The sequence below is a fragment of the Mus caroli genome, unplaced genomic scaffold (assembly GCF_978045245.1).
Source record: "Mus caroli unplaced genomic scaffold, Mus_caroli_1 scaffold_5, whole genome shotgun sequence".
Classification (NCBI taxonomy): domain Eukaryota; kingdom Metazoa; phylum Chordata; class Mammalia; order Rodentia; family Muridae; genus Mus; species Mus caroli.
In genome coordinates, this window is record NW_028227260.1 from 545,124 (window position 1) to 617,212 (window position 72,089).

General features: G+C 37.1%; 1 protein-coding gene and 1 pseudogene across 17 annotated transcripts; one reads left to right on the forward strand and one right to left on the reverse strand.

Annotated features, from left to right (window-relative positions):
- Positions 1–26,900: 26,900 nt before the first annotated feature.
- Positions 26,901–50,374, reverse strand: LOC147004449 (vomeronasal type-2 receptor 116-like). Of its 17 annotated transcripts, none has more exons than XM_085837865.1 (7): positions 50,267–50,374; positions 47,965–48,080; positions 46,712–46,764; positions 45,388–45,632; positions 44,428–44,661; positions 34,674–34,822; positions 26,901–28,332 (listed from the first exon to the last, which is right to left on the reverse strand). In XM_085837865.1, the coding sequence occupies exons 6-7, from the start codon at positions 34,753–34,755 to the stop codon at positions 27,425–27,427; spliced, it is 990 nt and encodes a 329-aa protein (XP_085693991.1). In that variant the 5' UTR covers positions 34,756–34,822; positions 44,428–44,661; positions 45,388–45,632; positions 46,712–46,764; positions 47,965–48,080; positions 50,267–50,374; the 3' UTR covers positions 26,901–27,424. The 17 variants fall into 17 exon arrangements, with proteins under 17 accessions (XP_085693991.1, XP_085693989.1, XP_085693990.1 ...); XM_085837863.1 differs by having other exon boundaries at positions 46,712–46,778; XM_085837864.1 differs by lacking the exon at positions 46,712–46,764.
- Positions 45,611–46,289, forward strand: LOC110287981 (uncharacterized; annotated as a pseudogene).
- Positions 50,375–72,089: the final 21,715 nt, after the last annotated feature.

The window sequence follows — 72,089 nt, forward strand, 5'->3', positions numbered from 1 at the left end:
GAGACCCTGCAAATGGTACCCGAGAACAGGGAGATGAGAGACTCTCATGACTCAAAGGGAGTGACAAAGAAATGCTGTGCAGTACGTAGAGGGACCTTGTAGAGCCCACTTCCAGGAGAAAGATAGGGCATCAAATTTTAGATGGGGTTTCCATTCTACAGTCCAAACTCTAACCCATAATTGTTCCTGTCAAAAAGAACTGCAGTGAAAAAAAAATGGAGAGGAGATTGAGGAAAAGGAGGTCCCACCACAGGCTCAAAGTGGTGTCCAACTCAAGGGGAGACCCAAAGCCTGACACTATTACAGAGGCCATGGTGTTCTCCCATCACTGCCCTCCTAAAGACCCAACATGCAGCTGAAAGAGGTAGATGCAGATATTTACACCCAACCAATGGAAAGAAGCTACTGACCCCCTTGGTTGCATTATGAAAAAACTGGAGGAAGCTGAGCATGAGGGCAACCCTGTATGAGTACCAGCAAGTAGTCTCAATTAACCTGGACCCTGAGATCTTTTAGACATTGGACCACAAACCATGCAGTACATCAGCTGATATGTGACTACCAACACATATACAGCAGAGGAGTGTGGGGTCTGTGTTCAGTTAGAGAACATGTACCAAAACCCTCCAGAGACTTGAGGCCCAGAGAACGAGGAGGACTAGAGGGGTCCAGTGTGGGGAGAAACCCTCAGAGATATGGGGAGGACATATGGGATATGAACAGTGATAGGGTAGACCAGCAGGGTGATAAAGACTGTAGTATAAGAAAGACTATATAAAAAATTTAAAAATGTGTATAAATTGCCTGATATGATAACTAGATATAGAACTCCAGTCCTCAACCAAAAGAAAACATAGCCTTTTTCATTGATTTATTTGCTTCTTCCTTCATTTTCATTTACATATTCACTTTATATCTCTTGTGTTGTGGTAGTTCCTTCTATCCACATAGTCTCCCTTCAAACAGCCCCACCCCTCATTTACCCACTTGTTCTCCTCTGAGAAGAGGGATTCCTGTTTTGGGTATGAACTTACCCTGGCCCATTAAGTAACTGCAGTACTAGAATCATTCTCTTCACCATCTTCAAGTTAGTCTGGACAACACAGTCCCATCAGGGTGAGCAGGATCCAGAGACAGGCATCAGAGACAGGGATAATGCCCAAACCAGTTGTTGTGTGACACACAAAGACAATGCTGTACATGGTTTAAACGTGTTTGGAGGCCTATATCAAGCCCATGTTAGCATTTTGGTGGTTTGTTGTTGAATCACACTGAATCCTCAAAGGACCAGGTTAGTTGATTTTATTGGTCTTCTTGAGTCTCTATCTTATTTGGGTCCAGGGATCCTTCCCCCAGAAGAGATGTTCTGCATCCGGCCCAATGTTAAACTGTGTGTCTCTGCACTTGTTTCCATTGTTGGAAGGAGCCTCTCAAGCCCAGATATGCTAGGCTTCTGTCTGCAAGTACAACATGGTGTCATTAATAGTGCCAGGGATTGGTTTTTGTTCATGAGATGGATCATCAGTTGTGCCAGTCATTGTTTGGCCATTCTATCAGTTTCTGTTTCATTTCTTCACTGAATGTCTTGTAGACAGGACACCTTTTGGGTTCTGTGCATGTTTTGGTGCCTTCATTCATACACTGGGAGTCCTGCCAGGTTATATGAGGTGACCACATTGGCTTCCATATCTCCCAATACTAAGAGTCTTATAGATTCAAAGGAGACAACTTCCAGCATGGCCCCAGGCACATCTTAAAGATGCCACCATACCACACGCCAATTATTTCCTTTCTCTTCACACTGCTCTCCCTCCATATGATGTCCCAACCACAGCCAGTCTCATACCATGCACTGCCAACATATACCTTCAAAACAATTTTATTTTGCCTTCTGAGTGAGATTCAAACACCTTCCCTTGGGCCCTCCTTTTTATTTGTCTTCTTTGGTTTGTGGACTATTTTATATTTATCCTGTATGTTGTGAAAAAGATGCACTAATAAGTGAAGACATACAATGCTTCACTTTTTCATTCCGGGTTAATCACACAGTATACAATTCATCAGTTTTCTCAATTTGTTTGCAAAATTAATCATGTCTTGTATTTAGTAGCTTAATAGTATTTCATTGTATAAAAGAGAAGCATCTAATTCACCCATTCTTCAGGCGAAGGACATGAGTGTTGTGTCAACTCTCCAGTTATTAAGAACAAAGCTGCTAGGAATATAGTTGAACAAGTGTCCTTGTGGGGTGGCAGAGCAAATTTTGGTTAAATACTCAGGTGTGGCAAAACTGGGTCTTCAGATAGAGCTAATGACAATTGTCTGAGGAACCACAATATGCCATTCTGAAATAAATGTAGAAGTTTGTATTCCCATGTGTACTGGCTAGTTTTGGGTCAACTTGACACAGCTGGAGTTATCACAGAGAAAGGAGCTTCAGTTGAGGAAATGTCTCCATGAGATCCAACTGTAAGGCATTTTCTCAATTAGTGATCAAGGGGGAAAGACCCCCTGTGGGTGGGACCATCCCTGGGCTGGTAGTCTTGGTTCTATATGAGAGCAGGCTGAGCAAGCCAGGGGAGGCAAGCCAGTAAAGAACATCCCTCCATGGCCTCTGCATCAGCTCCTGCTTTCTGACCTGCTTGAGTTCCAGTCCTGACTTCCTTTGGTGATAAACAGCAGTATGGAAGTGTAAGCCGAATAAACCCATTCCTCCCCAGCTTGCTTATTGGTCATGATGTTTGTCCAGGAATAGAAACCCAGACTAAGACAAATTGGGGTATTCCTGTGACAACCTGACCATGTTTTGGGGAGGACTGTGGAAGGACTTTGGAACTTTGGGCTTGAAGATCCATTCATTGTTAAGAGCTCTGTCTGATATTTTATAGGAGCTTGGAAGATAATGTTGAGAACAGTTCAGAAGATGGAGGCCTGGCTTGTGAAATTTCAGAGGGAAAATTAAAGACTCTCTTCAGGGCCATTGCTGTTTTGATTGTGAAGATTCTGTAGTTCTGGTTAGCTGGGGCTGTAGAATCAGCTTAGATTAATAAGATATCAGAACTACATAAGCAAAAACTTTGCATTACTGGGACTATTGATGCTGGTTAGCTGGAGCTAAGAAATTACCGGTGATTAAGAAGAGACCAGCATCATTGAGGTGACAACTTCTGGGAAGTGTTTTCTGAAAGCACAAAGAAGCTGTGTTCCAGAGATAGCCAAGGTTGTACTCCTGCTGCAGTGGGACTTGGTAATATGTAAGGGTCACCCAGGTGGTACTGATTTTGAAGGCATGAAGGGGTAATGCAGAGCATCTGAGGCTCGGCACTTTGAGAGAGCATGGAAGGTCATTGGTGAAGGTGCAGCCTCAGTTGCAATTGAAGGCCCAGGACTGAAGGGGTCTCGCAGTGTTTTGGAGATGCCAGTACCATGAGATGACCACCAAGAGCAGCAGCAGCAGTGAAGTACAGGCATCTGGAGCCTAGAGAACGACACGTGTGCTACAATGGACAGGGCTGGAGAAGTGATCCAAGCCCTTGGAGGAGCCCAAAAGATCATGAGTTGGATCCCATACATTGGACGGTTGGAGATTGAGTTTTGCTTTTGATTGTGACTGTGCCCTGATATTTTCCCTCTTGAAGGAAGAAACTGTTTTAGTGGAGCCCACAGTAAAGAGACTTTTAATTGTAAAAAGACTTTGAATTTTAAAAAAGATGGATATTTTAAAGAGATTGAAATTTTAAGAATATGTAAAGACTGTGGGACTTTTAAGTTATTTAGATCTTGGGGATGAGTAAGAATGTAAGCGTTGAGGATTACCAGTGATGTGTTTGTGTGTCAAGTTGACAAGGGGTCAATTGTACTGGCTGGTTTTGTGTCAACTTGACACAGCTAGAGTTATCACAGAGAAATGAGCTTCAGTTGAGGAAATGCCTCCATGAGATCCAGCTGTAAGGCATTTTCTCAATTAGTGATCAAGGGGGGGGGGGAAGCCCATTGTGGGTGGGACCATCTCTGGGCTGGTAGTCTTGGTTCTATAAGAGAGCAGGCTGAGCAAGCCAGGGGAGGCAAGCCAGTAAAGAACAGCCCTCCATGGCCTCTGCACCAGCTCCTGCTTTCTGACCTGCTTGAGTTCCAGTTCCTGACTTAATTTGGTGATGAACAGCAGTTATGGAAGTGTAAGCTGAATAAACCCTTTCCTCCCCAACTTGCTTTTTGGTCATGATGTTTATGCAGGAATAGAATCCTTGACAAAGACAATCGCCAAAGGAAGTCAGGACAGGAAATCAAGCAGGTCAGGAAGCAGGAGCTGATGCAGAGGCCACAGACAGAGGAAAGTTACTTACTGTATTACTCAGATTGCTTTCTTGTAGAACCCAAGACTACCAGCCCAGGGATGGCACCACCCACAATGGGCCCTCCCCACCTGATCACTAATTGAGAAAATGCCTTGCAACTGGATCTCATGGAGGCCCTTCCCCAACTGAAGCCCCTTTCTCTGTGATAACTCCAGCCTGTGTCAAGTTGACACACAAAACCAGCCAGTACAGTATTTGTTATGAGCAGCCTCTCTCGGGACACATTGAATTTCCTTTTAGAGACCCTGAGAGTTCATCAAAGCCAGCTCAGACTTCTGGACTCCAGCACTAGGAGAAGATGAATGGGTGTGGCTTTAAGGCAAGAGATTTGTGATTTCTTGCACAGGAGTTTGTCTCCCTTTCTCATCCACATAGTTACCACGGAGCTTATGGACACTGGCCTTCAGAGCAAGTACCTCAACATCAAAGTGGTACCTAGCATCTTCTGGGAGGTTGAGCAATAATAGCACATGCTGGATACTCAGAAGATGGGATTGTATGGCTTAGAGGAAGCAACTCACTGTTCTCTCACCGTCGCCCCCAATTTGAACAGGAACTGACTCTGAGTTAAGATGATGAGACCTGCAGAAGAGTTCCTCAGGAATGTGTGTGTATGTGTGTGTGTGGAAGGCTTTTATGCACATGATGTCAAGCACAGGTGGGACTCGACATGGTTAAACAAATGCTTCAGTTCTCCACTGCCCACTAAGAGTCCAATTCTCTCTTTCTGTACCCTACTGCCTTCAACTTCAACTTCAACTCCAGGGAGGAACTGACAGCCCTATCATTCACTGAGAGAAGAAAGCCAACTTAACTGTACGTCTAAGTTCCAGAGAATGGCAGTAAATGGTGGTTGAAAGCTCAACTTGATCATTGAGTAGCCTGCTAACTTTGGACAAGTCAGGCAACTTCCTCGTGCCGGTGGCAACATCTCTGTGCCCCCAGCCACGCATGGAAATTAGTGACTGAACACACACTTACCCAGAGAGTGTTCATAGAAAGCTGAGATGGAGTCAAAAATGACCATCTCCTCCAGTAGTTTCCTGGCTGGTCTCCTGCCCAAAGACTCAAACCCATCCACACTTGTCCTTCCAACACCAACTTTCATACTTCTAAAACCTGCATCTTTTCTCTTTTTCCCTTGTCCAAACCCTCCACGTCTTTGGCACCTCCCATCGAAGTGTATCAAAAAGAAATTTAGCATGGATTCCAGTGCCCTCCAGAATTTCCTTCTTGGAAAGGGGGACAAAATATTCACAGGAGCAAATATGGAGGCAAAGTGTGGAGCAGAGAGTGATGGAAAGGCCATCCAGAGAATGACCCACCTGGGGAGCCATCCCATATATAGTCACCCAGACCCTACTGCAGATGCCAAGTAGGGCTTGCTATTATTACTTTACTTACTTGTTATTAAAGTAAGGGAGATGTTTGAAATATAAAATTTCAACTGCAGTAAAGTTTGTAATATGCGATATGCTAAATTTCTGTCTAAATGTCTTGAAATAAGCCTCATATATTAGGGATCTTTAGAGCCGAATAAAATCTAAGAATTCATACACATTGGGCACTATGATATGATACATTTTGTATTCATGAAAATAAATAAACATTGTTTTATCTCTGAATGCCATCCTTGAACTAAATTACAGTCCTATTGTTTAAGACTGCCATACAATAACCTTGGAGTTGTAATTCCACAGATATATAAAAGAGCATGACTTCCACTACATATGAAATACCTAACAGATTCTCTTTATAATTTTTATTTAAATGCAATTTAAACATTAAACTTCTTAATATTATTGAATACTTTGAGAATCAACTAATATATCTAAGTTTTGTTCAACTTTTTTATTTCTATCCTTTTATACCCTAAAATATCATTAATGCATATTTAATAATATCCATAGGTGAGGATACTATGTCTAATGTTCACTACTAAATTATTACAAAACATACAAAATACTCTTTAGGAATTAAGCATAATGAAGGAGCATAAAATTTTATATACTGAATCATTAAGAAATATTTTCAAAAGCCCTTATTAGATACAACCTGACAGTATGAGAGTATTCAAAACACATTATATAGTTGTGTATATTGACTAAAAATCAGCTTACCTAATGAAGATTATGAGTATTTCTAGTAGAGAAAATATTTTATCAATAAGAATATTTTACATATTTCCAAATAACAAAAAGTCTTTTAACTTAAACATTAAGAAAATACTAATTTTATTCACAGGAAGAAAATTATGAATAATATTTTAGAACATGCTTTGTATTTGTTTTCTATGTTTATAGATGATGCTTTTAATACGTTCAACTGTTATATCACCAATCAGGCTACTCATTTTAAGATCCATTTTATTTAATTATATTTATCCATTTCAAGATATACACAACGATACAATATACCATATGGCCAGAATATTATCTTGTCTTGTACACATCAAATTAATATCACTTTTTAGTGTGTTCTTACTATTTCTATCTTGTAAAAATTTTATGAGTTTTCTTTTAATACCTCAGTCTTCCTAATAATTTGCGATCCTTTATGTGATGTCTGAGCACAGAGATCTTCTCTGCCCCAGCACAACTGGCAGTTCATCAGTTATTATTCTCTATTACCTCTCATCAGGAGTAACGACACCAAAGATGGTCTTTTGCTAAAATTTGTAATTTTCAATAAAGAGTTCAGCGCTAAGTTTTTCTTTCTAATCCCAAAAGTATATTACACAGTTCATATATTTGTATTTTTAAAACTTATTTTAGCTTAAACAATTGTCCTCAATGAGAATTTCCACAATTTTTGCAAATAGGTATGGGAAAATTCAGAATACATCAGAAATAAAATTCCTACTCACCTAACAGAGAAGGATAATAATGTGAAGCAAACATCACAATCAGAGTGCACAGTGTACTGTGGCTACCAATTGAAAAATATATTCCTTTATTCCCAAAGACATGAAAATTGAATAGGGGATGGGATGAGAGGCAAAAACATAAAAGCACAAGAAACCTTGGTTTATGAAAGAAAAAAGTTGCAACCATATTGATTCGCTAAAAGGTAAATGATTTTAACACTTTTTTCCCACATTTTCTGCAGCCACAAATGATAACATCTCACACTTTGGATCTCAGACCTAATAGCCACATGGAGAACAGGTTCTTTTCCACAAGAAGTACAATGATTCTCATAGACTTATCTTTTCAGACCTCAGATGTAGAGATTAAGGCCAGAATTTTACCTATGAATCCATGGAACATGACATAGGATGAATGGAAAGGAATTGTGAATAAATATTAACTACTAAATAATGTTAAATTTATTGAGTAGTTAATAGAAATATTGACCTTGTATCTGATAGTGATAATAATCCTAACCTGTGCCTGAGCATTTGTGTAATTGGATAAAAAGATTATTCTGGTAACAGAATATGAGACTAGCATTCTTTTTCCACATTCAGTATCAAATTCAGAATTGCAGGATGAGACTCATTTAAATACCATTTCATAAAGCAAAGTATATGTATATTCACAAGTATATAAGTAATATTATACATATAACCAGGTATAGTAGACCAACACATACACACATATTTCCATGAAACAATGCATGCTCGTCTATTGGAAACCAGAATTAGGTATCAACTTTATGGAGGCATTTAGATTCATGATCATAATGAGGCGTTGGCAGATAATTGAATATAGGCAGTGATGCAGTCTCTTCATATTGAGTTCTTGACAAAAGTGGGGATTGTGAATTCAAGGCAGATGAAAAGATATCTTCCAACATATATTATCAACAAACACTCAAAAGAGAGAATCCAGACTTTCACATTGTCCAGCATTATGAAATGTAGTATAATTGCATTAAAACTATACTAAACTGTGACACATTTCAAAGTATTAAAATAATGATTGATATAATAATTCATTTTCAGGGGTTCTTAAAGTTACATGGTGAGGAAGAGAAAGAACCCACTGTTTGTGTATACAGCTAAATATGTCAAACTAATGACATTGACAAAGGAAATAAAGTTAATGACTTACCTAAAATTTGAAACTAAATTGAAAAAATTACTATTAATATAAGGTAGAGTGTAGACCTGTATACTGGGTAAATTAAGAGTCCTATTGTCATATTCTATAATTGTTATATGCCTGGTGCTAATACCATGTCAAATTAACTGGGAATGTGCATGGAGGCTGACTCTTCACTCCACTGTGACTGCTATTGTTGTGCCATCCTGGGCTGTGGCAGTCTTTTGGAAGTCATTTGATGCACATGAGCAATGGACTGGGATCCATACCATACTAATTAAAACAAGGCTACAGGTCAAATATTTAGGTCTCTAATAATCTTGAATTTGGATTTGCCAGATTTAGAGGTGAGGCTCCTTGTGCTTTTCTGCAGAGACATCCTCCATGTTGCTTGGAACAAAAATAGTATTTCTTAAAATCTCTTTTCTTTTTGCCTAAAGCTCATGTTATGTGCTTAATTTGGAGGAAAGAAGGCAGAGCACACATCATCGTGTCCTTCCTGACTATCAAGGGACTCTTTGGTTTATATTTTCCTTTAAGTTATTCTGTTGGGTGGCAATCTTAAGCTATCCACTACAGAACTTTATGGGTTTATAAAACAAAGTTTTCATCTATGTTTCACAGATGATATTCCATAGCTTCATTCCAGTTTCTTGTCCCTTTATTTCTTGTTGAAATCAGATATCTATTTCCATGTCATGCTCTGTGGAACATGTGATGGCCTCTTACCTATTTTCATGTCAGAGAATAATCTTATGAGGGTTGCTGTAGTATTTTCATTAAATTTTGTTGTCATTTATTTGTAAACCATTCTTATCCTGTTTTTCCCCATTAATTAGATATTGATTTGTATTTTTTGAATCACTTGGTACAAGGTTTGATATGGCACAGAAGTATGATTTATACAAAGAATTGAAGCACTTTTGAGTATCTGCACTCATCAATCTATATGGATGGAACGTCTTCCTCTTTCATGAATTATATATGTAATAGCAAAGATGTTATTCATTAACCACAGATATTTGCAATGCAATGTGATGCCCACTATACATCTATACACCAACAAATATAATTTCAGTTTCTTCATTACAAATAACATCTCAGTCTATTATAAGTAATTATTTTTTAGAAAATTCAATGTATTCTAATGAGAATAAATTTGACATGTCATAGCTTGTTTACACTCAGGATTTTTAACCCAATGCATCATAATTGGCATGACATATTATTTCACTAATACTTAACGTCCTGCTGATGGTGATTCTTCCAAGGTGTCCTCTAAAAACCCTAATCCATAGAACTTAGCTTACAGTAAATGGTCCAATTTCCCTTCCAATCTTCATTGTCCATATATATATATATATATATATATATATATATATATATATATATATATATATTGACTACCAAAACAGAATTTCACTATTATATAAAAATTTTTCACCTGAAGGACCTCTGTAGTCTGAATTTATGAAAGCAGGATGCATTTCCCAACCCTTCTAACCTACCTGTCTGACAGAAGCTCTTCCATAATTAGGAACATAGGTGAGCCCTTTGGCTGAATACCCACATCATTTGGGACCTCCACTGAGATAAGCACATGAGGTAACTATCGAGCTCTTCCTGAGTACTATTGTCTTTCCAGTTTGCATCTCCAACTGAAACTATTGAAGATCAATATGCCTTCCCCTGACCCCAAAGCCAACCTGGCTCCTATTAGATCTGCCTAAACCATAGACAGTGGGATATACGATGGTTGCACAAAGCAAGGACACTGAAGGCATGCCCTAACCAGATACAGCACTTCCTGACTCCCAGGAGGCCTTCTGGAATCCAAGTCACACTGCACTATTTGTATCCAAAGAGTACTGATCGAGTCCCAGATACCCAGACAAGTTAACAACAGAAATGACCAGATGGTGAAAGAAAAATAAAAAGGACATAATCGACAGAGGCCAATGTAATTTGGCATTATCAAAACCCAGTTTTCCTACCCTGGATATTTAAACACTCATGAAGAGCAAGAATATGAGCTAAAATTGCATCTCATGAAGATGACAAATACCCTTAATGAGGATAAAATAACACCTTTATAAAATGCAGAAAACCACAGGCTTACAGGTAGAAGCCCTTAGAGAGGAAACAAATAATTCACTTGAAGACAGGCAAGAAAATACAATTCAAAGGCTTTTGGAATGGAACAAAACAGGGCACCCCCAAAAATGGAAAATGAAAGAATAAAGAGTTCAAAACCTCTTCTAAACATTCATCAGACCCCAGACACATAGAGGAAGCACTTCCCTTACACCACCCATCTTCCCTGATCTCTGAGACCCCTGCACAAAGCCAAGCTTCACTCAGCAGCATGAGAGCCCAGGACTACATCCATTCCTCCATGAACTCTCCACCCAGGTTAATTTGAGCTAAGGCTCCTGAAACATAAAAAACTGGAGGTCTGAAAACAGAATTCTGTTGCTGTTGATATTAGTTTTCTTTTTTATTAGTTATTTTCTTTATTTACATTTCAAATGCTGTCCTGACAGTCCCCTGTACCCTCCCCCTACCCTGCTCCCCAACCCACCCACTCTTGCTTCAGGCCCTGGCATTCTCCTTGTACTGGGGCATATAATCTTCACAAGACCAAGGGCATCTCCTCCAATTTATGACCTACTAGGCCGTCCAATGCTACATATGCAACTAGAGACAAAAGCTCTGGGGGGAGTGTAAGGCACATTTCAGTTTAGGAAGGGTTGAGACTTACTAGTGATGTCTTTGTGTGTCAAGTTGACAAGGGGTCAATTGTACTGGCTATTTTGGGTCAACTTGACACAGCTTGGAGTTATCACAGAGAAAGGAGCTTCAGTTGAGGAAATGCTTCCATGAGATCCAACTGTAAGGCATTTTCTCAATTAGTGATTAAGGGGGGAGGCCCCTTGTGTGGTGCCATCCCTGGGCTGGTAGTCTTGGGTTCTATAAGAGAGCAGGCTGAGCAAGCCAGGGGAAGCAAGCCAGTAAAGAACATCCCTCCATGGCCTCTGCATCAGCTCCTGCTTCCTGACCTGCTTGATTTCCAGTCCTGACTTCCTTGATGATGAACAGCAGTATGGAAGTGTAAGCCCAATAAACCCTTTCCTCCCCAGCTTGCTTCTTGGTCATGATGTTTGTGCAGGAATAGAAACCCAGACTAAGACACCATGAGAAACTGATATGTGTTCTCTTCACTGCAAATCCATGGCACCATTTGCTATGATTTGTGGTTTTTAATCTCAGCTATTATTACAGGTGACAAACAGTTTAATTGAATTCAGACACATTTTTTATTTGAAATTCCTTGATGACTAAGAAATTTGAACGTTTCTTCAAGTGATTCTAGGCCATTTGATCTTCCTGTTTTGACAATGCTCTGCTTAGCACTAAGCCCTACTTACCCTACTATTAAATTGGGTTATTTCTTTTGTGGTCATCTAATTTTGTCTGTCCTTTATATATGTTTGATTATAACACTGTCAGGTGAAGGATCGGTGATGATATTTTTCTCATTTATTGGTTTCAATTTTGTGGTTTTGAAGCTTAACTTTGCCTTACAGAAGGTTTTTCAATTCAATGAGGGCCATGTTTAGTAACTGTTAATCTCAATGCCTGAATTATTGGTGTTCTATTTACAAAGGTGTTTCCTGTGCCAAACTGTTTGAGGAGTTATCCAATTCCTTTTGTGACAGGTTTTATGTTGCAGTCTTTGGTTAGTTCCTTTATTAAGGGCCCTGTGTTCCATCCAATAGATGACTCTGAGCATCAACTTCTTTATTTGAGGCACTGGCACACCCTCAGTTGTATCAGGTTCCTGTCAGCAAAACCTTGCTACCATCTGAAACAATCTCTAGGTTTGGTGGTTGTTGATGGGATGGTTCCCCATGTTGGACAATCTCTGGATGGTCCTTCCTTCTGTCTCAGCTCTGACCTTTGTCTCTGTAACTCCTTCCATGGATATTTTGTTCCCCCTTCTTGGAAGGAATGAAGTATCCAGACTTTGGTCTTCCTTCTTGTTAAGACTCATGTGTTTTACAAATTGTATCTTGGGTAATTTAAGTTTCTGGGTTAATATACTCTTATCAGTGAGTACATATCATGTGTGCTCTTTTATGATAGGGTTACCTCACTCAGGATGATGGATCTTATCTTTTTGCCTAAGAATTTCATAAATTCATTCTTTTTAATAGCTGAGTAGTACTCCATTGTATAAATATACCACATTTTCTGTATCCATTCCTCTGTTGAGTGACATCTGGGTAATTTCCAGATTCTGGCTATTATAAATAAGGCTGCTATGAACATCGTGGAACACGTGTCCTTATTAAAAGTTATAACATCTTCTGTGTATAAACCCAGAAGAGGTATTGCTGGACATCTGGTAGTACTATGTCCAAGATTCAGAGGAAACGCCAGACTGATTTCCAAAGTCATTAAACAAGCTTGCAATCCCACCAGAAATAGAGGACTGTTACTCTGTCTCCATATCGGCCCAAGCATCTAATGTCACCTGATTTTTTGTTCTTAGCCATTCTGAATGGTGTGAGGTGGAATCTCAGGGCTGTTTTGATTTGCATTTCCCTGATGATTAAGGATGTTGAAGATTTTTTTCAGGTATTTCTAAGCCAATCGGTATTCCTCAATTGGGAATTCTATGTTTAAGTCTATAACACATCTTTTAATGGGGTTGTTGGATTCTATGTAGTCTACCTTCTTGATTTCATTGTATATAGTGGATACTAGTCCCCTATAAGATTTACGATGGATAAAGATTATTTCCCAATCTGTTGGTGGCCTTTTTGTCTTTTTTTGTTTGTTTGTTTGTTTTGGTTTGGTTTGGTTGAGTTTGGTTTTGATTTTTCGAGACTGGGTTTCTCTGTGTAGCCCTGGCTGTCCTGGAACTCACTCTGTAGTGCAGGCTGGCCTCAAACTCAGAACCCCGCCCGATCTGCCTCCCAAGTTCTGGGATTAAAGGCATGTGCCACCACTGCCCGGCCCTTATTGTCTTATTGACGGTGTCTTTTGCTTTACAGAAGCTTTGCAATTTTATGAGGTCCCATTTGTGGATTCTCAATCTTACAGCAGAAGCCATTGCTTTCCTGTTAAGGAATTTTTACCCTGTGACCATATCTTCCAGGCTTTTCCCCACTTTCTCCTCTATAAGTTTCAGTGTCTGTGGTTTTAGGTGGAGTTTCTTGAGCCACTTAGACTTGAGCTTTGTACAAGTGGAAAAGAATGGATCAATGCATATTCTTCTACAACATAAATTCCAGTTGAGCCAGCACCATTTTTTGAAAATGCTGTCTTTTTTCCACTGGATGGTTTTGGCTCTTTTGTCAATGATCAAGTGATCAGAGGTGTGTGTGTTCATTTCTGGGTCTTCAATTTTTTCCATTGATCTACCTGTCTTTCACTGTACCAATACCATGCAATTTTTATCACAATTGCTCTGTAGTACAGCTTGAGGTCAGCTTATTAAAGTTAGAACATCTTCTGGGCATGGTGATTCCACCAGAGATTTTTTTTATTGTTGAGAAGAATTTTTGCTATCCTAGGATTTTTGTTATTACAGATGAATTTGCAAATTGGCCTTTCTAACTCAGTGAAGACTTCAGTTGGAATGTGGTAGGGATTGCATTGAATCTAGATTACTTTTGGCAAGAGAGCCATTTTTACTATATTAATCTGGCCAGTCGATGAGCATGGGAGACCTTTGAATCTTCTGAGATCTTCATAGATTTCTTTCATCAGAGACTTGAGGTTCTTATCATACAGAACTTTCACTTAGAGTCACAGCAAGATATTTTATATTATTTGTGACTATTGTGAAGGGTGTTGTTTCCCCATTTCTTTCTCAGTATGTTTATCCTTTGTGTAGAGAAAGACTTTTGATTTGAGTTCACTTTATATCCAGCTACTTCTCTGAAGCCGTTTATTAGATTTTAGGGTCATTTATATGTACTACCATATCATCTGCAAATATCGATTTAAATATATATATAGATATTGATTTTTTTTTTACTTCTTCCTTTTCAATTGTTATCCCCTTGATCTCCTTTTGTTGTCTAATTGCTCTAGCTGGTTTCCAGAGAGGGCTCTGACCCCAGGATCAGGTGAGATTGCCATCTTCTATCCTGGGTCCCTCAGAGAGCAATCTGTGCATAAGTGCAGGCCAGCTGCAGAAACAACATAGCTTCTTGGAGAATGTCCCTTGGTGCCTTCATCTTCAGCCAAAAGGAAGAGCTGAGACCCACACCTCCCTCTACTTTCCTCACCAGAGGAGTGTTGGCCTCCAGGGCGAGTCCTGAGTCCAGGACCAGGTGAGAACACCATCTTGCATCCCAGGTCCCTCAGAGACTAGTCTGGTCAGGAGAGTGTGTGGGCTGAAGAAGCAAGGTGACAGTCTTTATAATAAAATGCTTAATTTTGAGATTGTAATTAGGATTTTAATCACCAAGGGCAAAAAGTTGTGTTTTCCATGTTAATATGAAATTTATGAGTATATGGCCCCATAGGTCTTAGTGGGTATATCTTTCCCAAGAAAGGAAGAACTCTAGAGATCAGTGTCCATTTTCAGGCTTGGTGGTCATTATCTCTCTCCAGAAAACACTTCACTGACTAATAGGTCCTGCAATCTGCATAAAATAAAGGAGTGTTTTTAGATTCTAGACATATAGACCACATATGGAGGCACTCAGTTGTGGTATACTGTGGTTAATTCAGTCAAAAAATAGGAAGTGGCTAAGGGTCAGACAAGAGGTGTTTTGGACATAATAGATTTTGAACATTTATTGACAAATTGGGATTAACATCTGGTGGTCAGTGTCTGCTGAGATGAGTATATTACAACCTGGCTGACCGAGCATGGAACACAAAGAATATAGTGCATCTACTCTTCTTGTCTCTGGGTCAGAGTGTCAGATCTGAGGTATCTTGTTTTCCTGATCTCTGTCTGTAGGCATCATCTCCAGGCAAGGTCTTCCTGAGAAGGTCCCTCCCATCCTGAATTACCACTTGCTGGAAGTGGTTTTGGAACTTCTTTATAACAAGTTTGTTTGTTTGTTTGCTTGCTTGTTTTTTTAATTTATTTTATTTTTTTGTGGCTAGAGTTTAGGAAGAAAGTAGACATCTCAAGTCTTCTGCTACCAATTCGATGGTCCTGCTGTCCTATTGATCCTGTCACTCTTCTTCCAAGTTAACCCATTTGGGAATAAATCACACCGTTTTCCCATTGTACTTACACTGAAAAAACTCATTTTCTGAGATCTCTGGCTTTTGAAAAGGAGGTGATCAGTATTTATATCCGAGAAGAGACTCCAGGATAAGCAACTCAGCTTCTGTTCAGTAGAGGGAGAACATTAACAGAAAGGCAAAGCCTGTTTCCTGTGACATAAACAATTCCTTGTCTGAACATTCTATTGTATCCTGGAGAGCTCTTGATATCCTTTGTGATGTCACCAATGTTGTAACAGCAACAACTGCTCTTAGGGCTTTCAAACAGTCCCTAGAGAGTTCACCCACATTTATGTTTGCAAGATGGTGGAGTCTACTTGAGAGTGAGAATGGAGAGCTTACAGAAATAAGAGAGAGACCAAAGAAAGCTGGCTTTCCATCTCACTGTAAATCAGCAAGGAAGTCGTTGTCCTGGGACAGGCACAGTGAATCATGGAGCAGTGTTGTGAAAATTCCTGGAGTAGGCATACTTGAGCCTGGCTTCCCAGTAATGGGTAACAGATAATGGTGCCACTGTGAATTTAATGAACTTTCCTGTTTATCTTAATTCCTGAATGGTGAGGATTCTAGTACATTCGATTGTCCATCCAGGAAGACAGGAGCAGGCAAGTCAAAAACTAGTATAGTGTACATTTTTATATTTTCTTTTATTGGATTGTGGGTTGCCAAAAGGAGACCATAAAGAGTCCGGGACGAAGTGATATTTCCCAGTTAATATCAGTTCAATATTTTACTATATTCCCAGATTGTTCTTCTAGTTACAGTGGCTATCCGATTATAGTAACTCAGAGGAAATTATTTTTATGAGAAATTACATTCTCTGAACTCCTCTGAAAACCAACACCTGAGAGTGACACCCTAAGCATCCTGAATCAGCAGTTTGTGTGTCTGACGTGTCTCTAATATAGGCAAACAAATGTCAGAATCAGAGACAGGTACTTTTTCCAGTTCAAGATTGTTTAGGTCTTTCAGTTGGATGAATTGTTCAGTCTTTTGATGATGATTTACCATCAGTAACTACTTATTCCACAGTCATGAACCTAGATTTTTTTCTTTTAATTAGGTGGGTGCATTACAGATCAAAGTCCTGTGTCTACTGCTTGTGAGGTCTATTAGTACCTTAAGTACCATATGCATGTGCATATGTCTATTCTTCATGAATATGCAATACCAGATAGGAAAATCCCTTTTATGTCAATGAGATTGAATCATTCAAACATACTTAGATAATATGATTTTAGGAACAAACCTGAATTTTATGGTAAATATCACAGTTTAATCATCATGGTGTGTTTTATGCAAGTCATACTGTCTCCTACGTACTTTTCAATGATTGGATGAAGAGAAAAGGACCTGAACTCTCATACTTTCATGTGTTTCAATTGTGAGAAAATCTGTTCAATCCATTCTCTAAATGACTTCTTTCTAAATCTATTCATGTAATATATATCTGCTTAAAATATTGGTTAACAAATCCATAATTTTAAAAGTAACTTTTATAAAACCAAGAGTTATCTTTTGATTTTTGGAGTATGACTTTAGAGAGATACTCTGACCCAGGGAGGTTATCATAGGATTTGAGATCAAAGTAAATTTGTTAATAATCATTCATCCAGAAGAGCTGTTCATGAAATGTACTGCTAAGATTGGTCCAGCTCATGTGTAGAGTATGAAATATTAAGTCATATTATGATCCAATGAATACGAATCTTGTTATGAAAATACTGGTATGGGAATCAGCCAACTATGACTACGAAGCATTTTATAATGAAACTTGGATGAAGAGACATTAGAACACCTCTTTATTTCCAATGAGAAATCCATTAATTTTTTCCTTTTGTTATTAGATTTTTTAAAATTTGCATTTCAAATGTTATCATCTTTCCTGGTTTCCCCTCTGAAAACATACTTTTAGCATAGAGCCTTCTCAGGATCAAGGGCCTCTTCTCCCATTGATGTCCAACAAGGCCCTCCTACACTTCATATGCAGCTTGAGCCATGGGGCCCTCCATGTGAACTCTTTGGCTGGTGGTTTAGACCCTGGAAACTCTGAGCTACTGGTTGGTTCATATTTCGCTCCTCCAATGATGCTGTTAGCTGCTTCACCTCTTTGGGTCCTTCCTCTAGCTCCTCCATTGCAGACCTTGGGCTCCATCCATTGGTTGGCTGTGAGCATCCACCTCTGTATTTGTCAGACACTGGCAGAGTCTCTCAGGAGACAGCTATATCAGGCTCCTGTCAGTAATCACTTGTTGGCATCCACAATAGTGTCTGGGTTTGGTGATTTTATATGAGATGGATCCTCAGAACGGGCAGTCTCTAGATGGTCATTCCTTCAGTCTCTGCTCTACACTTTGTATCTCCCCCATGGGTATTTTGTTTCCCCTTCTAAAAGGACTGCAGTAGCCACACTTTGGACTTCTGTCTTCTTGAGTTTCATGTGGTTCATGAATTGTAATTTGATTATTCCAAGCTTCTGGGTTAATATCCACTTATCAGTTAGTGCATACCATGTGTGTTCTTTTGTGACTGTGTTACCTCACTCAGGATGAGAATTTCTAGTTTCTTCCATTCAATGAGTTCATTGGTTGTAATAGTTGGGTAGTACTCCATTGTAAAAATGTACCTCATTTTCTGTATCCATTCCTCTGTTGAGGGACATCTGTGTTCTTTCCAGGTCCTGGCTATTATAAATACGGCTGTGATACACATTCTGGAGTATGTCCTTATAACATGTTAGAGCATTTGTTGGTTATATGACTGAGAGTGAGAATTTGTCTTAATACAACTGAATATAACATTTTTCCTGAAGATACAAAAACACAGTAGATGGCTAAGTTTTATGCTATTACAAAATTTTGCAAGTGATTTGTATAAACAGCAGAAATCCCAGTTGGACTTTACAGCTGAATATGATGAAAGCAGAAAAATAGTCATAATTTATTTGGGATGTCATGTATATTTTATTTTATACCTTTCTAAATTTTCTTTTTTTAAAAAATATTTTTATTACATATTTTCCTCAGTTACATTTCCAATGCTATCCCAAAAGTCCCCCATAGCGCCCCCCACTTCCCTACCCACCCATTCCCATTCTTTTGGCCCTGGCATTCCCCTATATTGGGGCATATAAAGTTTGCAAGTCCAATGGGCCTCTCTTTCCATTGATGGCCGACTAGGTCATCTTTCGATACATATGCAGCTAGAGACAAGAGCTTCGGGGTTCTGGTTAGTACATCATGTTGTTCCAACAATAGGGTTGCAGATCCCTTTTGCTCCTTGGATACTTTCTCTAGCTTCTCCATTGGGAGCCCTGTGATGCATCCAATAGCTGACTGTGAGCATCCACTCCTGTGTTTGCTAGGCCCCGGCATCGTCTCACAAGAGACAGCTATATTTGGGTCCTTTCAGCAAAATCTTGCTAGTGTATGCAATGGTGTCAGCATTTGGAAGCTGATTATGGGATGGATCCCTGGGTATGACAGTCTCCACATGTTCCATCCTTTCATCACAGCTCCAAACTTTGTCTCTGTAACTCCTTCCATGGGTGTTTTGTTCCCAATTCTAAGAAGGGGCATATTGTCCACACTTTGGTCTTCATTCTTCTTGAGTTTCATGTGTTTAGCAAATTGTATCTTATATCTTTGGTATCCTAAGTTTTGGGCTAATATCCACTTATCAGTGAATACATATTGTGTGAGTTACTTTGTGATTGTGTTACCTCACTCAAGATGATGCCCTCCAGGTCCATCCATTTGGCTAGGAATTTCATAAATTCATTCTTTTTAATAGCTGAGTAGTACTCCATTGTGTAAATGTACCATAATTTCTGTATCCATTCCTCTGTTGAGGGACATCTGGGTTCTTTCCAGCTTCTGGCTATTATAAATAGGGCTGCTATGAACATAGTGAAGCGTGTGTCCTTTTTACCGGTTTAGACATCTTCTGGATATATGCCCAGGAGAGGTATTGCTGGATCCTCCGGTAGTACTATGTCCAATTTTCTGAGGAAACGCCAGACTGATTTCCAGAGTGGTTGTACAAGCTTGCAATCCCACCAACAATAGAGGAGTGTTCCTCTTTCTCCACATCCTCGCCAGCATCTGCTGTCACCTGAATTTTTGATCTTAGCCATTCTGACTGGTGTGAGGTGGAATCTCAGGGTTGTTTTGATTTGCATTTCCCTGATGATTAAGGATGTTGAACATTTTTTCAGGTGCTTCTCTGCCATTCGGTATTCCTCAGGTGAGAATTCTTTGTTCAGTTCTGAGCCACATTTTTTAATGGGGTTATTTGACTTTCTGGAGTCCACCTTCCTGAGTTCTTTATATATATTGGATATTAGTCCCCTATCTGATTTAGGATAGGTAAAGAGCCTTTCCCAATCTGTTGGTGTTTTTTTTGTTTTTGTTTTTGTTTTTTTTTTTTTTTTTTGTCTTATTGATGGTGTCTTTTGCCTTGCAGAAGCTTTGCAGTTTCATGAGGTCCCATTTGTCAATTCTCGATCTTACAGCACAAGCCATTGCTGTTCTATTCAAGAATTTTTCCCCTGTGCCCATATCTTCAAGGCTTTTCCCCACTTTCTCCTCTATAAGTTTCAGTGTCTCTGTTTTTATGTGAAGTTCCTTGATCCACTTAGACTTGACCTTAGTACAAGGAGATAGGAATGGATCAATTCGCATTCTTCTACATGTTAACAACCAGTTGTGCCAGCACCTTTTGTTGAAAATGCTGTCTTTCTTCCACTGGATGGTTTTAGCTCCCTTGTCGAAGATCAAGTGACCGTAGGTGTGTGGGTTCATTTCTGGGTCTTCAATTCTATTCCATTGGTCTACTTGTCTGTCACTATACCAGTACCATGCAGTTTTTATCACAATTGCTCTGTAGTAAAGCTTTAGGTCCGGCATGGTGATTCCACCAGAGGATGTTTTATCCTTGAGAACAGTTTTTGCTATCCTAGGTTTTTTGTTATTCCAGATTTATTTGCAGATTGCACTTTCCAATTCGTTGAAGAATTGAGTTGGAATTTTGATGGGGATTGCATTGAATCTGTAGATTGCTTTTGGCAAGATAGCCATTTTTACAATGTTGATCCTGCCAATCCATGAGCATGGGAGATCATTCCATCTTCTGAGATCTTCTATAATTTCTCTCTTCAGAGACTTGAAGTTTTTATTATACAGATCTTTCACTTCCTTAGTTAAAGTCACGCCAAGATATTTTATATTATTTGTGACTATTGAGAAGGGTGTTGTTTCCCTAATTTCTTTCTCACCCTGTTTATCCTTTGTGTAGAGAAAGGCCATTGACTTGTTTGAGTTAATTTTATATCCAGCTACTTCACCGAAGCTGTTTATCAGGCTTAGGAGTTCTCTGGTGGAATTTTTAGGGTCACTTATATATACTATCATATCATCTACAAAAAGTGATATTTTGACTTCATCTTTTCCAATTTGTATCCCTTTGATCTCCTTTTGTTTTCGAATTTCTCTGGCTAGGACTTCAAGTACAATGATGAATAGGTATGGAGAAAGTGGACAGCCTTGTCTAGTCCCTGATTTTAGAGGGATTGCTTCAAGCTTCTCACCATTTACTTTGATGTTGGCTACTGGTTTGCTGTAGATTGCTTTATCATGTTTAGGTATGGGCCTTGAATTCCTGATCTTTCCAAGACTTTTATCATGAATGGGTGTTGGATCTTTTCAAATGCTTTTTCCGCATCTAATGAGATGACCATGTGGTTTTTGTCTTTGAGTTTGTTTATATACTGGATTACGTTGATGGATTTCCATATATTGAACCATCCCTGCATCCCTGGCATGAAACCTACTTGGTTTCATCCCAATACAAATTGCTTTCTCAATAATATCAGATTTATTGGTATTACTCTAAACAAGGAAGTGAAAGGTATGTATGAAGAATTGATAAGTCTCTGAAGAAAGATATTGAGGAAGGTATCAGAAGTTGGAAAATCCCCAATGTTCCTGGTACATTAATATGGGAAAAACTGGCCATTGTACCGAAGGTAATTTACAGATTCAATGCAAATCCCAAAAAAATTCTAGCATTATCCTTTCTATTCCTGAAAGAGTAATTCTCAATTTCATATGAAAAAAAAATCCCAGGATATTAAAACTGTTATGTATCAAAGAAATAAAGTAGTAAATAAAAAAGGAAATTCTGAAGGTATAATGAACACTGATTTCAAGCTGTCATACAGGCCAGTAGTACTAAGTACTACATGATTTTACATGATAATGGACAGTTGGTATTTTGGAGTCAAACTGAAAACTGAAAAGCAAACCATCTAACCTAATGACATTTGACTTTTGAAGAAGAAGCCAAAACTAAACTGTGCAAAAGAGAAAGCATCCTCAATAAATAATGCAGGACAAACTGGATGTCTACATGTAGAGGAAAGCAAATAGATCAGTCTGCACAAAACTCAGGAAAATGTGAATCAAAGACTGCAACATAAAACCTGTCACAAAAGGAACTGGATAACTGCTCAAACACTTTGGCACAGGAAACACCTTTGTAAATAGAACACCAGTAATTCAGGCATTGAGATTAACAGTTACTAAACATGGCCCTCAATGAATTGAAAAACCTTCTGTAAGGAAAAGTTAAGCTTCAAAACCACAAAATTGAAACCAATAAATGAGAAAAATATCACCGATCCTTCAACTGACAGTTTTATAATCAAAAATATATAAAGGACAGACAAAATTAGATGACCACAAAAGAAATGATCCAATTTAGTAGTAGGGCAAATAGGGCTCAGTGCTAAGCAGGGCATTGTCAAAACAGGAAGATCAAATGACCTAGAAACACTTGAAGAAAAGTTCAAAATTCTTACTCATCAAGGAATTTCAAATCAAAAATGTCTCTGAATTTAATTAATCTGTTTGTCACCTGTAAGAATAACTGAGGTAAAAACCACAAATCATAGCAAATGGTGCCATGGATTTGGAGTGAGGGGAACACATATCAGTTTCTCATGGGAGTACAAAGTTCTTCATTTAATTTTGAAAAGCATATTGTGGTTTCTCAGACAATTGTGATTAGCTCTATCTTAAGACCCAGTTTTGCCACACCTGAGTATTTACCCAAAATTTGCTCTGCCACCCCAGAAAGACACTTGTTCAACTATATTCCTAGCAGCTTTGTTCTTAATAACTGGAGACTTGGCACAATACACATGTCCTTCGCCTTAAAAATGGGTGAATTAGATGCTTCTCTTTTATACAATGAAATACTATTAAGCTACTAAATACAAGACATTATTAATTTTGCAAGCAGTTAGAGAAAACTGATGAAGAGTATACTGTGAATACTATACTGATGTAACCCAGACTGAAAAAGTGAAGCATTTTATGTCTTCACTTATTAGTGCATCTTTTTCACAACATAAAGTGTAAATATAAAGTAGTCCACAAACCAAAGAAGCCAAATAAAAAGGAGGTCCCAAGTGAAGGTGTTTGGATCTCACTCAGAAGGGAAAATAAAATATGTTTTGAGGGTATATGTTGGGAGTGCATGGTATGAGACTGGATGTGGTAGGGACATCATCTGGAGGGACAGCAGTGTAAAGAGAAAGGAAATAATTAGAGTGGTATGCTGGCATCTTTAAGATGTGCCTGGGGCCATGCTTAAAGTTGTCTGCTGTGAATCTCTAAGACTCCTAGTATTGGGAGATATGGAAGCCAATGTGGTCACCTCATATAACCTGACAGGACTCCCAGTGGATGAATGAAGGCACCAAAACATGCACAGAACCCAAAAGGTGTCCTGTCTACAAGACATTCAGTGAAAAAATGAAACAGAAACTGATAGAATGGCCAAACAACGACTGGCACAACTGATGATCCATCTCATGAACAAAATCCAATCCCTGGCACTATTAATGACACCATGTTATACTTGCAGACAGAAGCCTAGCATATCTGGGCTTGAAAGGCTCCATCCAACAATGGAAACAAGTGCAGAGACACACAGTTTAACATTGGGCCGGATGCAGAACGTCTCTTCTGGGGGAAGGATCCCTGGACCCAAAGAAGATAGAGACTCAAGAAGACCAATAGAAACAACCAACCTGGTCCTCTGAGGACTCACTGTGATTCAACAACAAACCACCAAAATGCTAACATGGGCTTGATATAGGCCTCCAAACACGTTTAAACCATGTACAGCATTGTCTTTGTGTGTCATACAACTGGTTTGGGCATTGTCCCTGTCTCTGATGCCTGTCTCTGGATCCTGCTCACCCTGACTGGACTGTGTTGTCCAGACTCACTTGAAGATGGTGAAGAGAATGATTCTAGTACTGCAGTTACTTAATGGGCCAGGGTAAGTTCATACTCAAAACAGGAATCCCTCTTCTCAGAGGAGAAGAAGTGGGTAAATGAGGAGTGGGGCTGTTTGAAGGGAGACTAGGTGGAGAAAAGGAACTGCCACTACACAAGAGATATAAAGTGAATATGTAAATGAATAAATGAAGGAAGAAGCAAAGAAATCAATGAAAAAGGCTATGTTTTCTTTTGGTTGAGGACTCGAATTCTATATCTAGTTAACATATCAGGCAATTTATACACATTTTTAAATTTTTTATATAATCTTTCTTATACTACAGTCTTTATCACCCTGCGGTCTACCCTATCACTGTTCATATCCCATACATACTCCCCATATCTCTGAGGGTTTCTCCCCACACTGGACCCCACTAGTCCTCCTCGTTCTCTGGGCCTCAAGTCTCTGGAGGGTTTGGTTCATGTTCTCTAACTGAACACAGACCCCACACTCCTCTGCTGTATATGTGTTGGTAGTCTCATATCAGCTGATGTATACTGCATGGTTTGTGGTCCAATGTCTAAAAGATCTCAGGGTCCAGGTTAATTGAGACTACTTGCTGGTACTCATACAGGGTTGCCCTCATGCTCAGCTTCCTCCAGTTTTTTCATAATGCAACCAAGGGGGTCAGTATCTTCTTTCCATTGGTTGGGTGTAAATATCTGCATCTACCTCTTTCAGCTGCATGTTGGGTCTTTAGGAGGGCAGTGATGGGAGAACACCATGGCTTCTGTAATAGGGTCAGGCTTTGGGTCTCCCCTTGAGTTGGACACCAATTTGAACCTGTGGTGGGACCTCCTTTTCCTCAGTCTCCTCTCCATTTTTTTTTCATTGCAGTTCTTTTTGACAGGAACAATTATGGATTAGAGTTTTGTCTGTAGAAATGTAACCCCATTGAACACTTGATGCCCTATCTTTCTCCTGGAAGTGGGCTCTACTAGGTTCCTCTACGTACTTCACAGGATTTCTTTGTCACTCCCTTTGAGTCATGAGAGTCTCTCATCTCCCTGCTCTCAGGAACAATTTGCAGGGTCTCCCACCCTCCTACCTCAAAGGTTGCCTGTTTCCATTTTTTCTGCTGTCCCTCAGGGCTTCAATCCTTTCCCTCCAACCAATACCTTATCATGTTCTCCTCTATATCTCCCTGTCCCATTTCCCAACCAGTTCCTTCCATCCCTGCCTCCCTCCCATGTGATTTCTTTCTTCCTCTTGCCAAGTTGAATGGAGGCATTCTAACTTGGGAACTCCATCTTGTTAAACTTTTTGAGTTTTATGGACTGTATCATGGGTGCTGTGTACTTTTTTTTCTAACATCAACTTATTACTGAGTACATGCCATGCATGTCCTTTTGGGTCTGAGTTACCTCACTCTGGATAATATTTTCTAGTTCCATCCATTTTATTGCAAAACTCAGGATGTCCTCTCTCTCTCTCTCTCTCTCTCTCTCTCTCTCTCTCTCTCTCTCTCTCTCTCTCTCTCTCTCTGTCTCTCTCTCTCTTTCTCTCTGTCTCCCCTCTGCCTGCCCCTTCCCCTCTCCCTTTCCTTCTCCCCCTCCTTCTCTCTCCTTTCTTCCTTTGTTTATTTATTTATCATTGGGTATATTATTTATTTCTTTGTATTTCTTTTTAAATTTAATTTTATTTTTCATTTATATTTTACACTACATATTCCATTCATCACAGCCCCATCCACCCTCTGACTGCTCCATATTCCATGCCTTCACCCCATCTCCATGTGGATACCTCCACACCCACTTCACCTGACCTCTATATGCCCTGGGCCATCCAGTCCCTTGAGGATTAGGTGAAATATCTCTGAATGAACACAGACCTGGAAGTCTTCAACTGTATGTGTGTTGGGGGCCTCATATCAGTGGGTGTGAACTGCCTGAGGTGGCTCAGTGTTAGAGAGATCTTGGGGTCCAGATTGCCTGAGACTGTTGGTCCTCATACAGGATGGCCCTTCTCAGCAGCTTCATTCAGCTTCTCTCAGTCAACAACAGGTGTCACCTGTTTCTGTCCATTGGTTGGGTGCAAATATCTGCACCTGACTTTTTCAGCTATTGCTGGGTCTTTTGGAGGGCAGTCATGATAGGCCCCTTTTTTGAGTGTTCTATAACCTCAGTAATAGTGTCAGGCCTTGGGCCCTCCCACTGAGATGGACCCCACTTTGGCCTGCCACTGGATCTTCCTTTCCTCAGGGTCATCTCCATTTCTATCCCTATTCTTCTTTAAGACAGGAACAATATGCGTCAGAATTGTGACTGTGGGGTGGCAACCCCATCACTTACTTGAGCTTCCTGCTGGAGGTGGGTTCAAAAGTCCCTCTCCCTACTGAATGCCCTGGGTTTCCCCAAACCTCCTCTCTCCTGAGGTTGCTTGTTTACATTCTTTCTGCTGGCCCTCAGGGCTTCAGTCCTTTTCCCTCAGCCAATCCCAGACGAAGTTCCCCTCTCCCCCCAATTCCCCCTACCCTGTCCACTTTCCTTCCCAGGTCCCTACATTGCTCCTCATTGTGTCTTTTCACATAAATATAAAGAACCTTATATTGTAGGCACAATCTGATATGCATTGTCCCTTTAATAAAATACTTCTTTCTTTGTAATGTTATCTGACATTCTTAACAAATGCCTAGTACATTTTAAAGTTATTCCAAAGTACAGCGCTTCTGTGCTGTCATAGGCAATACTGTCACTGTACTTGACATTGCTAATATTCACCCTTGTTTCTCTTTTCAAATAAGTGCCTTTCATTGCATCAGTAATCGATGATATTTTAAATCTCAACAGAAACAATTTACCATTTTGTTGATATTTTATATTCCGTTGTTGTAAACAAACACACACAAACACAGACACACACACACACACACACACACACACACACACACACACACAGTGATCAAAAGAAGCTTTTGAGCAAAGTGTTTATTTACTTATGTACCTTGGTCACAATATATTGAATGAAGCCAAGGCATGAAATTGGATGCAGGCACTCCATGAAAGCATGACGGATAATGGCGATGACTGGCTTTATGTCAATGTTGTCTTCAGACCTTTTTCTTATAACTCCAAGAACAACTCACCTACAGATGGTAGTGTTCACAGTCAGTATGGTCACCTTATATTAATCGTTAATTAAGTTCATGGTTTACACACAAAACCACAGGTCAGGATGATTGTAGCATTTTCTCAGTTGAGATTCCTGGTTCTCAATATCTTCAGAATTGTGTCCTTATTAAAGAGACCATTTTTCACCAAAGTTTGGTAATTGGTATTACAATACACAGTTCTGTCTCGTTTCTAAGTTCAAATTTGTATATTATTTAAATTTTTATAAGATTTAGTACTAATTTTGTTAAGACAAAGAAAAAATATGTTGAGTATCATTTAACATTTTCATAGTATGAATATTTCAATAATGAAATTTATCTTTGTACTTATGTATAAAATTTGAATCTGGTCTAATTAAAATAACATAACACTTTGGGACAAAGATACACATTAGCAACCCTGCACTAGAAGCCAAGATTGAGAAAACCTCCACAACCACCATGACCCTCCCCCTGGTGCTGTGGTAGACAGGGAGGAAGGTGATCCAGACACTGCAGAACACCAGCATGCTGAAAGTTAGGAACTTGGCTTCATTGAATGTGTCAGGAAGGTTCCTAGCCAAGAAAGCCAAAGTGAAGCTCCCCAGAGCCAAGGAGCCCAAGTATCCCAGGACAACGTGGAAGGCAATGACAGAGCCTTTATTGCAAAGAATGACAATCTTCCCATGTTCAGATTGTATATCTCTGTCAATAAAGGGAGGAGATGTTACCAACCAGATTCCACAGAGAACAAGTTGGATTAGGGTACAAATGGGAATGACCAACTTAGGTGCCCCTGATACCAAGATCCCTCTCATTCTTCTTCCTGGAGTAGTGAGCTTGAAATCCATGACCACAGTTATTGTTTTGGCCAACACTGTAGAAACAGACACAGTGAAAAATACTCCAAATGTGCTCTGCTGCAAGATGCAGGTGACCTGGTCGGGATGTCCAATGAAGAGCAGGGAGCAGAGAAAGCAGAAGACTAGAGAGATGAGCAGGATGTAGCTGAGAATGCGGTTATAGGCCTTCACAATGGGACTATCCTTGTACTTCACAAATGTGACGAGGACTAGAATTGTGATGGCCGAGAAAGACACTGCCATGCAGCCTAGGGTCGTCCCCAGTGGATCTTCATAAGCCAGAAATGATACAGCTCTTGAGAGGCAGTAGGTTTGCTCTATGTTGGCATGCTTATCATCTGGACACTTCACACACTGTTGCATATCTGCTGGCAAATGAAAATAAACCCGTATAAGATATCATAATTACATAGGTAATAATTTTATATTTGTGTTATTCATAGGATATATCAATAAATAATTTGCTGTTCAGCATCTATTCCATTCCTTTTTGCTGTAGGAACCACTAACTTAAGATATCTCTGTATTGACCTATGCATTGTGATGAAATGGAACGGAAAAAAAATTTATTGAACAAAACCAAAAATATGATGAATGATAATATGCATAATCTCAGATTATTTAATTCCTCCAAACATAAATCCACTATTCACAGTCAAGGGTAGTGTGCAGACATCAGTACTGGTTCCAGTTGATTAAATGCATCATGTACTTTGTTTGCTCTGTACTTGTGCCTTGGTCTGTATCTACACATAGGAACTAGAACATACAATTCCTCGTTGAAATACTGATTGCATTTAGGAATATTTTCATTCTTGAAGCTGTACACCTCATAGACCTATGCATGTCCCTTTCATTGTTTTCCAATCTCTATCTTGCCAAATACACATTCCATGCTATATGGCAGGAAGCTTATGGATGTTCACATTTATCCCTCTTTCCTTAGCTAAGCTCTAAGCCATCTCTTGTTGCATTTTTGAAATCTTCACTCTTGTTCTAAATCTTTAAGAGTAAATATTTAATACTTTGTCCATCTAACCTCTTAAAATATATTTCATTAAACAACAACTGTTACCCTGAGCATCTGGTCTTTTTCAGAGAGTAAGCTGGGTGATAGAGGGAAAGATTATGGACTGATCAGGTGGTCAACTTTCTATGTGCAACAAATCAAAGAAAAATAAACATATGCATAGATTATTACATCTAAAATGTTTCCTTAAAACACTTTTTACAGGTTTGTCCTCCTAAACACTTTCTATACAATATAAAAGCAGTAACCATCATATTGTGAGAGAAATGCCTTGTTTAAAGAAGATATTGGAATTTATTTGCTTGGTCTAAAAGAAGTTGGCTCTATTTAACTGATTGTGCTTTCATTCATGGAGATGTTAGGTCTTCAGTTTGCATCCAGGCCATTTCATATTTCTAGTTTGGATAGAGAAGGTATTCAAATTCAGCAAATATTCTTCTGTATGCAAGAATGTACCTGTTTCATTGGAAACCTCATTTTCTGGGCACTGAACACAATCAAAGCAGCATTCTGCTGTTTCTTTTTGATAAATTTTCCTGAATCCAGCAGTACACATCACACTACACACGGAGGAGGGTACCTGAGGCAGTGCATAAATATTATATAATATGCATGTGAGTGTGTGTATTTCATGTATTTATCATATGAATAATGATCCATAGATTGATATATGGGGCACTAACAGAAATGGCTATACATATTTCTCTGATAACCTGTATCACTTTACAATATCAGGTCCATTTGTATTCATATTACCCTGCAACACACTGAGTGTCACACAAAAATTACTACATCAAGTAATATTATTTTTATATCATTCAGGTTGTGTCAATTCAAAAATTGTCCTTCCTAATCTGATCAATCCAAAAAGAATGTTTAGGTGGCACAAGTTTTTCTCTCATGATTTATAAATTACAAAAAAGAATACTGTGGTATATGGAGGGAGAATGTAGGGTAAATCAAGAAAGAGTAGTTTGATGACTATGACCAAAATATTTTATATGACTCCTATAAAATTAATGAAGTACTCCTAAGTGTAAAAGAAAACCTTGAACACACTATCCCTTTCTCTCTTTCATCTGCATCTATGAGGGAGCTCCCCACCCACCCACTCCTGCCTCATCTCTCTAGTTTTCCCTGTGCTGGGGCATCAAGCCTTCACAGGACCAAGGGATTCTCTTCACACTGATGCCAGATATGACAATCCTCCACGGAGGAGGGGAAATCACGAAGGAAGAAAACATTTAAAATGTAAATAAATAAAAAACATTACAATATATATAAATTAAAATGAGAAAACCTTGAATCTGGAGAAACATTTATGTTAATGAATGTATGTTATACTTAATTAGGCTATAAATATGTTTACACAGAATTAAAATAATTTCCCATGGGTAATATATTTAAATTGTTTTCATTAATCATATGTACATATATATTTTACTATAAATCCATTATATATATATATATATATATATATATATATATATATATATATTCCTGTATTGTAGGTAATAGGCATACTTTAAGAAGATTATCAGTGTTTCAAGTAAAGAAAATAATTTATCAATAAGAATATTTTACATATTTCCAAATAACAAAAGCTCTATGAACTTAAACATTAAGAAAATGCTAATTTTATTCACAGATAGAAAATTATGAATAAGATGTTAGAACATGTTTTGTATTTGTTTTGTATATTTGTAGATCATGCTTTTAATATATTCAACTGTTAATATTACCAATCAGGCTACTCATTTTAAGATCCATTTTATTTAATTTTATTTATCAATTTCATGATATACACAATGATACAATATACCATATGACCAGCATATTATGCTTTAGGGTTTTGTACACATCAAATTAATGTTACCTTTTAGTGTGTTCTTACTATTTCTATCTTGTAAAAAATGTATCACATTTCTTTTAATACCTCAATCTTCCTAATACTTTGAAATCCTTTAAGTGATGTCTGAGCACAGAGAGCTTCTCTGCCCCAGCACAGTTGGCAGTTCATCTGTTATTCTCTATTACCTCTTATCAGGTGAAAAGACACCAAACATGGTCTTTGGCTAAAATTTGTTTTTTTCAATTAAGTGTTCAGTGCTAAGTTTTTCTTTTTAATCCCAAAATTATATTGGCACAGTTCATATATTTGTAATTTTAAAACTTATTATGGCTTAAACAATTGTCATCAATGAGAATTTCCACAATTTTTGCAAATAGGTATGGGAAAATTCAGAATACATCAGAAATAAAATTCCTACTCACCTAACAGAGAAGGATAATAATGTGAAGCAACCATCACAATCAGAGTGTACAGTGCACTGTGGCTACCAATTGAAAAATGTATTCCTTTATTCCCAAAGACATGAAAATTGAATAGGGGATGGGATGAGAGGCAAAAACATAAAAGCACAAGAAACCTTGGTTTATGAAAGAAAAAAGTTGCAACCGCATTGATTCGCTAAAAGGTAAATGATTTTAACACTTTTTTCCCACATTTTCTGCAGCCACAAATGATAACATCTCACACTTTGGATCTCAGACCTAATAGCCACATGGAGAACAGGTTCTTTTCCACAAGAAGTACAATGATTCTTGTAGACTTATCTTTTCAGACCTCAGATGTAGAGATTAAGGCCAGAATTTTACCTATGAATCCATGGAACATGACATAGGATGAATGGAAAGGAATTGTGAATAAATATTAACTACTAAATAATGTTAAATTTATTGAGTAGTTAATAGAAATATTGACCTTGTATCTGATAGTGATAATAATCCTAACCTGTGCCTGAGCATTTGTGTAATTGGATAAAAAGATTATTCTGGTAACAGAATATGAGACTAGCATTCTTTTTCCACATTCAGTATCAAATCAAGAATTGCAGGATGAGACTCATTTAAAGACTATTTTATAAAGCATATGTATATTCACAAGTATATAAGTAATGTTTTACATTTAACCAGGTATAGTAGACCAACACATTCACAAATATTTCAATGAAACAATGCATTTTCATCTGTTGGAAACCAGAATTAGGTAACACTCTTATGAAGTCATCTAGATGCATGATCATACATGAAGCATTGGCAGACAATTGAATATAGGCAGTGATGCAGTTTCTTCATATTGAGTTCTTGACAAAGGTTGGGATTGTGAATTCAAGGCAGATGAAAAGATATCTTTCAACATATATTATCAACAAAGACTCAAGGGAGAGAATACCCAAGATACAATTCACAGGCCAAATGAAGCTCAAGAGGGAAGACCAAAGTATGGATACATTGGTTGATCCTTCATAGAAGGGAGAACAATATAACCATAGAATTAGATACAAAGTGTGGGTCAGACACTGAAAGACGGATCATCCAGAGATGGCCACACCTGAGGATCCATCACGCATACTGTCACCAAAGCCAGATAATACTGTGGATGACAACAAGTGCTTGCTGACAAGAGACTGATATAGCAGTCCTCTGAGAGACTCTACCAGTGCCTGACAAATACAGCAGCAGATGCTCACAGCCGTCCATTGATGTGATCATAGGGTCCCTAATGCTAGAGAAAGGAACCAAGGAGCTGAAGGGGTTTGCAGTCCCATAGGAGGAACAACAATATGAACTAACCAGTACCCCCAGAGCTCCCCAGGACTAAATCACCAACCAAAGAGTACACAGGGTGTACCAATGGCTCCAGCTGCATAGGTAGCAGAGGATGGCTTAGTCAGTCATCATTGGGAGGAAAGGCCATTGGAGCTGTGAAGGGTCTATGCCCCAGTGTAGGGGAATGCCAGGGTCAGGAAGCAAGAGTGCATGGGCCTGTGGGTAGGGAGAGGGGGCAGGGAATGGGGGGGGGTCAGAGGGTAAACCATTTGAAATGTAAATAAAGAAAATATTCAATAAAAAAGGGGAAAAAGAAAAGAATAATATCCAATAAGTGAACTTTAATTTTAGCTGTTTCTACAAATGTTTTCTCCTTTCCCCCTTGTCTCTACCCCTCTTTCCAGTCATCCTCAAACTGGTTTTAATTTTCTGTTCCTTTGTGGCTAATGTTTCACTTCCTCATATTTTGTCATTCAGTCGTTTTAATTTCAACTTCTGAGAATATCAAGTCTTGTATCCTTTAAAAATCAAGCTAAACTATTTTTTATATTCAGTTTTTTTATTCTTTATATAATTTAGATTATAGTTCTTTATGTGCAGTAAGCAATAGCATTTGGTAAGCAGCTGTATATAGTTCCTTGGCTGTTTATGAGACTTACATTGACACTTAGTTGGATATGGCTGCAAAATCAAATTATACATTTACTACTTCACTGAAATTTTTTTTATACTGTAGTGGCAATATTTTGGTTCTCTTCATCTATGGTCCTAGGAGCTTCTATTAACTGGTATAATGAATCATATATATTATAATGTCCACATATTTTCCTTCTTTTACACTATTGCTTGATCAATAAAGGGCATGTTTTTATGTTTGAATTTTAGTATGATTCTTCATAGTTCTCTTTTTTTTGTAGAATTAAAGGAAGCACACACACAAACACACATGAAGAGAAACATATATGTGCCCACTAGCAATTTCATGATGCCTGAAATTAAATTGTATGTGATTGTATACATGAGTGATTCCAAATGTCTAACAGAGAACTCCTTTAGCTGAAAAACATCTTCATCAAAGATCCTGGGTATAAAATTATCTCAAAAAAAAAAAAACACTGGCCTTCATTTTTCCAAACATAAAATGTGTGTAGAAATTAGACAAAATGTTTTTACCATACAAATTGCATATTCAATAATATCAAAGTTCTTGGTATTACTTTAAACAAGATATGTATGAAGAATTGATAAGTAATTTTAATGGACAAACAGCAGTACTAATTATAGATTGGTTCCAATGCTATTTATGATATTTTAGCTCCCAAATTCACACGAGTCTCTACATGTCCATAGACTGAGTATCCCTGTCTCCAATTGGCTCAAAATGGTAAATAAAATGACCAACAGCCAATATCCAGACAAAAAGACAGATGAAAATTTAAATTTCCCAAAGAGGAGACTATGAGAAAAGAAAAACAAACAAACAAACAAAAAACCAAAAACAAACAACAACAACAAAAAAAAAACCAACGAGGGAAAATGTCCATGACAGAAAATCAAAATGATCAAGCCTACATCTACAAGAGAAAAAAAGTACAATACAATATCAAAATATGGGGCTAGCATAATCTCATAGGCCACTTTCCCCCAACTGGGTATGAAATAACAAAGATAAAATGTTGATTAAAAAAATAATAATTCACGAATATTGGGTGCGAGAGTGTGCTAGCTGCACAAAGGCTTTAAAATGCCCAGGCAATACACTGTTTAAGGCGTATTCAAAATAAGACTACATGTGTATGTGTCTTTCGTTAATAAATCCAAAACATTTGGGCAGCTGAAGAGAAGACATACACACCCACTGAAGACATAGAACACTACCACATCATAAGGCCATCTTCTGTAAGTATATCATCATGCTTGTCTAGAAAATTTCCGTTTTTAGTCGTTTGCTCAATAAAATTAACTTTATGATTTGGCCTACACACAGTGCCATTCTTGATATTAAAATGATCAATTTTGAGATTGTAATTATGATTTCAATCATCAAGGGCAAAAACGTTTTCTTACCCATGATAATATGAAGTTTATATTCTATGACCCCAGAGGTCTTAGTAGCTATATCCTTCCCAAGCAAGAGATCAGTGTCCATGCTCAGGCTTGGTGGTCATTATCTCTCTCCAGAAAACACTTGTCCACTGGATAATAGGGCCTGCAATCTGCATAAAATAATGGGGTGTTTTTAGATTCTAGACATATAGACCACATATGGAGGCAGTCAGTTGTGATATACTGTGGTTAATTCAGTCACAAAATAGTTTGGAAGTGGCTAAGAGACAGACAAGAGCTGTTTTGGACATATAGAATTTGAACATTTATTGACAAATTGGGATAAACATCAGGTGGCCAGTGTCTGCTGAGATGAGCATCTTATAACCTTTCTGACCGAGCATGGAACATAAAGATATAGTGCATCTTTTGTTCTTGTCTCTGGGTCAGAGTGTCAGATCTGAGGTATCTTGTTTTCCTGATCTCTGTCTGTAGGCATCATCTCCAGGCAAGGTCTTCCTGAGAAGGTCCCTCCCATCCTGAACTATCACTTGCTGTAAGTTGTTCTGGAACTTCTTCATAACAAGTTTGTTTGTTTGTTTGTTTGTTTGCTTGCTTGCTTGCTTGCTTTTTTATTATTATTATTATTACTTTTTGTACCTAGAGCATAGGAAGAAAGTAGACATCTCAAGTCTTCTGCTACCAATTGGATGGTCTGGCTCTTCTCTTCATCCAGTCACTCTTCTTCCAAGTTTACCAACTTGGGAATAAATCACACCATTTTACCATTGTACTTACATTGAAAAAACTCATTTTCTGAGATCTCTGGCTTTTGAAAAGGAGGTGATCAGTATTTATGTCCCAGGAGAGTTTCCAGGATAGGCAACTTAGTTTCTGTTCAGTAGAGGGAGAACTTTAACAGAAAGGCAAAGCCTGTTTCCCGTGACATAAACAATTCCTTGTCTGAGCATTCTATTGTATCCTGGAGATCTCTTGGTATCCCCTGTGATGTCACCAGTGTTGTAACAACACCAACTGCTCTTAGGGTTTTCAAATAGTCCATATTTATGTTTGCAAGATGGTGGAGGAGTCTCCTTGAGAGTGAGAATGGAGAGTTTAGGGAAATAAGAGAGAGGCCAAAGGAAGCTGGCTTTCCACCTCACTGTAACAGAGCAAGGAAGACGTGGTCCTGGGACTGGCACAGTGAGTCATGGAGCAGTGTTGTGAAAATTCCTGGAGTAGACATACTTGAGCCTGGCTTCCCAGTAATGGGTAACAGGAAATGGTGTCATTGGGAATTTATTGAATTTTCCTGCTTATCATAATTCCTGAATGGTGAGGATTCTAGAATGTTAGTTTGTACATCCGCAAAGATAGAGGGAAGTACAAAGCTAGTATACTGTGAACTTTTATATTTTCCTTTTATTGGGCATGGAGGTGTAACCTGGGGACAAAATAAGACTATAATGAGTCAGGAAGGAAATGATACTTCCAAGCTTTTATCAGTTCAAGTATTTACGGTACTCCCAGTTTATTCTTCTAGGTACGGTGGCTCTAGTAACTCAGAGAAAAATATTATCATGGGACCTTATATTCTTACTCTAAAACTCCAAAAACAAATCCTTAATATTAAAAAAAAAGCTGATAATGCCCTAAAAGAAAAAAAAACTGTAAATCCCCCAAAACCCCCCAAAACATAAAACAACCTAAAATCTTTAAAATACCAAGAAAAATCCATAAAATTACACTAAAATACTGAAAACAAACAAAAAAGCCTCTAAAAACACTTCTAAAAACCCTAAAAATGCTTATAAAAATACCCATAACATTCTAAAAAAAATTACACAAGAAGAAAAAAATTTCCATAAAGTACTTTCCTTCTTTCTTTCTTTCTTTTTTTTCTTTCAGATGTTTTTTTGTTTGTTTTTTTGCTTGTTTGTTTTGTTGTTTTTTGTTTTGTGTTTGTTTGTTTGTTTGTTTTTTAGTTTTTCCTGACTGGGTTTCTCTGTGTATCCCTACCTGTCCTGGATCTCCCTCTGTAGACCAGGCTGGCCTCGAACTATGAAATTCACTACCTCTGCCCACTAAGTGCTTGGATTAAAGGCATGGGCTACCATTGCATGGCAACCCTAAAACAATTAAACCCCAAATAAAAAAAACCCTAATTAAAAAAAAATCAAGAACAAAGACAAAAAAAAGCTAAGAAATAGAGTAAAATGATAAAAACTAAAATAAAGCCTAAATTAAACCCCCAAACCCTAAAATACACTATAATCCTTTAAAAAAAACAAGCAAACAGAAAAAAACACTAAAAGTACACTTGATGCCTGAAAACCAAAACACTATAAAACACTCTTCTAAAAACTCTACAAACCCTTTAAACAAAATCCCTAGAAAGCTAAAAAAAAAAAGAAAAAAGAAAAAAGAAAAAAAAGAATACACAGGAAGCCAAAATGACCCTAAAAGTTTTCGTTCTTTCTCCCTTCCTTCCTTTATTCCTTTCTTTCATTCTTTCTTTTTCTTTTTCTTTTTCTTATTTATTTATTTAATTATTATTTATTTTATTTTATTTTATTTTTTTAGAGTTTTTGGAGCTTAGGTTTCTCTTTGTAGCCCTGGATGTCCTGGAGCTCACTCTGTAGACCATGATGGCCTAGAACTCAAAAATCCACCTACCTCTCTCTCCCAATTGCTGGGATTAAAGGCATGGGACACCACTGCCTGCAACAGTAAAACTCATAAACCCCAAAAATAAAACTTTAAAAAATTTTAAAAAATACTCAAGAACACACACACAAAATAATAAACTAAAAAAATAGAAAAAGCCTAAAGAATATCCCTAAAGTCAAAAAAAACCCACTCTAACTCATTAAAAAAACAAACAAACTGAAAGAACAAAAGCTAAGCATATACTAAAACCCTGAAAACCAAAATAATCTTCAAAAAAACCGTAAAAACACTTAAAATGTAACCCTAAAATTAAAAAAAATATATATACACAGGAAGTCCAAAATGTCAATAAAATAATTTTCTTTCATCCATCTTTCTCACTCTGAAGACCAGGCTGGCCTCAAATTCAGAAATCCACGACCTCTGGGTTTAAAGGCAAGGGCCACCACTTCCTGGCAAGACTAAAACTCATAAACTCCAAAAATAAAACCCTAACAGTTTTTTTTTTTTTAATTCTTAGAAACACCAAATGCCTCTGCCCAAAATTTGTAAAACCATAAAAAAAAACGTGAAGTCTAAAAAAGAACCCCAAAACCCTAAAAAAGCCTAAAATCTTTGAAAAAACACTGAACTTGCCCTATAACCATGAAAACCAAAAAAATTCTCAAACACTCGTCTGAAAACCCTAAAAACCCTTTAAATATCACTAAATTTCTAAAAAAAAAAAAAAAAAGTACACAACAATCCAAAAATGTCCTTAACATTTTTTCTTTTCCTTTCTTTATTCTTTTCTTTCCTTTCTTTTTTCTTTTCTTTTCTTTTTTTTTTTTTTTTGAGGTTTTTTTTTTTTTTTGAGTTTTTGAGTTTTTGAGTTTTTGGAGACAGGGTTTCTCTGTGTATCTCTAGCTGTCCTGGAGCTCCCTCTGTATACTATGCTGGCCTGGAACTCAAAAATCCACCTACCTCTGCTTCCCAATTGTTGGGACTAAAGGCATGGGCCACCATTGCCACGAATGCCTAAAACAATTGAACCCCAAATATATAACCCTAATTTTTAAAAAACAAATAAAAACAACAACAAACAAAATTCTAAGAAATACAGAATAGTGCTAAAAAAAAAAGTTAAAATAAAACCTAAAAAAACCCCCAAAACTCTAAAACACATTAAAATCCTTAAAAAAAAAAAAAAAAAAAAAAAAAACAAGAAAAAAAAAAAACTAAAAATACACTAGAATCCTTAAAACCAAAAAATAAAAATCTAAAACAATCTTCTAAAAACCCTTAAAAAATACTAAAATTCTAAAAAATAAAATAAAATACACAAGAACCCAAAAATGACCCTAAAACTCAGGGTTTTTTTCTTTTTCTTTCTTTTTTTTTTTAACTGGTTTTCTTTGTGTATCTCTGGCTGTCCTCGAACTCCCTCTCTAGACCAGGCTGACCTCAAACTCAAAAATCCACTTACCACTACATCCCAAGTGCTGGGATTTCAGTCATGGCAACCCTAAAACTCTTAAACCCTTAAAATATAACTTTAAAAAAAATTTAAAATACTCAAGAACACACACACAAACACAAAATAGCAAACTACAAAATAGAAAAATCCTAAAGAATATTCCTCAAGCCCCCCCCCCAAAAAAAACCAAAAAACCCAAAAACACTTTCAACCCTTTAAACAAACAAACAAACAAAAAATACACAAGAACCCAAAAATGACCCTAAAATTCTTTTTTTCTCCTTTTGTTTTTTGTTTTGTTTTGTTTTGTTTTTGTTTGTGTGTTTGTTTGTTTGTTTGTTTAATTTTGGAGACTGGTTTTCTCTGTGTATCTCTGGCTGTCCTGGAACTCACTCTGTAGACCAGGCTGGCCTCAAATTCAGAAATCCACGACCTCTGGGTCCTTTCTTTTTTCTTTTCTTTCTTTTTCTTTTTTTCTTTCTTTCTTTCTTTTCTTTTCTTTTCTTTCTTTTTTTTTTTTTTTTTTTTTGAGTTTTTGGCGACTAGGTTTCTTTGTGTATCTCTAGCTGTCCTGGAGCTCCCTCTGTAGACCATGCTGGCCTCGAACTCAAATATCCACTTACCTCTGCCTTGCAATTTCTAGGACTAAAGGCAAGGGCCACCATTGCCGGGGAACCCTAAAACAATTGAACCCCAAATATAAAACCCTAATTTTTAATAAACAAATCAAGAACAACAACAACAAACACAATTCTAAGAAATACAGAGTAATGCTAAAAAAGTTAAATTTAAATAAAGCCTAAATAAAACCACTAAGCCCTAAAATGCGTTAAAATCCTTAAAAGAAAAAAAATAATTAAAAAACCTAAAAATACACTAGAAGCCTGAAAAACAAAATATAAAAATCTAAAACGATCTTCTAAGAACCCTACAGAACTCTTAAAAAACACTAAAATTCTAAAAAAATAAAATAAAATACAGAAGAATAAAAACGTGACCCTAAAACTCTTTTTTCTTTTCTTTTTTTTTTCTTTTTTGACTGTTTTTTTCTGTGTATCTGTGGCTGTCCTGGAACTCAGTCTGTAGACCGCTGTGCCCTTGAACTCAGAAATCTACCAGCCTCTGCCTACCTTGGGTGGGATTAAAGCATGGATCACCACTGCCTGGCAACACCAAAACTTTTATACTCAAAAAATATAACCCTAAAATGTTAAAAAAAAATACTCAAGAACACGTTAAAAAAAACTAAATATAACTGTAAAACACTTAAAAAATAAACTAAAGCCTAATACGAACTGAAAATCAATAAAAAAATTAAAAACCCTAAAATTTTTAATAAACCAAAAAATTTAAACATATATTAAAACACTTAAAAACAAAAATAGCTAAAGCACTATTCTAAATACCCTACAAAACCCTTAACTAATAAGACTAAAATTCTAAAAAAATAAATAAATAAACAAGAACCTAAAAATGACCCGAAACTCTTTTTTTTTTTTTTTTTTTTTTTTTTGAGTTTTTGGAGTTTTTGGAGACAGGGTTTCTCTGTGTAGCCCTGGCTGTCCTCGAACGCCCTCTGTAGACCAAACTGGCCTCAAACTCAAAAATCCATCTACCTCTGCCTCCCAATTGCTAGGATTAAAGGCATGGACCCCCACTGCCTGGCAGCCCTAAAACAATTAAACCACAAATATAAAACCCTAAAATTTTTAAACAACAAGTCAAGAACAACAAAAAACCCTAATAAGTACTGTAAAATGCTAAAAATTTAAAATAAAATAAAGCCTAGATTAAACCCCAAAATACTAAAGTACTCTAAAATCCTTTAAAAATCAAGATAATACACTAAAAATACACTATAAGACTGAAATCCAAAAAAAAAAAACCAAAAAACCAAAAAACTACTATAAAATACTCTTCTAAAAACTCTACAAACCCTTTAAAAAAAAAACCCTTGAAATCTAAAAAAATACACAAGAAGCCAAAATCCTTTTAAAACTTTTCTGTCTGTCTGACTGTCTGTCTGTCTTTCTTATTTATTTATTTATTTATTTATTTATTTATTTATTTATTTATTTATATGAGTTTTTGGAGACAGGGTTTCTCTTTGTAGCCCTGGCTGTCCTGGAAATCCCTCTGTAGACCAGGCTGGCCTCGACGTCAAAAATCAACTACCTTTCTCTCCCAATTGCTGGGATTAAAGGCATGGACCACCACTACCTGGCAACACTAAAACTCATAAACCCAAAAAATATAATCATAAAAATTTCAAAAAATACTCAAGAACACACTAAAAACACCTAAATAAAACATTAAAATCCTGAAAAAATAAACTAAAGCCTAATAAGAACTGAAAATCACTAAAACACCTTAAAATCCTTAAAAGTTATAGGAAAGAACTGTAAACATACACTAAAACCTTGAAAATCAAAAATACCTCCAAAACATTCTTCTAAAAACCCTACAAACCCATTTTTATCAAACCCTTAAGTTCTAATATATACATAAAAATCCAAAACCCTAAAACCCTTTTTGTTCTTTTTTTTTTTTTTTTTTTTTTTTTTTTGAGTTTGGAGACTGGGATTCTCTGTGTAGCCCTGGCTGTCCTGGAGCTCCCTCTGTAGACCATGCTGACCTTGAATTCTTAAATCTACCTACCTCTGCCGCCCAAGAGTAGGATTAAAGGCAAGGAACTGTGGGACTTTGCTTATCTAAAGGGACCAAATCTAGGGAAACAACTGTAGTGTTTTCTGCATCTACTCACGGCCCTAAGGGGCATTCCTTATCTGCAGAAGCCACAGTAGGAAAGGCCATGTCTGCAAAGCAGCCTGTGGGCACTTTGCCTCCCACTCCAGGACATTTGGGGTCTACCCAAATCACTCCGGTGGTCTCAGAGTCTTTGTCATCTGATCAGAAGCCTCTGGGAATTTCTTTATCTTCAACAGGAACTCTAGGCTCTTCATCTTCCATAGAGGTTTTGGACATTCCCTTTCTGACCAATGGTCTCTAAACCTGTCCACAACTAAACAAGGGACTGTACAACTGCACCATCTTTTCCAAAGACTGTGCAACATCCAATATATTGCCAGAAAGCTAAGAGCTTTTCTCCCCTTTCTGACCATTCGGGACAAAGATCCCCAGCTTCCTCAAGGGACATTGGACCATTAATAAATAGTCAGAAATCTCAAAAATCCATTTCATATTCACCAGCAGATGTAACACACTCACCATCTGTACTAGGTTCGCAGGAGCATCCTCTTTCTAGTAAAGACTCTCAAGGATATGTGCTAACCTCTCAAAAGTCTAAGGACCTTTCCACAGCTGCAAAGGGACTTTGCCTGTGCAAAGTTCTTTGTCATCCACCCGCAGTAATCTAGAACCTTCGGGAGATTCCACAGGGGTTTTTGACTTGGGACAATGTAAACACACAGAGACTATCTTGGGTCCTTTGTCTCAAGTGAGGGAGGATACAGAATCTTCTACTTCTGCTTTGCCTACTCTAGGTACTTGGCCACCATTACCTCGAGAACCTGGTAGACATTCATCTTTTACTCAAGGAGGTGCAGAAACTTTCCCATCTGGTCCCGGGAACCTAGCACATTTGCAATCAGCCCAGGGGCCTCTGACACTTTCCATCTCTGCCCAGGCAATGACCCATATCTGGGGATCTGCTGAAATTTCTCAACTGCATTCAACACAATCCCCAGCATTTTCAGAAAAAAAATCATATATTTCCATCTCCTGGAGGGACTTTAGAAGCTTCCAGATGTTCTGGACTGCATCTGAATCTTTCAGCATCACTTCATGTAACTCCATGTTTGAGATGTTTATGTGTATAAAGTGGTCTGAAAGTTACTAAATCTTTAGAAACAACTCGAGAGTCTTCTACATCTTCTCAGCGCACTGAGGGGAATTATTTATCTGCAGAAACCACAGTAGGAATGTCCATGTCTGCAAAGGAGTCTGTGGGAACTTCGCTTCCCACTCCAGGACATCTGGGGCCTACCCAAAATACTCAGGTGCTACCAGAAACTGTGCCATCTGATCAGATGACTCTGGGAATTTCTTTATCTTCACAAGGAACCCTAGGCTCTTCATCTTCCCAAGAGGCTTTTGGATATTTCTGTTCTACTCAAGGGTCTCTAAAACTAACCATTTCTAAACAGGGGAATGCACAAAATGTTTCATCTGCTCAAGATACTTTGCATCCTCCAACTTGTTGACAGACAGATGTAGGATTTTCCCCAACTGCCCAACATTTTGCACAAAGATCCCCAGATTTCCCAAGGGATACTGGATCTTTCCTCCCTAGCCAGAAATCTCAAGAAACCTTTTGTCTTTCACCATCAGTTGTAGGACATTGCCCACCTGTACTGGGTGTTCAGGAGCATCTTGTACCTACTCCAGTGGTTCTAGAAGCTTTGCCATCTTTTCAAAAGTCCAAGGAACTTTCCAGGGCAGAAGAGGGAACTTTGCCCATGCAAAGTTCTTTTTTCTCCAACCAAAGAAATCTGGAAAATTCAACAGATGCCACTGGGATATTGGCACAATATGAAGAATCACAGAGTGCTTTAGGCCGTTTGCCACAAGTGAGGAAGGCTGTAGCAACTTCTCAGTCTACTTCAGCCACCCTAGGAACTTTGCCACCACTTTACCAACTGGTAGAAATTCTTCATCTACCCAAGGAGTTGCAAAGACTTTCCCATTTGGCCAAGGGTATCTAGCACCTTTGCAATCTGCCCAGGGGCCTCTGAAACATTCTATGTCAGCCAAGGCAATGATGAATCCATCACAATGTTCTGAATGTTCTCTTAATCCTCTGAGTCTTTCCTTCTCAGAACAAGGTACTCCAGCATCTTTTGATTCTGCTCATGGAGGTGGGAGTCCCAGTCCCTCTGCACATGGGACCGTACATCTGTCCACATGTCCACAAAGGTCTACCCAACATTCTACATCTTCCAAAAGGTTTTCAAGTCCTTCTTTACATACACAAGGTATAGGAACTCAGTCCACATCTACACACTACACAGTAGCAGACTCACCATCTTTCCCAGTGTGTCAAGGATATATCCACACTGCTCAAAATACAGCAAGGACTTTGAGATCTGACCAGGGATCTCTGAGGATTTCAGCAACTACACAAGGCTCTGTAGAACCTTTGCCACCTCCCCAGGGGACTCTAGGTTATTCATCATTTACATCAGCTGCACAAAAATTTCCAACAGCTACCCCAGGACATGTGATATCCAGTGACTTACCTCTGGAACTTGCAATTTCTGACCAACTTAGTTCCTCACTTTCTTCCCTAAGCCTTTTGGATCCTTCCCTTTCCACAGAAGAGCCTTTAGATCTCTCTAAACCTACAGGTGGACCTTTAACTTCAAGCCAGGGACCAAATGAGTCTTGGAAATCTTCACAAAAAGTTCAACAAACAGATCCATCTGCTTCAGATCCTTCAGGATCTATACATTCTTCCAAAGGACCCATGGTAATTTCTTTATCTGGACGAGGAACACTAGAATCTGTATCATCTGTCCTAGAGCCTTTGACAATGTCTCTATCTGCTCAAGTGAATCCAGGACCTTTGTTATCTGTTCAAGAAGCTGGAGGCCCTTGCTTGTCTTTACAGGGGAATCTGGAAGGTTGTACCTGTACACATGGCAAGCCAGGAATATCCAATGCTTCACGAGGCACTTTGGAAATTTCAGCATCTACCATAGTGAGTCTAGGACCTTCTCCATCTGTCCAATTGGATTTAAAAGTGTCACAATCTGTCGTAATATCTCGGAGACCTTCCCTGTCTGCCCAAGGTCTACTAGGAACATCAATATCTTCCCAAGGGCTTCCAGAAACGTCCTTGTTATCTCAAGAGTGCCCAGGACCCTGTTTAGAAAAAGAGACTTTAGGATATTCACCATCCAATCCAGAAGATCTTGGGCTTTCTGATTCTGCCCAGGACACACTAGAAACACGGGCATGTATGCAAAATCGTGCAGAAATACCACCTGTCACCCAAGAGGTCATAGAATCATTGTCAGCCACACAAGATTCTCCCAAATTGCCAGCTCCTTCACCACTTAGTTCAGAGGCAGAAGAGCCTCTGACATGTACACAATCCATTTCTAAGAGTTCAGAATCTGTGTCATGGACTCCAGAAACTTTGCCATCTGTGTTAGGGTCTTTCTGTCTTTTGAAACCCAGTGAAGGTGCTCTGGGCCCTTTTGTATCTGAATAAGGGATCCTGGGAACACCAGCATTTCCCCAGGAAAGTCTAGAACTTTTTCAACCAGCCCAGTGGCCTCTAGAACCTCTGCCATCTGCCCAAGAAACCGTTGGTACTTCCTTTTCAACAGAGTTTCAGGGGCTGTCCCTTTGTGCAGAAGGGGACTTTATTCCTACCCCTCCTCATGAAGGTGGCCAGAGAAATTCCTCTTATCTCAAGAAGAGCCCTAGAAGTTTCAAATCTAACCAAAGGATATTGAAATATGTCCCACTTCCTGAAGGGGATATCAGATACTGCCTTTCAGAACTTGATGCCTTAACATGTATCTCTTCTGCTGTAAGTAGCCTGACATCTTCCAAGTATGCAGAAAAGGAATCCAGTCTTACCTCTACTCCTCAAAGGAGCATCTCCCTCTTAAAATCATCAGAATTGAGTTTCAGATCTGGTGTCCTTTGTAAAAAATGTCTCAGTCATTCTCCTCCTCCAGGGGATTGCCCCACACCTTCTAAATTGCGGAAAACAGGACCAAGCCCTTCCTCTGTAGGTCAAGCAGGCCTGAAATCTGTGTGCTCAAAACATGCCGGCTGGAAACACTGCCATTCTTCCAAAATGCAGGTAAGAGCTTGCAAATCTAAGAAAAGAGGTGTAAAGCTTCAAACTGTGACTAACATAAACTTCACCACTTCTAATTCTGCTAAAGGAGCCTGCAGATGCTCATCATCTCATGAGGAGGGACTCAGAAGTTCCCTACCAACCCAAGGCATTCACAGACCATCCAAGTCTACTGAAACCCCATCAGAAAAAGCCCCTTCTGACCAATGGGACACCCAAGCTCCCAATTCAGAGCATGAGGTTGGCAAACTATCCTCTTTCCCTACAGAAGAGTGCATGCGAACCACTCTTTCTCATGAAGAGAGCCTCAGGCATCCCACCTCTCCTCATGAGATTCCCAGACACGCTACTTCTACCAGGAGAAAACAGAGGAAAGCCTCTCTTACCCAAGGAGCCCTGCAAACTTCTCCTGCAGATCAAGAATCCATTGAGTCATCTCCAGATAGAGACAGTCCCCGTAGAGGGGTGAAATTCTCATCATCACCCCAAGAGGATATCAGCCACCCTGTTTCTACTAAGGAGAGCTCAAAACATATTCTTGTTGTCCAAGAGGGAGAGAAACCTTCCAGAAATGCCAAACGGGAGCCCACAGCTTTGGTTCCTATCCTATCCTATCAGACCTCCAAAAGGGAGTACGACATTCCCTTTTGGAACATTCCCTGTTATGCAAAGATAATACAGACGTACAATATCTCAAGCAGAGGATGTGGTACCTGCTCTCTCCTGTCCTTGGAGAGACCCATCCTTACAATATGAATTTGGGTTCCCCCTTTGTGACCATTCTGTCCTAGGAGGCCACAAATATACACATCATATGAAAATCAATCTCAACAAGATCACACGGCAAAAGGGGAGCTGTAGTTCTTCCCTCTCCCCTAAAGGAGGTGTTGGACCTTCTCAATCAGACCAATGTGGACTCAGACTTTCCAGTTCTCACCAAAGGGACACTGGCGTTGTGATCCCTGTTTCAGAAAGGCTCCGAATGCTTCAGGCTGAAAGAGGTGGCCTCTCAAATACACCATCTAAGAAACTGGGCCTCACACATAATTTTTATGACAAAAGAGATATCGAAAATGCTCTAGGAGGCTTCCGACTTACTCCTTGCTTCCGACTTCCTCCTTCTTTCCAGGAACGCACCAGAGCTTCCCAGCCTGCCAAATGGAACCTGTAAGGCAGTCAATCTCAAGAGAGCAGCCTGGGCCCTACTCTCTCTTACCCTTGCATTTTGACTTCTTATTTGATCCAGAAGCTGCCCTCATTTTTTCCCTTTCTATGCCCCTTATGAACAACATGAATTTTGAACTTTTTCTTCTCATCAACTGTCTATCAAACTTACAATTTCCACTCCTACCTGCCTCAGATGCACATTGAAACATCATCTATGCCCCTGTGACTAAAAGCAGGACAAGAATCCCCTTTCTGATTAAGAGTAGCTCACAATTTGTAGCCAGAAGAGCATGCTATATAATTTTCACCTCATGGAGAATATTATGTGCTTCTTCTGATCATTGAGGACCTAGACCTACCTACTAGATCTGATTTAGTCCATGACAAATCGACTCCCTTGATCTAAGGTGCACTGAGTGCTTCTTATTCTGATCCTCTGACCTCAGTACCTCTGTCCAAGGATCAGGACCCGGGTGCCTGAGGTCGAAGACCCTAAGAGTAGCCAGCTGGTTCATGAACCCAGGACACAGACATTAATTTGGCCAGCAGAAACGAGAAAGCCTTGCCATGTTCAGAAGTAGGCAGCTGCTTTATCAAGAGAACTACCTGGGAAATGCCTCCTAGCATACTGGAGATTGATTAAGCTGTTGCATGGCCTGCATGATATGTGTGTTCTAGGTTCCCAGGAAGCCTCGATAATGAAATATTCCGGCCTTCTCTCCTCTCCAAATCGACACTTGATCTTGTACAGATCCAAGAATCTTTGGCATTTCTACTTGCCCCAATATGGTGTGAACCTTTCTGCCTCTAAAGCATGGCATCCTTTATAAAATGTTTGTGGATACGTCAACATTCTCACTCTGTCAATGGGTCCTCCAAGTCCTGTTTCTAACACAGAAACCTCAGAATTTTTCCTTCAGCAACAAGAAGATTCACAGTTTCCCCCCATGCTTGAAGTGGGGCTTAAATCACTCTCAGTGGCTTAAGGAGTCATCAGGTACACTTTGTCTAAACCAGGAATTCAAATACACTCCAGGCATGCTTCTCTAGTAAGGTCCAGACCTAAAGCTTAAGAACCACAGATCTTCCAAACTACTGTATGGACCAAGGGGACTTCTGATCTGCCCACTCTGAACCAGGGATACTCAGAGCTTCCCCAATTGCCTAAGTGACCTTAATCTTACCTGTCTAGAACCAATGTGCTGGGGCTTGAGAGATGGCTCAGCGGTTAAAAGCACTGACTGCTCTTCCACAGGTCCTCAGTTCAATTCCCAGAAACCACTTGTTGTCTCACAACGATCTGTCATGGGACCCGACGCCACATTATGGTGTGTTTGAAGACAATGACAGTATACCCACATACATGAAATAGAACCTATGTGACTCACAACTTCCACCAATAACGCAAGGGGGTTTCAGATGTACCCCCCAAAATCAAATATGTTAGAAACTCCCCAGTGTTGAAGGCAGCATTAACATATGAGAACCAGAAGCCTCAGAAATTCTTTAATTCCCCTCAGAATACCACTTCAGAACAAAGGTGTCACATAGGTCCTCAATGACTAAAGATGCCCTGATACATATGGCATGATAAGCAAAGGACTTCAGACCTCAACAACATTTTAAGAAGGCCACAAATATGGATCTTTTACTATCAGCATGCAATAGCATTGATGAAGTCACAATGGGGACTCAGATGTACCCTTCTAGACCCCGGATAATTTATACCTCCAGGGTAAATACCAACCCCATCATATCAGGCCCCCCCTTATGTAAAGTATCCCATAACTTCAAGGGGGCTGACACCCAGTTAGTTTATCTTTTGAAGATGGCCTAAACCTTGGTTTCTCTAACCATACTATCCCCTGACATTAAGGGTATGCCAAAGAGGTCAGCTGACCTTGAGTAAAATGCTTTATTCTTCCTCCTTCTGCACTGGAAGGGTCTGAGGCACACCACTCTGATGAAGCAAGGTGCAGAACTGACCTTGTGAGTGAGAAGTTTATCTCAAATATTCAGGCTCAGCTCTAGTGTGCTTAAGGCTGAATCCTTGGTACCAAGAATACACAGGAGCTTCGCTCTTTGTTCATGACAGACTCAGGTCTACCATTCAACTAAGAGCTTCTCCCTCAGACCTTATTAGGGAATACACTTTACACCACCAAAAACAAACAAACAAACAAACAAATAAAAAAAACCCAAATCTCAGAGAACTCCAGAGTCAAGTCCCATGGCCAATGTATAAAAACCACAGCCTGGATCCAAGGCTCTCTTTAAGCTGGTCATCAGAAAGGTAACTGTCCTCCACACCCACACCTGTGTGCCCTGTTGTAAGTTTAATAGGGAACAAATCCAGGAACTTAGAGCCGACTTGTCAGAAAAAACTTCAGATTTCTATCAAATCTGCATGGAGTCCTCTGAGATAAGAATTTTTTAGAGTTCTCTGAAGATGTGGAGGCCTTGAGTGTCTAGACCAACCTCCTCTACAGAAGGTGAACAGGGCAACTCCCCTACTGTCCAACAGGGTTGAGGGACTTTCTCTTTTCCAAACTTATAGTATTTTCCTTCCCGTGATGATCGAGGTCTTAAAAAATCCCTTCTGTCCAGGAAACCATGAGATATTTTACCTCTGACCAAGGAGCATTTCTCCCCCTGGTCAAAATTCACAGAAATCAAGAAGAGAAGGCGAGTCCTGGAATCTTATGCCACTTCCTTGAGTGCAGTCACATGACATGGTGAGAAATCATCATTCTAACTCAGTTCTGGTTGGTTGAACGTAATTCTTAGGAGACAATCATGCTGAGGACACAATCCCAAGCTTTTCACGGATCATGGTATCTGTATTTGGTGTCTTGCTAATTCAGCAAAGGATATGTATACCCCAGGCTGTGAAGAACTGTTAGAAGGTGTGGCAATGCTAGGACCTCGTGAGCTAAGGTAAGCAATTTAATTTTTCTCAAAATATTATGGGGATTTTCATATTCTTGACATCTCTCCTGTTACAAGAATATCAACACCTCCTTTCTCCCCAGGGGTATTCACTCCTTCTACCTTTGCTTAAGGAGGCATCACATCTTCCCACTGAAGCAAAGGGAGCCTCTGATCATACCAGTTTGTCCAAAAGAGGATTGGACATTCATTTAGGTCTAGGAATCCAACAAAACTTGCTGATATTATGGAATTAACCTTAGATATTTTTTCCTAATGTTTTCCAGATTTTTCCTTCAGTTCAAGGTAAACTCTAGATTCAAAAGGGTTTCAATGAAGAATCTTTGACATAGATACTCTCAAGGAAGAAACTTACATTTTATCTTTGAATTAGGGAAATATAGACACACCCTTAAATTTGACTGGGGATTAATACAAATTCTGCTGTTTACGGAACCTACAGAAATGCCACTGAAATGAAAAACTCGGGCAGTTGTTCTTTTTTTTTTTTTTTTTTCTCAAGGAAACTTTAAATCAACATCTCTTGACCATACATACCTCAGAAAATCCACTTCTATGCATTGAATCCTGAGATCTATTCCTCTAGGAGGTCCTCCAGTTTCCTTCTGACTTGGAAGGCCAGGCATGCTCAAATAAAAGAAGGGATGTCAAACACTCTGAAATGAAGCCCTGTGACATGGCAGTAAAAATATGAACCCTAATCTAACTTCTATTTTTAAGCCTGTCACTTGAAATGGAGCAGTTCCATCTTTGTTGTCTATGCCTGGTATGCTGCTGTACAGATTGCAGAGAACATAGAGCTAGAGATTACCAAACAATTTGTTTAAAAAAATGCTCTGATTGCTGGCAAGCACAACTCAAAGTCTCAGAACACATTGGTATTCTGGTCTATGAGGACATTTGCACTTGATAAGCTATTTTTGACATTTTCTTCTAATTCCCAAGGTAAACTTTTGGCTGAGGGATTCTGTGACCTTGCTAATCTTCCTTATCCTCCCAACATATTCTCTTTCTCATAAATGACATTCCCATATATGGTGAAAGTAGTTTTATACCTAGCTGATCAGGCATATTTCCAAAAGTGACTCCTTCTGTCAACAAGGTATCCTAGCCCACTCTGGTTTGAGGTCCCACAGTCCAAGTTACAAATCAGAGCAAAGAACCTGCGCCATTTGCCTTCAGGCAAGTCAATAGAAATGTAATAACTTCATTAATTCTGCCTAGACCTGGATTGATGAACAAAGTCAAAGAAGTATCCTAGCCAGCAACAGTCATCCAAAGCCTTTGGAAGAAGAAATATGTTGCTGCCTTGTCTCTCCTGAATGAACACAAACTATGAAAATACAAATCTCTGAATAACAATTGGAAACTTATGATCATGGCTGGAAACATTCTCCACTCTATAAGGTACCAGGGACCTTTACTTTGACAGAAGTGTATATGGCAATCTCACAGTCTGCCTCAAGAAGATTCTTTCCTCCTCTCTCAGTAGGGCCTTGGAGCCCTCTCTTACTTGGGGCCCACATTTCCCCATGTTAACACATTTTTTTTTCTCACGACACTGAATAGAATGTCAGAACTCGCCTAAGACTAACATTGCCCTAGACCCTATTGGCCAACTGTGGCCTAAAACATGTATTATGCCTTACATGGAATATTCCTAATCCTACCAAGTAGCTTTGAGTCTTTTTTCCTTAATGGGCTGACAGACCATGGATACCACTCATTCTACATAAAAGAGCATCTAACATTCCCTGTCTTCCCAGTAGGAATCTGGGCCTATTGTCTACATCCATTCACCAAGTGGAATTTAGACATTCAGTATCTGCAAAGGGGGTCCTGGGAAATCAAAGTCTATTGAAAGGACTCTCAGGACTAGCTCCTGTGTATAAGGGGTTTTTCAGACCTCTACCCTCTACACTAGTGGACTTCAGGTCCACCTTTGCAACTAAAGAACCAACCACCAGAGCCTGTCTTTTGCCCATGCCTCACAAACATTCCTATTGACGAAGTTTGCTTCAAAACTAACTCCTCGGTCTAAGATATCCATACCGCATATTTGCAACCAGTGATACATCAAAAATCTCTCCTTTTAGATCACAGGACAGAAGACAGAAATCTGAAATTGTCCCTCACATCCTGTGTCTGAAATTTGGTCATCAAAATGCACTATTCTTATCTTTTATTCACAGATGTGTGCAGCTGAACACCGCCTCGAGGAAACATAAGTGCTTGCATAACTATTATCCTGTTGGAAGATTTTTGTGACAGCTGCCTGGACTCTCAAAGATGTTACACAGGGTATGCATATGGGGAAAATATTAGCAAGGTGGTGAGGCAGAGTCTGAACCTTCCTCCAGTACCCAATGTAATCTAGAACCTTCCCCTGCTGATCATCAGTGAACTTGATATTTGTGTCCTGCAAAGTATGACTGGGGACCTCTACCTTAGGAACCAAGACATTCAGTACTTCTCCTCTGTTGAAGGTGGTCTAAGAATTTCCCATTCTGAGAAACAGTTCTCAGAACTCCCATGTTAGTCAAATACTCCACACTGAAGTCGAGAGAACTGTGCCTTGCTCCTTCCATTCCCCAACAATGTGGCCTCGGATCTTTCCCATCTCTGCAAGAGGGAATGTTAACCACTGTCTTTGACAAACGGAAGCTTACACATTCCTTTATTCCAAAGGTGACTTTAGATATGCCCTTTTGGATAACAGTGTATCATGACATGTATCCTCAAGCATCCTCTTATGTCTTTCAAATCCAATCTATATTCTCTAAATAAGGGAGATTCAAACCTTTCACCTTTTTTCAGGATGGCAAGGGACATATATTGTTCCTCTCTGGTTTGTGTTCCCAGGACCTATGTGTAGAATTATTGACAGGACCCGAGGTTATGCTCTGCAATCTAATCAAATTTTTGCTGCCCATATATGGACATATGAAGACAAACTGGAGGAGGCAAACTAGCCAGGGACAGGCATCCAGGCTGTTTAAAAAAATGCTTCGGTTGATGCTTGAACTTCCCAAGACTAAACACAAGATGTGGAAATTCTACCAACTAAGGAAGAGTTGGAAGCTGAAGAGCAGTGGAGGGACTTCCTTTACTGAATACGGTAAGAGGGACATTCATGCTTTAGAGGATGTGCATGGTTCTCATGTACTCTCCAAACGTTTTGTAATGCATACTTGTGTACAACCAGTTCTTATCATTTTCTCCTTCTCATAAGGGCTCAGTACTGCCTCTCTTCTCAAGTGACCTCAGTCCTTTCACTTTATTGAAGAGAATGTCAGAATTCCCTATGACAAAGCCTACTGCTGACTGTCCACGTTTGCCCAAGGTTGTCTCAAATACTCATTTAGTGGAAATACCCTCAAACTTTATGTTTCTTTGAAAGTGGAGCTAAGTCATTCCTCTTGTAACAAAAGATGCTCCAGAGCAAGTAAGCCTCATGCCATTCCCTTTGTAGAAGGTAGAATCAGATCCACTCACATGCAGTTCAGTGTAGTGCAAAGGGGGGCTCTGATTTCCTCCTTCAACCATAGGAATGTAGACTTTCAGTTCCTGGCCAAGCGTGTATGTCCCATGGAACAATGATGACAGAAACCTCAGTTTTGGCTCCCATTGCTAAAAGGGTCTCAGTTATTCCATCTATAGTCATAGGAATTTCAGATATAGCCTCCATCTATGGCATATGTCATTCTGAGGGCACCTTAAACTTGAATTTAAAGCCATAATACTTCAGTGCCATTCTCTGTGACCAAGATTGCCAGTCAAGTGCAACTGCAACCTCACAGTGGGACCTCACATCTTTCTGGGTGTAGGAGAGTGGGCAGAATATGGAAATCTAAAACGAACTTGCATGTAATCTTCCTAGAGGTTGTTGTCAGAACAGCTGTTTTCTCATCTCTACTTATGGATATCTACAGACCAATACAACCATGAGGGAGTCTTAGAGTTCATACAACCACTCACCCTGTTGTAAGGGCATGTTGATCTTGTACGCCTTCCAATAGTATATACAATATTTGGATAGTGAAAACTGGAAAGAAGAGATGGAATCAAATGATGTACTGCCATTCTGTTCTCCCACTACCCAAGGTAAACTAGATTTTCCTCTTCTGTGATTTTCATCACAGTGTGGTGAGTGGATCCTGCTATTTGGTTATACATGGCCAGGGACATTCATCCTTCCTTCTGTCCTTCCTTCCTTCCTTCCTTCCTTCCTTCCTTCCTTCCTTCCTTCCTTCCTTCCTTCCTTCCTCTCTCTCTCTCTCTCTCTCTCTCTCTCTCTCTCTCTCTCTCTCTCTCTCTCTCTCTTTCTTAAATATGCATTTATTTTACATGCAATGCTCTATATGCATGTATGCCTGCACACAGAAGAGGGCACCAGATCCCATTACAGATGGTTGTGAGCCACCATGTGCTTGCTGGAAATTGAATTCAGGACCTCTCAAAGAGCAGTCTGTGCTCTTAAACACTGGACCACCTCTCCTGCCCCAGGCACTTTCTTTTAAAAAAAATCAGGATAACCCCAGAATTTGCAGTTATGAATACAGGCTACTGAATCTGCACCTATTCTCCAGGCATCACATACCATTCACTTTGGATGAAGGGTCATCAACACTTAGGATAGGTGGCTTTCAGGCCTCTCTACTGTTACAAATAATACCCCAAACCTTCTTCCTCTGTCAAAGGTCCATTTTAAGAATGATTGGTGTTTACTCTTGGGATCTCAGATTTTTCAATTTGCTTAAGGGGACCTAAATCAAAGTGTCCTCAGAGCATCCTCCACCTACACATGGGCTTCAAAAAAGACCCTCCAATTGTGAGCTTTAGATCATTTCCCTCTAACCATGGCCTCTAGGAAAATGTACATGTGTCCCAAGTAATTTCACTTAGTTCTGCTCTGTGTTAAAAGAGCCGGAAATTTAGGTCATCTGTCCTTCATACCATCCTACATGCATACACCCCTATAACTGATGATAAGAATCAAGAGTGCTTAGAGACTGACAATCATGACTCATTAATAATGCTTGTACTGCTACAAGCATTACCATGGTTTAACTGAAGATGGGAATCTTCTAAGCTGTGATGCAGTCCCACCTGCCCTGCTCAAGGTAGGCTAGGTCACTCCTTTATCCTTAAAGAGATTTGGGACTTTAAACAGACACTAAGACGGCTTTAATCGTATAGTCCTAAACATCAATGCTTAGACTACCGTTTTCTGTCCATCATATATCAAATACAATCTCTGTATATAAGAGGGTCCAATAAATATCTTGTAAGACTGACAGGGCCTGAGACCATCTCTACCTGCCCCAGGACCCAAACTCCATTTCCAGCTAAAAAGTCATCAGTAACTACCCTCTCTGACCAAGAATTATTCCAAACCAGTCACTTCCTGATAAAGGAGGGCACAAACATTCCACCTAACTGTGGCTCACATCGAATACCTCATCTGAAAGAGACATCAAAATGACTTCTTTTCTTCCAGAGGTCCTCAAATTCACACCCTCTGTCCAAGAGATCTGTAAATATCATCCAGTCATGCCAGGGCTTCAGCACCTGTACCTCTGTCTATGGAAGTCCCAGACACTCTACATCTACTCATAAATATTTTCTCTTTCCCTTTTGACTAGTGGGCAACAAAGCCTTCTAATGCGTATATTGGCCTGATATATTTCCTTTTGCCCAAGGGGAACTCATGCCTACCCTCTTTGTAATGTGTCCATAGATCTCGTTCTATTGATCTTTTGTGCCTGCTACATCCCAACTCTCTAGGATTACTTCCAAACTTCTTCCTGCTAAGAATATTCTGAGACATTTCTCCACTGGAGAAAGGGGTCTTGTACTTATCTCATCTGACTTAAGGCTTCACAGACCAAAGATAACCATCCAACCTGTTGGAATACTGGAACAATTGCTGTCTGCTGTCCACGTGGCACACAAAATGTATGGATATTCTAAATACTGAAAACGAATTGGAAGCTGACCTGGAACTTCCTATGCTCTACAAGGTATTTATATATTCTCCAATGAGAAAGGTCTTTCTTAGTTTATTGAAAATAGCCAGAGATTTTACCCCTATTACAAATAGATATAGAATTTCACCTTTACACAAAGTTTCTCAGAAATCCTGCTTATGATCAGGATGCTTCATATCCCTTATTCCCATGAAGTTTGCCACATTACCTCTTTGATTAAGGGCACAACCGTGCTACTTCTGTGCAAAGCAGTCCAAGCTCCGGCCCCATATTACATAAGAAGATTTAGACATTCACAACAGAATGTGCTCCAGACATGGCCTGTGTGATCAGGGAAACCCCACATATTCCCCATCTTCCCTACCTACCCCTTCTAATTTTCATGGCCTGGGAAGAACTTTTTTGAACTAAGAGATCTCAGAGCACTCTGGACTGAGATCCCAAAAAGAAGAATATCAAAGCAAGGGTAAATCAGATTCCTATCTTTGTTTTCTTCCTTAGACAGAGATGTCCTGTCCTCCATGCATAGGACTATGTGAATGGACATATAGTTGAGGAGAATACTAATCCTGAAACTACAGCATTGCACCCTTTTAGAATATTTCTAAGACTGCTGCCTTACGTACCATGGACATTCAGATGATATGTATTCTTCATTGTGATGTCAAGTTTGGAGTTGTTGATGTTGCAAGTGGCTGGGACACCCTATAATTCTCAAGGTATCATATCAATCAACATTCACCTTCTGCTCAGTAGGGCTGTATACATAAGAGTAAGAAGGCTCAGCCTCTTCTATACAATCCTTGGGAGATCCTCTCTCATTCTTCTTCAGAGCATCTTAGATCAACCACCTGTGCCCAGATGGTCAGAAACCATTCCTCTTCTGCAAAGAGGGATATTGGATATGTCTCCAGCTACCCAAGGAAATCTGAGTATCATCTTGTACAGAATTGGATTTTAGACTACTCCCTCTCCCTAATTATACCCCAGCTATGTCTCTTCTTAACAATAGAAATACAGACTTGTTTCCAATAGAGAGCTACAGACCACTAGTATCCAAAGGGTTCTCAGATGTTCTAAATATTGCCCTGTGGAAGTAGACTTACTAAGTCTATTTAATTGGGCCTCAGATACTTCTGTTGGGATCAAAGGGATTCTAATCTACTGCCTCTGATTTACCAGAGAACCTCAGATTTCATTTTACCCAAACTGTCTTCAAATATGCCTTCTGACCAAGGAGGAGGTTGCATTGTCCTCCTCTGATTTAGGGTCCTCAGACATTCCCCACCCTATCTTTAGGACCTATAATATTTCAATCTACCAGAAGGGACCTCCAGACCACCCAGACTTAAAGTTTCACAGCCTAAGCTTAGCAAGTACAGCCCAGAACTGAAGTTCATTGCCTCAAGGCAGAAACTACATTTCCCCACATTTCATACCTAGACCTAGCAGATGAACATATTCTTAAGAAGGAGAATTGGTGTGGGACTGTCAGCCAGGTTTTCTGATAAATGCTCAGACTGCTGCCTGACCACGCAGTGCAATATTCACCACAGTGGACAGATGCTCTAGTCTCTGATGAGGAGCTGCCAGCTGCTAAAACAGTACCTGAAATGTGCTGCACTACTTGAGGTAGGCTGGAACTTTGATATTATATCAAGGAAAGAGTATGCAAATTTAAACTCTACCCAACCAACATGATTCTTTTATCTACAAACAGCTTTCAGATCTCCAATTTCTCCCAAAGAGGCCATCACATCTTATTTCTTTCCCCTGTCCCTTGTCCTCTCATCTATGAGACTATTAGTCAGTCATACTTCTCTGACTATTGTTGGGGACATTCTTCATCTGAATATGAGGTTGTCGATACTGCCCACATACCCTGACTAATGGGATCTTAAAACTCCACCTCTGGCCAAGGGTACTTCAGAAAGTCCTTTCTCATTAAGTGTGGGGTGTCTACATTAGCATCTTTGTTCAATATGCCTCTGATTGTACCTTCTGGCCAAGAAAATCTTCCACTTCACTCAAAGAGACATCAGAATTACACAACGTGGACACAGAGGCTTTGGCATTCTCCTGCTCATCATTATAATATTCCTCCCCTCAGGTTTGAAGTCTCCAGAGCAGCAAGTAGATCTGGAAGTAGCACTCATCATCTTCAGGGCATTCATCATCAGTGGAGTGATCCCAACCTTAGTATACAACCATGGATGGTTGAACACAAACCTGCCAGGCTGACAGAGCACTAGACACCTCTCAACGTCCTTGGAACCATGTTCAGATTGCTGCACATCCTACTGAAGATGCCCCAGATGACATGGTTACTATTGATTGTTGTTGTTCTCTTCTTCTTCTTTTTTTTTTTTTTTCAAGACAGGGTTTCTCTGTGTAGCCCTGGCTATCCTGGAACTCACTTTGTAGACCAGGCTGGCCTCGAACTCAGAAATCCGCCTGCCTCTGCCTCCCGAGTGCTGGGATTAAAGGCGTGTGCCACCACGCCCGGCTCTGTTCTCTTCTTCTTGTTGTAGTTGTTGCTGTTTTCTTTTCAGTTTAGAAGAGGACATCTTGTTATTTTGTTGTTATGTTAGTCATCTACTGGCATTATAAACCAACAACCCACTGCTTAAATGTTTCACATTTCCTACTCTTTTTGAAATCAGAATGTATGCATATCTTTTTTTCCTATTGTTTCAAAGACAAACCACTATGTAATTTTATATTACAAATGTATTCATTTTAACCAATATTCACATTAATGTATATATTAGGTGCAAAACTGATTCCTGTGGTATGTTGTTTTCCACCTGATGACAGTTTCATTCGAAGTCATTTGGAAGATCATTTCTTACTAATGTGTCTTAAAAAGATATACCTTGTAGCTGAGGGTATATGACTGAATATCTCCAATACAATAAATACCTTCTATAGCATTTCTGTCTACTGAAGTAAGTACCAGTTATTATAAAATAATATCTGAAGCAATGAACAAGTATGCGAAATTGTTTTTAGGTTGCAATCCCTAAAAATAGCCAGAAACAAAGGAAAGCCTAGTCATTAATCAAATCTATACACATCAAATGAACATTTTGTGTTTTGTGGGTATAGTTATAGAAGACTTGGCAGTTTGAATGTCCAATCATTATGTCTTAATTGGGGATAGTAAACTATGCTTAGTGTGTGTGCGTGTGTGTGTGTGAACTAAATGACATCATGCCTTTAGTGTTTAGATTATCATCACATCTACCTGTCTGTCTATCCATCATCTATGTATATGAGTATGTATGAATGAATGAATGAATGTATTTATGTAGTTATGTATGCAGCTATTTCTCTATTATCTATCTATCCCCCTCTCTCTCCCATTGTTTCTCTGTTTATCTCTCATCTATGAATATATGATTGCATGTAGATAGGCAGTATTAGGAGGTGTAGCCCTGTTGGAATAAGCCTTTCCTTGTTGGAAGAAGGGTGTCACTGGAGGAGGTGGGTTTTGAGGTCTCATACATGCACAAACCATACCCAATAGACATCTGTCTGTCTACTGTCTGTCTGTCCAAGACTAGCTGCGACAGTGGGTTCAGTGATCCAAGAAGGGGATGTGGGTTTGGTGGCATATAAAGCAGGCAGGACACATTTACACACATGGTGGAAGAAGCAAACTTTAAGAAGCTCAAACAATTATATATATATATATATATATATATATACGTATATATATATATGTATATATATACATATATATATATACATATATATATATATATATATATGTATATATATACACACATACACACATTTGGTGGATGGAGCACAGCCCCAACTTTATTTTTTTCTTGCACTGTTTACTTATCCCTGCAAAATCTTTTAAGCAGTATAAAAATTACACTGTGGTTAGTTTGTATTTTCTTCTAGTGAATAATTTTGAGAATATGCAAGGAAAAACATCTCCCCCAATATCTTCCCATCATCAACCATTTAGAAATTACAGATAAAAATAAAAACAAATTATCCCCAAGAATCCACACACATTTCTTTTCTTTTAATTAGGAATTTTCTTCATTTACATTTCCAATGCTATCCCAAAAGTCCCCCATGCCCTCCCCCCAATCCCCACCCACCTCCCACTTCTTGGCCCTGGCATTCCCCTGTACTGGGGCATATAAAGTTTACAAGACCAATGGGCCTCTCTTCCAATGATGGCCGACTAGGCCATCTTCTGATACATATACAGCTAGAGACATTGCTGGCAGCCCCAGGTGAAAGGGAGGAGGAGAGAGAGACTTAGAGACAGAGACAGAGAGGCAGAGAGCACCTCTGTCCCTGCACTTCTACAGGTATAACAGGAGCAGGGGGAGCAGATCTGATCAGCTGCCCTCCCGGGGACACAGCCAGCCTGGCCAGACCCTTTGCCTGGAGAGCAGACCTAGGCCACACACAAACTACATCTCTCATGAGCACGCGGGGCTCACTTCCTGTCCGTCCTGCAGTTGCATAATATCCACGGGATGGCGCTGGTGATCGCCTGTAGTCCACACACAAACTACATCTCCCAAAAGCAACCGGGATGCACTTCCTGTCTGGCACAGGAAGTCGGGGCTCAGGCATGCTGGGAGCTATAGTTCCCACATGGGTAAAAGCACCTGCCTAACCTCCCAGGACCCAAGGGATTGAAAACCAGACCCTGTCACTGGGTCAGAGACACCTGCCTGCACGTTCACCCAACTACCCAGGATGTGACACCACGGGCAGATCTGAGCCCTTGGACAACGACGGGAGCGGAGGGTTTTAGGTTTTTTTTTAAATTAGAGTTCTTGAAGTTTTTTTTAATTAGGGTATTTTTTTATTTTTTTAAAAGTGTTTATTAATAATTCTAGGGTTTTTTAAAAGGGTTCTTTAATTTAAAAAATGATTTTAGGGATTTCTCCAAGTTTAAGATGATCTTTTAACGCCATAGGGTTTTTTCTTTGTTTGTTTGGTTTGCATTTTATGGTTTTATGGTTTTTAGAATTTTAGGGCTTTTTCTTTTAATTTTTTTTTTTTTAGTATTTTAGAGTTTTTTGGTGTCTTTTTCGTGTTCTTCCTTTTTTTGAATTTTAGCGTTTTTAAAAAAGTGTTTATTGAGCATTTTAGGGGTTGCTCTTTTTATTTCTTAAGCTTTTTTCGGGGCTCTCTTGGTGTTTGTTGACAGATTCTAGGGATTTTTAGGGTTTTCTTTCTTAAAGATTTCAGGTTTCTTTTACAGTTTTTAAACTTTCTGAGAGTTTTTAGGGTTTTTTTCTGTGTGTGGGGTCGAAGGCCTCGTGGTTGTTGTCACGGTTGTGGGGTTTTTTATGGTTTTAAAAAGTTTTGGGGGTTTTTGCGTTTTAGGGTCTTAGGGTTTTTTGTGGTTTATTTTTAGGGTTTTTTTTGAAGGTTCTCGATTTCTTGTAGAATTTTAAGGTATTTTAAACCCCGAAAATATAAAACTCTAGACTTTAAAAAAAAATTAAGAACAACAACAACAACAACAAAAGACCTAAGAAACACAGTAAAATGATAAAATGAAATAAAGTCTAAATTAAATCCTAAAACCCTAACATACACTAAAATTCCTAAAAAAAAAGAGAGAGAAAAACAAACAAACAAACACAAGGAAAAACATTAAAAATCCACGAGAAGTCTGAAAACCAAAAACCTCTAAAACACTCTTCTAAAAACACTACAAACCTGTTACAAAACCCACGGGAATCTAAAAAATAAAATAAAAATAAAATAAAAATAAAATAAAGTAAAATAAAATAAAATAAAATAAAAATAAAATAAAATAAAAATAAAATAAAATAAAAATAAAATAAAGTAACATAAAATAAAGTAAAATAAAATAAAATAAAAATAAAATAAAGTAAAATAAAATAAAATAAAATAAAATAAAAATAAAATAAAATAAAAATAAAATAAAATAAAAATAAAGTAAAGTAAAATAAAATAAAATAAAATAAAATGAAATGAAATAAAATAAAATACACAAGAAGCCAAAACGTCCCTAAAACTTTTCTTCCTTCCTTTCTCTCGCTGCTGCTGCCGCTGCTTCTTCTTTTTTTTCAGTTTTTCAGGACTCGGTTTCTCTGTGTTTCCCTCTCTGACTTTAGGTTTCAGAGCTGTGGTGAATATTTAGGTTTTTCATTTTTTTTTTAAAGGAATTTAGGGTTTTTTTTTTTATGGCTTTAGGGATTTTTTAGCGGACTTTTTAATGCTCTTTTTTTTTTTAGAGTTTTAAGTTTTTTGGTTATAGAATTTTAGGGTATTTTAGTATTTTAAGGTTCGTTTATTTTTTTTTTTTAATTTCACTTTTCTAGGTTTTTTTAGCTTTTTTTGGCTTTAGGGATTTTTATAGTTTTATTTTTTTAGGATTCTAGGAGGTTGGTTTTTTTTTTTTCATTATTAGAGGTTTTTTTTTTTAAGGTTGTAGGGATTTTTAGCGTCTTTTTAGGGTTCTGAAAGTTTTTTCTTATCATTTATGTTGTTTTTGGGTTTTAGATTTTAAAAAATATCCAGAGTTCTGGAGGTTTTTCTTTGAGAATTTTACGATTTTTTTTTGTTTTTTGATTTTTTGTTTTTCCTTTTTTTTTTTTGTTTTTTTTTGTTTTTGTTTTTTTTTTGTTTTTTAAGGTTTCCTTCTTGTAAAAAATGACTTTAGGGTTTCTCAGAGTTTTTAAGATGCTTTTTTAAAAATGCCATAGGGTTTTATTTATTTATTTTTTTAATGGTTTTCAGTATTTTAGGGTCTTATTGGGGCTCTTGAGGTTTTGTAGAATTTTAGGACTTTTAGAATTTTTTGGGTTTTTTTATACTTTTTTTTTTTAGAATTCCAGGTGTTTTTTTTGCAGTGTATCTGAAGCATTTCAGGTTTCTTTATTTTGGCTTTTTGGGGCTCTTTCCGTGTCTGTTTAAAGATTCTCCTTCTTTAAGGGTTTTCTGCTTTTTAAGGTTTTAGGTTTTTTTAAGGATTTTTTAAGGTTTCCCTTTAGTGATTTTAAAGTGTTTTAGAGATTTTAGGATTTTAAGAGGATTTGTGACGGCGTCGTCAGTGTCATGATTTACGGTTTCAGGGCCTTTTGGGGTTTTTAAAGGATTTTAGGATATTTTTAAGGCTTTACTTTTTTAGGATTTTACAGATTTTTAGAGTCTTTTAAGGATTTTTGTGGGTTTTTTTTTTTTAGAATTTTGTGGGTTTTTTTAGGGGTTTAGGATTCATTTTAGGGTTTTAGGGTTTTATAGGTATTTTTTTATTTTATTTTATTTTTTTTTACTTTTTTGGGTTTCAGGGTTTTGATGTGTTTTTAGTTTTTTTAAAGGATTTTACGGATTTTTTTAGTGTTTTAGGGGTTTCTCTGTCTTTTTACTGATCTTTAGGGTTTTTTTGTTTTGTTTTGTTTTTTTATTTATTTATTTATTTTTTTACAATTTTAGGGTTTATCTTTAGGGTTTTAGGTTTTTTAAATTTTTATTAAGGATTTTAGAATTTTTAAAAAAGGTCTTTTTTAGGGTTTTTAATTAATTTAATTAATTTTAGTGTTTTTTTATTGTTTCTTGGTATTTTTTAAGGTCATAGTTTTATTTTTCTTTGTTTGTTCTTAATGATTTTTAGGGTCTTTTTAGGGTTCTCGAGTGGTAGAATTTTAAGATATATTTTAGGGTTTCTGAATTTCTTAAGGTCTTTTCAGTGTTCTTGGATTTTCTTTTTTTGTTTTTTTAGAATTTTAGTTTTTTTTTAAAAAAAATGTTTATTAAGTATTTAAAAAAAATTTTTTTAAGCTTTTATGTTTCTTTCAGGGTTTGTTTAGGGTTTTATGGTTTTTAAGGTTTTAGAGTTCTTTTAGGGTTTTAAAATGATTTTAGGGTTTTTTTTTCAGTGTATTTGGCGATTTCTTTCAAGGCCTTTGGCTTCTTTTTCTTTTTTATGGTTTTAGGGTTTTCTCGGTCTTTTTAGCCTTCTAGACGGTTCTTTACGTTTTGATTGTTTTTTTGTTTTTTTCGTTTTTTACAATTTTTGAGATTTTTTTAGGGTTTCAGGTTCTTTTAATTTTTTAAAGAATTTTAGGGTTTTCTTTTTTTTTAAGTGTTCTGTTGATTTTTTCAAGCTTCGGGTTTCTTTTTTGAAGTTTTTAGGGTCTTTTCAGGTTTCTTTTTGAAAAGATTTAAAAAAATATTTTTTTTTAGTGTTTAGGGTATTTTTTTAAGCGGTTTCAGGTTCTTTTTTTTTTTTTAGGGTTTTAGGGTTTTTAGGGTCTTTTTGGAGTTTTTGAGTTTTCTTTAGAATTTTAGGGTTTTCAGGGGTTTAGGATGCGTCTTAGGGTTTCAGATTTTTTATCGTAGGGACTTAAGGTTTTTTGATATTTTTTTAGTGTTTTAGGGTTTGGGGGGTTTCAGGGTTTTGATGTATTTTTAGGGTTTTTTTTTCAGGATTTTAGGTATTTTTAGGGCGCGGGGGCATTTTTGGAGGTCTTAGTGTTTTTATTTAGAGCTTTAGGAATTTTTTATAGTTTAAAAAAATTGGTTTTTTGTGTCTTAGGGATTTTTGTGGTTTACTTTTAGGGTTTTTTGAAGGTTCTCGATTTCTTCTAGAATTTTAAGGTGTTTTAGGGTTTGAGGGCATTTTAGGGTTTTTAAAGGATTTTAGGATTTTTTAGGGTTTTACATGGTTTTGCTTTTTTTATATATAGTTCAGGTTTTTTTTTTTGAGGGTCTTAGAGATTTTTAGGGTTTTTTTCGTTTTTCTTAGAATTTCAGAGTTTTTAGGGGTTTGGGATTGTTATTAGCGTTTCAGGTTTTTATTTAGGGTTTTAGGGTTTTGTAGGTATTTATTTTTTAGAGGGCTGTAGGTTTGTTTTTTTTTTTTAATTTCAGGGTTTTGAAGTATTTTTAGGTTTTTTTTTAAAGGTTTTCAGGCTTTTTTTTTTTAGGGTTTTAGGTTTTTTTTTTTTTTTTTTCCGGACCTTTTTTCTGTTCTTAAGGTCGTTTTGTTTGTTTGTTTGTTTTTGTTTTGTTTTGTTTGTTTTAGAATTTTAGGGTTAATCTTATTTATGGTTTTAGGGTTTTTTTTTTCCAGTTTTTATTAAGGATTTTAGGATTTTGTTTAAAGCTTTTTAGCGTTCTTTTAGGGTTTTTAAATGATTTTAGTGTTTTTGTTTTTTGTTTTGTTTTTTATGTTTTTGGTGATTTTTTTAAGGCCATAGGGTTTTTGTTTTTGTTTTTGTTTTTGTTTTTGTTTTTGTTTTTTAAAGTTTTTCTGTGGTCTTTTTAGGGTTCTACGGTTGTTGTAGAGTTTTTGGGTAATTTTTAGGGTTTTTAACATCTTTCAGGGCCTTTTTACAGTTCTTGTGTTTTCTTTTTTTAGAATTTTATTTTATTTTTTAAAGGTTAATTAATTGAGTATTTTACAGTTTTTCGAGATTTTGTGGCCTATTTTATTGTCTGTTTAAGGATTTTAGGATTTTTTAAAAGTTTAACTTTTTTCTTTTTAAGTCTTAGGTTTCTTTCATGTTTTTGAATGACTTTAGGGTTTTTTCACTGTTTTTGGTGATTTTTGTCAAGTCCTTGGCGTTCTCTTTTTTTAAGGTTTTAGGGTCATCTGGGCCTTTTTATACATCTAGAAGATTTTATTTTATTTAATTTTTTAAAGGATTTTAGGGGTTTTTTTTTAAGGGTTTTTGGTTCTTTATTTTTTTTTAGAATTTTATAGACTTTTGCGGTGGTTGTTAATTTTTTAAAACTTCAGGGTTTTTTTTTTAAGTTTTTAGGGTTTTTAGGGTCTTTTCCGGTGCTTTTAAAAAGATTGTTTTAACTTTTTTGTTGTTGCTGTTGTTAAGTCTTTAGGGATTTTAAAAGGTTTCAGGTTCTTTTTTTTATGGTTTTAGGGTTTTTAGGGTCTTTTTAGGGTTTCTGAGTTTTCTTGAGAATTCTAGGGTTTTTTTTTTTAGGGTTTTAGGATTCCTCTTAGGGTTTCAGATTTATTTCGGGTCTTAAGGTTTTGTCGGTATGTTTTAGAATTTTAAGGTATTTTAGGGTTTTCAGTATCTTTTATGGTTTTTAAACTATTTTGGGACTTTGGTTTTTTTACCTTTAATGTTTTTTTTTTTTTTTTTTTTTTTTTTTTTTTACATTTTAGGTTTCATTTAGGTTTTTAGGGATTTCTGCTTCCTTTTACGGTTCTATAATTTTTTTTTTTGTTTTTTTTTTTTCACTTATTTATTTTTTTTATTTTTTTTCACTTATTTATTCTTTTTAACTATTGTAGTATTTTTTATTTAGCTCTAGGGATTCATTTAGCATTTTAGGGATTTCTGGGTCTTTTTTGGATTCAATATATATATATATTTTTGAATATCAATTTTTTATAGGGTTTTAGGTTCTTTCAGTGCTTGTGTGTGGTTTTTTTTTTTATTTTTAGAGTTCTTTATGGTTTTTCTTGATTTTTTTTTTTTTAAAGCCTCATGGTTTATCATTGTGACTTTTTGAGGTTCTCAGGGTTTTTTTGTTTGTTTGTTTGCTTGCGTGTTTTTTTGACTTTTCCAGACAGAGTTCCTCTGTGCAGACCTGGCCGTCCCGGAAGTGGCTGTGCAGACCTGGACCTGAGCGATCTGTCGGAAGTCAGAACACTTTTCAAGGTTTTAGAAATTTTCAGTGTCTCTTTAAAGTTCTCGGGTTTTCCTTTTTATTTATTTATTTATTTATTTTATTTTTTTTGAATTTTATTTATTTATTTATTTATTTATTTTTTTGGAATTTTAGTTTTTTTAAAACAATTGATTTTAAATTATTTTATTTTATTTTTTTTTTTATGTTTCTTTAAGGGCCTTTGAGTGTTCGAGACAGGGTTTCTCTGCGTAGCTCTAGGTTTTTTAAAAGGATTTTTTGGGCTTTTTAAAGTCTTTAGCGGTTTTTTGTTTGTGTGTTTTTGTTGTTTTGTTTTCTTTTGTTTTTAGCCGTTCCAGGTTTTTGTTTTTGTTTTTGTTTGTTTTTTTAGGTGTTTAGGGTTTTGGGGTCTTTTTAGGGGTTTTGAGGATTTTAGGGTTTTGCCCATGTCTTCAGAGATTTATTAAGGCGATACGGAATTTTTTTTTATTTTTTGGTTTTGTTTTGCTTTTTCTTTTCTTTTCTTTTTTTGTTCGTTCGTTTGGTTTTTTTCTTCTGTTTTTTTTTTTTTGTGGTTTTATGGATTTCGTGGTGTTTTTAGGGTTCTTGTAATTTTGTACAATTTTAGAGCATTTTGTAGCATGGGGAATTTTTTTTTTTTTATAAAAGTAATAATCATTTTTTTAGGGTCTTTTTAGAGTTCTTGGGTTTTCTTTCTTTTTGGAATTTTAGATTTTTTTTTAAAAATTTCTTTATAAAGTATTTTAGGGCTTTTGTGTTCTTTGGTTTTTGTCTTTTTTTTTTTTTTTGGTTTTTCGAGACAGGGTTTCTCTGTGTATCCCTGGCTGTCCTGGAACTCACTCTGTAGACCAGGCTGGCCTCGAACTCAGAAATCTGCCTGCCTCTGCCTCCCGAGTGCTGGGATTAAAGGCGTGGGCCACAAACCCTGAAATAATTAAACACGCCCTAAAAGAGCCTTAAAAAGCTAGAAAAAAAATTAAAATACTCAATAAACAATTTTTTAAGAACCTAAAATTCTAAAGAAACAGAAAAACCAAAGAACTCTAAGAAGACCTTAAAAAATAATAAAACTCTAAAAAACAAAACACCAAAAACTCTACAACTTGAGAACCCTAAAAAGACCCGAAAAACTAGTAAAAAAAAACAAAACAAAACAAAACAAAAAACCCTATGTTCTTATAAAATAGCTAAAAACACAGAAATGACATTAAAAAACACTAAAAAAAACTATTTTTTTTAAAAATCCTAAAATCCTTTAAAAAAAAAAATACCCAAAATGCTAAAAAAACCTAAAGCCTTAAAAAATGAAATAAATAAAAAAAATCATAAAAACAAAATCTGTTAAAAGACCCTAAAACCCTAAAATATCTTAAAATTCTAGAAGAAATCATGGTTTTTTTCTTTTTACAATTTTAGGTTCATTTTTTAAGGTTTTTGAGTTTTTTTTTTTTTTTTTTTTTTTTTAGGGGTTTAGGATTCTTTTTGAGGGTTTCCGGTTTTTGTTGAGGGTTTTAAGGTTTTCTGGGTGCTTTTTGTAGGTTTTAGGAATATTCGTGGTTTCAGGGTTTTGATGAATTTTTAGATTTTTTTAAAAGGAATTTAATTTCTTTATGATTTTGGGGATTTTTTTTTTCCTGTCTTTTTAGTGTTCTTGTATTTTTCAGAACTTCGGGGATTTTTAGTGTTTGGTTTTTTTTTAATTTTTTTTTTTTAATTTTAGGGTATTTTGGTTTCTTAGGGTTTGTTTATTTTTTTTAAGAATTTTATATTTTATTATTCTTTTTGAGATTTTTTTTTGGCCTTTAGGTTTTTTTTTTTTAAGTAGTTTTATGGTTTCTTAGGGTTCTAGAAGGTTTTTTGTTTTTGTTTTTGTTTTAACATTATAGGTTTTTTTTTTTTTTTTTTTTTTTTTTTTTTTTTTTTTTTTTAGGGTTTTAGTTTTTTTTTTTTTAAATTAGAGTTCTTGAAGTTTTTTGTTTTTTAATTAGGGTATTTTTTATTTTTTAAAAAGTTTTTATTAATAATTCTAGGGTTTTTTAAAAAGGGTTCTTTAATTTAAAAAATGATTTTAGGGATTTCTCCGAGTTTAAGATGAACTTTTAACGCCATAGGGTTTTTTCTTTGTTTGTTTGGTTTGGTTTGCATTTTATGGTTTTATGGTTTTTAGAGTCTTTTTCCGGTTCTTGGAGTTTTCCTGAATTTTAGGGCTTTTTCTTTCAATTTTTTTTTTTTTAGTATTTTAGAATTTTTTGGTGTCTTTTTCGTGTTCTTCCTTTTTTTGAATTTTAGCGTTTTTAAAAAAGTGTTTATTGAGCATTTTAGGGGCTGCTCTTTTTATTTCTTAAGCTTTTCTCGGGGCTCTCTTGGTGTTTGTTGACAGACTCTAGGGATTTTTAGGGTTTTCCTTCTGAAAGGTTTCAGGTTTCTTTCACAGTTTTTAAACTTTCTGAGAGTTTTTAGGTTTTTTTCTGTGTGTGGGGTCGCAGGCCTCGTGGTTGTTGTCACGGTTGTGGGGTTTTTTATGGTTTTAAAAAGTTTTGGGGGTTTTTGCGTTTTAGGGTCTTAGGGTTTTTGTGGTTTATTTTTAGGTTTTTTTGAAGGTTCTCGATTTCTTGTAGAATTTTAAGGTGTTTTAAACCCCAAAAATATAAAACTCTAGACTTTAAAAAAAAATTAAGAACAACAACAAAAAAACCTAAGAAACACAGTAAAATGATAAAATAAAATAAAGTCTAAATTAAATCCTAAAACCCTAACATACACTAAAAATCCTAAAAAAAAGAGAGAAAAACAAACAAACAAAAACAAGAAAAACATTAAAAATCCACGAGAAGTCTGAAAACCAAAAACGTCTAAAACACGCTTCTAAAAACGCGACAAACCTTTTACAAAACCCACAGGAATCTAAAAAATAAAATAGAATAAAATAAAATAAAAATAAAATAAAATAAAATAAAATAAAATAAAATAAAATAAAAATAAAATAAAATAAAAATAAAATAAAGTAAAATAAAATAAAATAAAAATAAAATAAAAATAAAATAAAATAAAAATAAAGTAAAGTAAAATAAAATAAAATAAAAAAAAAAAATAAAAAAAAATAAAATAAAATAAAATAAAATAAAATACACAAGGAGCCAAAACGTCCCTAAAACTTTTCTTCCTTCCTTTCTCTCGCTGCTGCCGCCGCTGCTTCTTCTTTTTTTTCAGTTTTTCGGGACTCGGTTTCTCTGTGTTTCCCTCTCTGACTTTAGGTTTCAGAGCTGTGGTGAATATTTAGATTTTTAATTTTTTTTTAAAGGAATTTAGGTTTTTTTTTTTTATGGCTTTAGGGATTTTTTAGCGGACTTTTTAATGTCCTTGGGTTTTTCAGAATTATAGGTTTTTTTTTTTTTTAAGAGTTTTAAGTTTTTTGGTTATAGAATTTTAGGGTATTTTAGTATTTTAAGGTTCGTTTATTTTTTTTAATTTTATTTATCTAGGTTTTTTAGCTTTTTTTTGGCTTTAGGGATTTTTATAGTTTTATTTTTTTAGGATTCTAGGAGGTTGTTTTTTTTTTTTTTTTTTTTTTTAAGGTTGTGGGGATTTTTAGCGTCTTTTTAGGGTTCTGAAAGTTTTTTCTTATCATTTATGTTGTTTTTGGGTTTTAGATTTTAAAAAATATCCAGAGTTCTGGAGGTTTTTCTTTGAAAATTTTACGATTTTTTTTTTGTTTTTTGATTTTTTTTTTTGTTTTTTTTTTTGTTTTTTTTTTTAAGGTTTCTTTCTTGTAAAAAATGACTTTAGGGTTTCTCAGATTTTTTAAGATGCTTTTTAAAAAAATGCCATAGGGTTTTATTTATTTACTTTTTTAATGGTTTTCAGTATTTTAGGGTCTTATTGGGGCTCTAGAGGTTTTGTAGAATTTTAGGAATTTTAGAATTTTTTGGTTTTTTTTTATAGTTCTTTTTTTTTTTTTTAGAATTGTAGGTGGGTTTTTTTGCAGTGTATACGAAGCATTTCCGGTTTCTTTATTTTGGCTTTTTGGGGCTCTTTCCGTGTCTGTTTAAAGATTCTCCTTCTTTAAGGGTTTTCTGCTTTTTAAGGTTTTAGGTTTTTTTTAAGGATTTTTTAAGGTTTCCCTTTAGTGATTTTACAGTGTTTTAGAGATTTTAGGATTTTAAGAGGATTTTTTGACGGCGTCGTCAGTGTCATGATTTAGGGTTTCAGGGCCTTTTGGGGTTTTTAAAGGATTTTAGGATATTTTTAAGGCTTTACTTTTTTAGGATTTTACAGATTTTTAGAGTCTTTTAAGGATTTTTGTGGGTTTTTTTTTTTAGAATTTTGTGGGTTTTTTAGGGGTTTAGGATTCATTTTAGGGTTTTAGGGTTTTATAGGTATTTTTTTATTTTATTTTATTTTTTTTTTACTTTTTTGGGTTTCAGGGTTTTGATGTGTTTTTAGTTTTTTTAAAGGATTTTACGGATTTTTTTAGTGTTTTAGGGGTTTCTTGGTCTTTTTACTGATCTTTAGGGTTTTTTTGTTTTCTTTTTTTTTGTTTTTTTGTTTTTTTTTTTACAATTTTAGGGTTTATCTCTAGGGTTTTAGGTTTTTTAAATTTTTATTAAGGATTTTAGAATTTTTAAAAAAGGTCTTTTGGGTGCTTTTAGGGTTTTTAATTAATTTAATTAATTTTAGTGTTTTTTTTAGTGTTTCTTGGTATTTTTTAAGGTCATAGTTTTATTTTTCTTTGTTTGTTCTTAATGATTTTTAGGGTTCTCGAGTGGTAGAATTTTAAGATATATTTTAGGGTTTCTGAATTTCTTAAGGTCTTTTCAGTGTTCTTGGATTTTCTTTTTTTGTTTTTTTAGAATTTTAGTTTTTTTTTTTAAAAAATGCTTATTAAGTATTTAAAAAAATTTTTTTTTTAAGCTTTTATGTTTCCTTCAGGGTTTGTTTAGGGTTTTATGGTTTTTAAGGTTTTAGAGTTCTTTTAGGGTTTTACAATGATTTTAGGGTTTTTTTTTTTCAGTGTATTTGGCGATTTCTTTCAAGGCCTTTGGGTTTTTTTTTTTTTTATGGTTTTAGGGTTTTCTCGGTCTTTTTAGCCTTCTAGACGGTTCTTTGTGTTTTGATTGTTTCTTTGTTTTTTTTGTTTTTTACAATTTTTGAGATTTTTTTAGGGTTTCAGGTTCTTTTAATTTTTTAAAGAATTTTAGGGTTTTCTTTTTTTTTAAGTGTTCTGTTGATTTTTTCAAGCTTCGGGTTTCTTTTTTGAAGTTTTTAGGGTCTTTTCAGGTTTCTTTTTGAAAAGATTTAAAAAAATATTTTTTTTTTTAGTGTTTAGGGTATTTTTTTAAGCGGTTTCAGGTTCTTTTTTTTTTTAGGGTTTTAGGGTTTTTAAGGTCTTTTTGGAGTTTTTGAGTTTTCTTTAGAATTTTAGGGTTTTCAGGGGTTTAGGATGCGTCTTAGGGTTTCAGATTTTTATCGTAGGGACTTAAGGTTTTTTGGTATTTTTTTAGTGTTTTAGGGGTTTGGGGGGTTTCAGGGTTTTGATGCATTTTTAGGGATTTTTTTTTCGGGATTTTAGGTATTTTTTAGGGCGCGGGGGCATTTTTGGAGGTCTTAGTGTTTTTATTTAGAGCTTTAGGAATTTTTTATAGTTTAAAAAAATTGGTTTTTTTTGTGTCTTAGGGATTTTTCTGGTTTATTTTTAGGGTTTTTTGAAGGTTCTCGATTTCTTCTAGAATTTT

What these genes read in the sequence shown, in the direction of transcription:
- LOC147004449 (XM_085837868.1), bottom strand. Translation starts at nt 34,755, where the DNA reads ATGGACACTGATCTCTTGCTTGGGAAGGATATAGCTACTAAGACCTCT. An exon ending in TAAACTTCATATTATCATGG is followed by an intron (nt 28,333 to 34,673) that starts GTAAGAAAACGT and finishes TTCATTTGCCAG; the next exon opens with CAGATATGCAACAGTGTGTG.